We start from the raw sequence: 72089 nt of genomic DNA, 5'->3' as shown, positions 1-72089 counted from the left end.
TCAGTTTAGTTCAGTTGCTCAGTCATGTCCGACTCTTTGAGATCCCATAGACTGCACCATGCCAGGCTTCCCTGTCCATCACCAACTCCTGGAACTTACTCAAACTCATGCCCATCACATCGGTGATATATATATGGGTTCTGTCAACATAGGCAAGGTGAAATAGCAAGTTGAAGAAATCCCCTGGGTCATTATAGTAAAATGCCACGTCTTTCTGTCAATGAAAGAGTTATTAACTTTCTGCTTTGTTCTTGGGGCTAAGAGTGTATGTGTGGGTGCAGGGCGGTGAGCCCAAGATGGAAAGGGGTGAGAGGCAGTGTGGCATAGGGCTGCATACCCCCGAAATCTTAACAGTCTACAATGATAACGTGTAAAGAACAGTTACTCAATAGGGCTTACTCTGCCTATAACAATATATTTGTCTCTATGAAAATACAGAGGCAGATATATTTATTTGCATTTACGAATGACATAGGATTTCAAGGTTTCTACGGCTATTGTTTTTTTCTTTTTTGAAGTTTGATGTCAGTAGTTTCTTTTGGAGACAAAGCATTGCAAGAGACCTGCCATGCTTTCCTGCTTCCCCAGGGCTCAGACTTAGGCTAGGAAAGACAGACATTATAATCTGGGTTCAACACTCAAGTTGTGTAAACTCAGCAGCTGGTGGGCCTGTGGTTTCTAGGACAGCTGGCTTGTTCTAACAGTAGTACCCCTCACTCCATGTCTCTACTGACCAGGCCTATAAGGCTAATTTTAAGACAAGCAACACCTCTAGCAACGTATATGGAGGAAGTAATATTTATCCTTTATGACTGCCTTTTCAAACACTAGAATGTCTTGTGTAAACTCTAGCAGATACAGCCGTAAAAATGGGTGGTCATGGGTCTTCAGAGGGCCATGGATCCTCCAGCAAGGGTGCCCTGTCTTTGCTGAGCTAACCTCTCCAGCCACGACTGCCAAGGACACATCCCACAATTGACCCAAGCAAGTCTAAGGAGGAAATTCACCAGAGTGCAATTCCCCAAATTGTTATCTGGACATAATTGTGCATTAACAGTTGTCCTATAGTTAGCTTCCATGATGATGTGGGCTGGGTTTTTTTTTTTCCATTGGAGTATAGTTGCTTTTCACTGCTATGGTGGTTCCTGCTGTACAGCAAAGTAAGTCAGACATATATATGTATACACATATATCCCCTTTTTAAAATTTTCTTCCCCTTTAAGGTCACCACAGAACATTGAGTAGAGTTCCTTGTGCTTTATAAAAGGTTTGCATTAGTTATCCATTTTATACATAGTAGTGTATATATATTTGGAGAAGGCAATGGCACCCCACTCATATACTCCTGCCTGGAAAATTCCATGGACAGAGGAGCCTGGTAGGCTGCAGTCCATGGGGTTGCTAGGAGAGGGACACGACTGGGAGACTTCACTTTGACTTTTCACTTTCATGCATTGGAGGAGGAAATGGCAACCCACTCCAGTCTTCTTGCCTGGAGAATCCCATGGACGGGGGAGCCTGGTGGGCTGCCCTCTATGGGGTCGCACAGAGTCGGACACGACTGAGGTGACTTAGCAGTATATATATTGGGGCTTCCCTTGTAGCTCAGTCAGTAAAGCATCTGCCTGCAGTGCAGGAGACCCGGGTTCGATCCCTGGGTTGGGAAGATCCCCTGGAGAAGGAAATGGCAACCACTACAGTATTCTTGCCTGGAAAATCTCATGGACAGAGGAGCCTGGTGTATATATGGGCTTGCCTGGTAGCTAAGACAGTAAAGAATCTGCCTGCAATACAGGGGACCCAGGTTCCATCTCTGGGTCAGGAAGATCCCCTGGAGAAGGAAATAGCAACCCACTCCAACATTCTTGCCTGAAAAAGCTCATGGAGAGGAGCCTGGCAGTCTACAGGGTTTGAGTCAGACACGACTGAGTGACTAAGCATACAGCACAGTGTATGTGTGTCAAGCCCAGTCTCCCAGTTCATCTCTTCCACCTTCCCCCTTGGAATCCATGCGTTTGTCCTCTACCTCTATGTCTCTATTGCTGCTTTGTAAATAAGATCATCCGTAACATTTTTTCTAGAGTGCACATATTTGTGTTAACATGCCATTTCTGTTTTTCTCCTTCTGCCTTGTTCACTCTGTGAAATGTTGTTTTGCAGCTTTGCAGCCATGATCGCATATCCCTCCATCCTCTTTCCCTGACTAGCTTGGATTGCTGGAGCTCTATTTCTGCGACTCTAAGAAGTTCAGAAAGTGGCAACCAGAGAAAAGTCGGGCAACTGAATCCACCTGCTCTCTCAATTGCAGTGTTTGCCTGCCCGCCCGCCTGGCAGACGTGCCAGGCAGATCATATACGATTACAGTTGATCAAGCTTGAAAAGCACACTCAGATTTTCAAGCGGAGCAGTCACTGGAGTACTTTTATGTATCGTGTTCTCACCCCAATTCCGTCCCCAGGGGAGGTAGTGCACAGCAACAGTAACCTATCTGCCGTTTCCCTTCAATATTAAGTTTTGCTTAAAACAGAAATGCTCCTGTCTGTACAGTAGGAATGCCTGTCATACACATGGCAACCAGCAGGTGGCGCGATCTTAACATTGACCGAGGGCTGTCAGCTCCACGGTTGAATCCAAGCAGATTTATTCGTGAAGATAATTGTTTCTTGCGCTCTGGACATTCATCTATGGGCTTATGTCTGTCCGCAGTGCATACCCATAAACCCCGTCTTATGTCTGGAAACACAACTCTTTGTTTCCATTTTCTTTTTATCCTCCTCCCCCTTTAAAATTAATATTGTTTTGCTTTATGCTTTAGAGGACTTGAATATTGCTCTGTGCTAATCTTCCTATTAGAAGAAATCAGGTATTGAAAGCTAAATGGAGCCTCATGCTTTGAATCTTGCTTTTGTCTTATTTGTAACCAATTTGCAACATATGAAGAAAATCTAAATTTTATATTCATTCATTAAAAGAGTTTCTTTTAATGGCAATTAACTCTTTGGTCAAAATTAGCAAAATGAACTACTCACCTGGAATGGGGTTTATGTACAGAATTTTAAAAGGCATTCTAAATTCCAGACTCATCAAACATTGCATTTATACCTCAGATTCTATTTTAAGGAAGGGAAATACCAGTGAAATTGACTAGAGACAAGCCTCAGTTTTTTATGAAACTGGTTTCATTACAATGCATCAGAGACCTTAAGAGTAAAAACAAACAACATTTAAACAAGTTTTATAGCAATAATGAATGCTGGCAAGTGGGCACCATTTCAATACTCAAAGAAATACCCTTCTCGAGTTACTCTTCATTTGGGAATAAAACAAGTGTGCATTTTCTTGGTGAGCATCACTGTGTTTATGACTTCTTTCTTTGTTATTTAAAGCGAGAGTCCAGATTGAAAGTGACCTCTTGTTCTTCAATATTCTTCTGGACAGCTCTCTTTACTTATGACCCCCCTGTGCTCCCCACAAACAGGAATTTCTGCCTAAGCTCTTCCTTTAACTTGGCCTTCAAGGCATTCCCCCCTTCTGCCCCCACCATCTGGCAGGCTCTGTGTCCCTGCCCCCTTTCCCCCCTTTCTTCCCAACAGCCTGTCAGAGCACTTCTGGGGGGGTGCAGCTCTCTCTGACTGGTACGTTTACTCAGCCCTTACATGCTGGGCAGTAACTAAAATTAATTGAGCTGAACTGCCATTTGGTTTTGTAGAGTCCAGATAGCAACAGCAAAAGGAAATATATATATATATATATATGTATTTTATATATATATTATATTATATTAGTGTGTAGGTATACACTGATACTCTTCCCTGGTGGCTCAGTGGTAAAGTATCTGCCAGTTTTTGTAGGAGATGTAGGTTCTATCCCTGAGTTAGGAAGATTCCCTAGAGAAGCAAATGGCAACCCATTCCTGTATTCTTGCCTGGGAAATCCCATGGACAGAGGAACCTGTGAACTACAGTCTATGAAATGACAAAAGAGTTGGACATGACTGAGTGGCTAAACAGCAACTACAACACACACATATATACATAATAACAGCACAAATCCTGAAGCAATGGCTAATTCTTGTAGGCATCTCGTCCAACCAAGACCACCTCAAAAAAAAAAAAAAGACAATAAACCAGATTCTTCTTTTTAAATTAATTTGTATTGGAGTATAATTGATTACAATGTCGTGTCAGTTTCTTTTTACAGCAAAGTGAATCAGTTATACATATACATCATTCTTTTTTAGATTCTAATCTCATATAAATCATTGTGTGCTTAGTCAGTTGTGTCTGATTCTTTGCAACATGGACTGCAGCCCGCCAGACTCCTCTGTCCATGGAGATTCTCCAGGCAAGAATACTGGAGTGGGTTGCCATGCCCTCTTCCAGGGGATCTTCCCCACCCAGGAATCAGACCCAGGTCTCCCACATTGCAGGCACACTCTTTACTGTCTGAGCCACCAGGGAAGCCCATATAGATCATTACAGAGAATTAAGTAGAGTTCCCTATGCTATACAGTAGAGTTTTATTACTTATCTATTTTTTATATATAGTAGTGTGTTTTTGTCAGTGCCAATCTCCCAGTGTATTCCTCCCCCTCTTTCCTCCCTGCGTTTGTTTTCTACATCTATGACTCTATTTCTGCTTTGTATATAAGTTCACTGATACTTGTTTCCTAAGAAAATGGAGACAATAAGCATCACTGAAGTCAAGTGTGTAAAGTCTATAACTATAGCAGATTCTTCCTTGTTAGACATTTTTAAAAGCCTATTTTATAAGTATAAACAGGTCACACCTCAGAGAGCCCCAAAGCTTTATGTCATATGTTCTGACCTCCACCTGCCATGCATTAGCAGCAATAATAGCATTTGCTATTTCTCCCAGTTCTATTTCTACTCCTGCCATAAAAAGAAATAGAAGCTTAACCTCATACTGGCTCCCTGACATTTTCATCGTTGCCTCAAGGCTCTGGAATACCCCAGCATATGCCCACTCTGGCAGAGATTGGAGACCAGCAGGTTCAGGGAGGCCATATGGCCAGGAGCCGGCCTGCTGCACTGGGTCGTGATGGGCCTCGGGTGCCCCCAGGCTTAGATCAGGTCTTCCTCTCGAGGGTCACCCTAAGAAGCCCTCTGGGGTGAAAGTCCAGCCTATGGAAGGCTGAGAATAGTTACTTCAACCTGGACATATTTCAAGAATCTATGTTAATCGAGCTGAATTGTCATTCTGTTCCTGTGGCTCATGAATTATAGCCCTTTTCTCCTCTAGGATAACTGGTGACGACTATTTACATCTCTCTTTTAAAAAAAAATTGGAATATAATTGCTTTACAATGTTGTGTTAGCTTTGTACAACAAAGTGAATCAGCTAAATGTATATATATATATTCCCTTCGTCTTGGACCTCCCTCCCACCCACCCACCATCTCACCCATCTAGGTCATCACAGAGCACCTAGCTGAGCTCCCTGTGCTATACAGAGCTTCCCGCTGGCCATCTATTACAGTAGATGATGCAGGTGGTGCTAGTGGTAAAGAACCTGCCTGCCAATGCAGGAGATGTAAGAGTTGCAGGTTCGATCCCTGGGTTGGGAAGTTCCCCTGGAGAAGTAAATGGCAACCCACTCCAGTATGCTTGCCTAGAGAATCCCATGGACAGAGGAGCCTGGAGGGCTACAGTTCATAGAGTCACAAAGAGTCGGACACAACTGAAGCAATTTAGCACGCACACATTCATGCACTTATATATGTCACGCAGTAGTGAATATATGTCAATCCTGATCTCCCAATTCGTCCCACCCTCTCTTTCACTCCCATGTCTACATGTCCACTCTGTATCTGTGTCTCTATTCTTGCCCTGGTGATAGATATTCCTGCCCACAGCCTGGCGTGCTGCGATTCATGGGGTCGCAAAGAGTCAGACACAACTGAGCCACTGAACTGAACTGAACTGATTCTGGCCCTGAAAATAGGTTTATCTGCACCATTTTTTTTAGATTCCACATATATGTGCTAATATAAGATACCTATACAATGGAATATTATTCAGTTATGAAAAGAATGAAATAGGGTCATTTGGAAAGATGTGGATGGACCTAGAGTCTGCCATACAGAATGAAGTAAGTCAGAAAGATTATTTACTTCCATAGGAGAAAAAGCAGAGATAGCTGCCACTCTTCCCTGACATAGCCTGGGGATCTTTAGGACTCTAGTTTTCCTCCTCCTCCGCAACTGTATAATCCCAACAGATGGGATTATACAATCCTATCCCAGATGAAGGATCAAGTTTCAGGTTTCATTGCTGGGCATACAGTAGGTGCTGAATAATTTTAAAGGGATCAAATAATAAATCCTCAGGTTTTTGGGGTTAAACATGGAGGTGGAATTTCATCCTGAAACATCCCTTCTGGTCCCTCTCCTCTCTTTTCCACATCATACAGGTCCTGCCTTTCCATTTCTCTCCAGTGTCTACATCAGAAGGGACTTGTCTCCAGTTTGGGAGGTTGGGGTGGAAAATTGTACTGTAGATCACACAAAGGTCACCTAAGTTCTATTGTTTCCATAATAAACATGATGATTCAAGTCAACTCATTTCAAACTTCAAAATTGCAGAATATGGTGAATTATGTAGATGTAAAATGAAGACGGCAAACCAGATCTAGAAATAAAAATTCAGAATGAAATGGAAACTAGAAAAAATGTGAGACTCAGAAAACAAGAAAAAGGTAGAGAGCATGAACTGTGATAACTCTGTGCTGAAGAAAAATGTGATTACTAAGCCAGTGAGTTTTTTAATACTTGCAGTTTACTAATTTATTGATTTTTCTGCCTTTTTTTTTTTTTTTTTTTACCATTTTTATTGACAAATGGCTTCCCTGGTGGCTAAGTCAGTAAAGAGTCTGCCTACAATGTGGGAGACCTGGGTTCAATCCCTGGGTCAAGAAGATCCCCTGGAGAAGGAAATGGAAATCCACTTCAGTATTCTTGCCTGGAGAATCCTATGAGCAGAGGAGCCTGATGGCTACAGTCCACAAAGAGTGGGACACGACTGAGTGACTAACACTTTCACTTCATTGACATATAGCACTGGATTCATTTTAGGCATGCAACACAGTGATTTGATATATTGAGAAATGATCATAACAACAAAATTTTTGTTTATCCCCCATCACCACCAGTGATTTTTTTCTCACTTTTTTAAAAATTGAAGTATAGCTGATTTACAATATTATTTGTTTCAGGTGTACAGTATAGTGATTCTGTATTTTTACAGGTTAAACAGCTTAGTGATTCAGCATTTTTATAGATTTGCTGTTCAGTCACTCTTTGCAACCCCTTAGACTGCAGCACACCAGGCTTCCTTGTCCTTTACTATCTCCTGGAGTTGGCTCAAACTCATGTCCATTGAGTCGGTGATTCCATCCAACCATCTCATCCTCTGTTGCCCCCTTTTCCTCCTGCCTTCAATCTTTCCAAGTGTCAGGGTCTTTTCTAATGAGTCAGGTCTTCGCATCAAGTGGCCAAAGTAGATTACACTCCATTAAAAATGTTACAAGATAATGGCCATAATTCCCTGTGCTATGTAAGACAAGGAAGTTCCACCCTATATACAAACAAGTTCCATTCCAAGAATATGTTCATAAGCCCAACAAAGTTAGCCTAGGTACCCAACTAACACAATTGCCTATACAGTACTGTACTGTAAGAAGATTATAATACTTTGCACACAAATAATATATAAAAAACAAATATAAAAAATAAAGAAAATATTTTTAATCTTACAGTACTATACCTTGGAAAGTAAAGTAGTACAGTGCAAGAGCTGGCACACAGAGGCTGCCATTGCGTGAACAGGCAAGAAGAGTTACTGACTGGAGGAGAGAGAGGATGTGGGAGATGGTAGAGCTGAAGGATGGTCAGCAATAGGAGACGGAGGGCAATCTCAAATTTCACTCATGGCTGGTGCTGATGGAACTCATCTGCACATCTTTGAAAGTTCACAACTTGATGGCTTGTATGTAGGGGAATTACTATATATCCTTGTTGCTTCTGTATTTTATGCATACTAGTTTGTATCTCTTAGTCTCTCACCTCTAACTTGCCCCTAGCCCACTTTTTTTCCACTGGTAACCGTAGTTTGTTTGTTTTTTTTAAACCTTGGCTACACTTTATTTTTCGCTTATTTTTTAAATTGAAGTACTGTTGATTTACAATGTATTAATTTCAAGTGTATAGACAATTTTTTTTGGAAGGGCTACTTTTCAATCTGTGGTGCTGCTGCTAAGTCGCTTCAGTTGTGTCCGACTCTGTGTGACCCCATGGACAGCAGCCCACCAGGCTCCTCTGTCCATGGAATTCTCTAGGCAAGAATACTGGAATGGTTTGCCATTTCCTTCTGCAGGGGATCTGTGTAACCCAGGGATGGAACCCAGGTCTCCTCATTGCAGGCAGATTCTTTACCATCTGAGCTACCAGGGAAGCCTCTCGTAAAGGTTAGCTGTTTTTTTTTTTCCCCTTGTGGACAAAACAAGATTCTAAAGATGTCATAGTGTCACAAGTTAATTTTTAATACCAAATTTAATTTTTACATTTAACATAATCACAACAGAGATCCCAGTTGTACTTGGAGTAAAAATAAATTCATAAAACTATTGAATGAACCTAAAAGAATTTTAAAAATGAGAAACATTTCCAAAAAAGATGAATGATTCAACCAATGTATTTGTTTGTTCTAAAGCAAGACTTCATGATAGCAATAAAGATGAATGACAGAGAAATCAGCAAATTGCATTCGCCGTCATTCAATAGACCTAAATAGCTTCTTTGACAATAAAGAAGCATCAAGTACCAAATCTCATTTAAAAATAACTATTTGGAAATGTCTTGGTGGCCTTTTTGGCCACTGTATACCAAGCACTACATGAAATGTCATTTCCCCCTGCAACACGGTGAGATAGTAAAGCACTGGGAGCTCAGCTCGGTGCTCTATGGTGACCTGGATAGTGGAATGGAGGGGAAGTCCAAGAAGGAGGCGCCATATGTATACACAGAGCTGATTCACTTCATTGTACAGCAGAAACTAACACAACATTGTGAAGCAATTATGCTCCAATAAAAAATATTATGAGGGAAATAGAAATGCAGTCTCTGGCTTTGCAGGGGAGCAGACATCTTCCCTGCTTTGATAGCTCTCCCTCCAGTGGGAGAGCCTGACTCCCCAGCAGGTTTTCCTTTCGATGGTGAAATCATTTTAGTCAACCCTCACCTGGTACTGCGAACCATAATAAATATGAAGTGGATTGGAAAATTAAAACTTGTAATCAAAATATGCTTGAATAAAGTACAGGTGACTATTTATCTCTTGGGCTTCCCAAGTGGAGCTGGTGGTAAAGAACCTGCTTGCCAAAGCAGGAGGCTTAAGACATGCAGGTTTGATCCCTGGGTTGGGAAGATCCCCTGGAGAAGGGAACAGCAACCCACTCCAGTATTCCAGCCTGGAGGATCCCCATGGACAGAGGAGCTTTGTGGGCTATAGTCTATAGCGTCATAAAGAGTTGGACGCTACCGAAAGGACTTAGCACACATTTAACTCGGGTTTATAAAGGCCTTTAAAAAAAAATTCACTTCCTGCCCCCACCATTTTTATTGAACTATTATTATTATATAATGTGTCAATTTAAGGTGTATAAGGTGATGATTTGATATCTGTATATATTGCAGAATGATTACTACACTAAGGTTTATTAACACCTCTAGGATCGCTAGAGTCGGACACGACTGAGAGACTTCACTTTCACTTTTCACTTTCATGCATTGGAGAAGGAAATGGCAACCCACTCCAGTCTTCTTGCCTGGAGAATCCCAGGGACGGCGGAGCCTGGTGGGCTGCTGTCTCTGGGGTCGCACAGAGTCAGACACGACTGAAGCGACTTAGAAGAAGAAGAAGAAGAAAAAGAAGAAGATCCTCTCATATAATTACCATTTTTAAAGGACTTTTAAGTATAAAAGGAAAGGAAAATTGATGGGCTATGCTAAATTAAAAAATTAACTTATATATGTGAAAATATCATAAAAAATAAAAAGGCCATTGACAAATTGGGACAAATATTTGCAGCAAATATAACAGGCATAGGCTCAATATCCTAAATGTAGAAAGAATTTTTGAGATTAGAAAAACCCTCAATGTGCCAATAGAAAAGTGAGCAATGGGTATTAACAATTAAGGATTCTTAAAAATTAAAATTAATACATTGGGAAATATATATAGGAAAATGTTCAGCTGCACTAATAATCAAATAAGTACAAACTAAAACAATATTTTCAACTACCTAGTTATTAAAGATTTTTAACTTTCATAAAGTAGGTGAGATAACCATATGTTCTGATAATCAGCAGGCAAAGATGCAACAGAAGACTTTCTTAATGTGACTTGGCAACATACATCATCATTTTTTTAAACAAGTGGATTTTTGAGCAAGTGGATCATCTTGAGAAATCTATTCCAAGCAGTGAGTTAAATTTTAAGCCAAAAGTGAGTGAAAACTGCTGTTTTCTCCAACTCTTTGCGATCCCGTGGACTGTAGCCTGCCAGTCTCTTCTGTCCATGGAATTCTCCAGGCAAGAATATTGAAGTGGGTAGCCATTCCCTTCTCCAGGAGATCTTCCCAATCCAGGGATTGAACCTGGTTCTCCTGCACTGCAGGCAGATTCTTTACCATCTGAGCCAACAGGGAAGCCCCAAATTTTAAGGTGAAGATTTTCTTATAAAGTGAAAAATAAGATATGATTACAATGTACACAGGGAAAAAGCTGCATAAGGGGAGTACTATATTTCCACTGGAAGTCTTCTTAAATAATTTGGGGAAATGATCATAAGATGAAGTAAAGTGACTATAGCAGGACAAAGTTATCTGACAAGACTCCAACTGAGAAATATAATTATAGAAAAAAGAAGATTGGATGATTTTGATTTTTTATACTTTATTTTCTGAAAAGTTTACAAAAAACATATCTTCATAATCTAAAGAGGCATTAATGTTTTTTGTGCACTTAATTTTTCTACTTCTAACAACTCTCCAATGTGAAAGATGTGTAGAGATAAAAAGTATAGATGAATACGATTAAAATAGAGGTATGATCAAGAAATTTCTAGAGGTCATTAGCATGAAGACAGAAATACATTTAGTTATGAAGTGTGGGAGGGAAGTGAGAAGGGCTAGGAAAGGAAAAAAAAAAAAAAAAAAAACAATGTGAAGAAGCAAACTAAGATACCAATACTTTGACATGGGTAGTATTCCTGGATCATACCCCCAAATTCACTGAGCCCGTAGGCTTCAGAAGGCATCTGGATTGAAAAGTGACTCGTCATTTAAATCCTCACAACTTAAAACTGGAAGCTGAATTCTGAGTAAATTTCTCCTGAGCCAGCAGAATGAAGCGGATGCTCTGGTTTGAAGCAGCCATTACCAAAGAAATACTACTCTGGGGGCGAGACAAAGCCAGTTCAGGTCTTACTGGGCCAGAGGTCCCCACCTGTGTCAACATTAATTCCTCATTGCTGGTCTGACAATCAGAAGACTGCTCTGTCCTAAAACCACTGACCTGAAAACTCCCTGCAGAGCCCGTCATTCCGGTGCTGTTCTGATGGTTTATGGGCTGCCTACGCCAGTCTTGACACTCTGTGGTCAGCTGGAGACCAGGAACGTGGTGGTCACTCCAGAGACGGAGGCCACTGTCTGCTACAGCGGTTGCTTTAATGTCGGAATGCGAGCTCTTTGTCACCAATCTCTGATGTGTCATTTTTTTTTTAAAGATAGAGCTACAAACCTGGATTTTAAAAATGATAAATCTCTCTCCTCTTAAAATTGGCAATTAATTGAAAATATTTAAGATTTGTGCTGGGCAACTCTTTGTGGGTCAAACAGAACGTGTCTGCTGGTGTCATCCAGCTGGTGTCATCCAGCCCCAGGGCTGCAATTTGAGACTTCTGTTCTACAGCATCAGGTGGAACTAAATAGTCTTCATCCTAAAACCAATGTGCCAGACTCGGAGAGGAAGCAGAGTTGTAAAGATGAATAAAACAATTTCTCTGCTTTAAGGAAGTTTTATGTCTAGCATAGGAGACAGATCTTTAAGAAGGGAAGTCATAAGACAATCGTGTGGTGCTGATACAGAGAAGAGAAGCAAGTGCTGCCTGATGCAGAGGTGATTTTGTCCCGGAGAAATCAAGAAGGGCTCAGTGGAGGAGGTGGCGCTAGATCTGGGTGTGCGCGGTGGTTCCCAAACTGAAGGGATCACACTAGGAGAGTGTGGTTTACTCCTGGAGGGAAAGAAGTCATCCAAGCTGAAACCAAATGAAGCCTTTTGTGATCAATGACAGATTTCTTAGAGGATGAAAACCTTTCCCTCCTGGATAAGTGAAAGCAAAAAAGCAAGAAAATGGTGGACAAAAGAAGTGGATGATGTTTAGGAGAGAGAAAATAATCATAAAAGAACCTGAAAAGAAAATGTGAAAGGATGAGAAGCCACACAAAACAGAATGGTGACCTGAGAGGAAATTCAGTAATAGAGGTGAGCCCGTATTGATTTCCAGTGACGCCTGAAAATTCTGGCATTGTCTGGACACTTGATTCCTTGTGGAAGAAGGGTGGGAAGTTTGGTAAATGATGGGTGACTCAGGCTCAACGGTTTATTTCTTCTCACGGGGAGGGATTGGAGATCGAAATATTAATACCAAGAGCTTTCTCCTAGGATGTTGACGATAATTAGTGTTGCACTGCAGACTGTAAATGCTTAATAAGTTGGTTATAACGTTATCCTGTTTCCCATGTTGAGCTATTTTGGGGACAAACTTTTCACTTAATGTCCTAATTAAGTAACCCCAATCAGATATTTGTGGCATTAATCCTTTGGTTGCTCTACCAGTGCTCCAGAAGGCATATTATCCTTGACTGGCTCACCCTGTGTACTGCATACTCAGTACACAGAAAAGAAGACGTATATGAATAGATGTGGTTACTCTGTTCTTACATACAATTAGCTCATAATTATCTTTCAAGGCAAATACGATTACCCTTTTCATTCCACACATAATTCTTAGGTTGAATATTGCCAAGTTGGGACTTGAGTTCCATTTCAAGGCTTCCCTTGATGCTAATTTTAACCTGAATTCATCTGGATAAAAACATCTATGAGACAAGATAGGGGCATGCAGTATGATTTTCCCTGAGCACTAACTCCTCCAGAAGAGAAAAATGCTAGTCCCCAGGTATGCTATACTGGTCAAGATGGGCTAGGTTATGTCGCAGTGACAACAAATCTTAAAACCCCAGATGCTTAATGTAACAAAAGTTTATTTCTTATTCATATTTCATGTGCCAAAGGCTCCATTCACTCAGATTTCCCTGATCACAGCAGCAAGAGGAAGGGGATGTGGTGACTTCAACTCTGTCTCTTAAAGCTTCTGTCCAGAGATCACCCAATCACTGCATTGGCTAAAGCAAGTCATACTGCCCTAACTTCAAAATGCGCAGGGAATTGCAATCCTACCATACACCTAGAAGGAGAGAAGAAATGGAATATTTATGAACAGCTCTAATGATTACCCTTGGTGTAATCCCTGGCAAGAGAAGTTTCCTCTTTAGGTTATTGCAAAGCGTAAGCTAGTAGGTACTAGGAAATGAGATGGGTCATTTGATCCATGCCCCAAGTCACCATCACTCAAGAGATGGGACTTAGGGGTACAAAAATGAGCAGTTTACCCTTTTTTTCTTGAGAAGTTTACAAACCAGTGGCAGGGAGAGAGAGAATGATAAGCATAACTGGGATGGAGAGAAGCACAGTGGGATCATGGGAAAGGGAAAGGATTTACAAGATGCATAGAGGATACAGGACTTCCCTGCTAGCTCAACTGGTAAAGAATCTGCCTGCCATGCAGGAGACCCCGGTTCGATTCCTGGGCCAGGAAGTTCCCCTGGAGAAGGGATAGGCTACCTACTCCAGTACTCTTGGGCTTCCCTGATGGCTCAGACAGTAAAATATCCACCTGCAATGCAGGAGACCCTGGGTTGGGAAGATCCTCTGGAGGAGGGCATGGCAACCACTCCAGTATTCTTGCCTGGAGAATCCTATGGACAGGGGAGCCTGGCAGGCTACAGTCTATGGAGTCTCAAAGAGTCAGACACGACTGAGCAACTAAGCAAAGCATACAGCATAGAGGATTCAAATGACAGCAGCTGCTGATCAATGAGTTATTGAACATGAAAGAGACAAACCTTGGATGATTTCCACGTTTCTGATTTGTTAACTGGATATACATTGATATACATTAATCAAGAATCACAGGGATAAGAATGATTTAGGGCAGTAGTAAGGAGAACGCATGAATTTTGCTTGATCCAAGTTGTTCTTAAGTACTGAAGAGAGTCAAGCAGAGATGTTCAACAATTGTTTAAACTTAGTGTTCTGGGCCAGAAAGAGCTGTTTGTATTTAGTGATTATTGTTGTTTAGTTGCTAAATTGTGTCCAACTCTTTGTGACCTTATGGACTTTAGCCTGGCAAGCTCCTCTCTCCATGGGATTTCCCAGGCAAGAGTACTTGAGTAGATTGCCATTTCCTTCTCCAGGAGATCTTCCTGACCCAGGGATCGAACCCCTGTCTCCTGTATTGGCAGGCAGGTTTTTTATCACTGAACCACCTGGGAAGCCTGCTGAGCAGCTACTTATTGAGCAACTGCTTATTGAGCAACTACTCTCTGATGTACTTTGCAGGAAGTTATGGATACAAAAGTCTGTAAAAGGTAATCCCTGCCACTGAAGAGTTGCAGCTAGAGCAAGCAAAAGACACATGAACAGCTAATTCCTTGCAAGATGGCCCCTGTTAAAAGAGATGTGCAAAGTGCTCTGGGAGAACAATAGACCTTCTAACTCAAGTTTAGAAGGGTGATGGTGTTATTCAAGGAAGTCTTATTGGAAGTGATGCTTAAACTGAGTGCCCAGAGTTGGATAGAAACTCTTTGGGTATAGTGAAGTGCAGCACTATAGAGTTTAGGACTTGGTGGGCTACAGTCCATGGGGTTGCAAAGAATCAGATATGATATGACTGAGTGACTGAGTATGTGTACAGTTTATGTGGTCATAATTTCTGAATTCAGATCCTGGGTCTCTTCTTTCTTGTGCAAGTCACTTAAACCTCCCTATTCCTTAGTTTTCCATCTCTAAAATGAAGATAATAATAATTCTACAATACCTATATTAAAGTATTTCTGAGGATTAAATGCAATAATGGTATGTATCAAGAGCAAGGTATAGCCCCAGACATATAGTAAGTGCTCAGTAAACATGATTATTATGTTTATTATTTGTAGAGATAGGATGGCAGAAGGATATTATAGACAACAGATATACCAAAACAGATGTTTATGAAATCATAACAGCTGGGTTATTCTGATAGCTCTAAGCAGTTTACTATTGCTAGAGCTTAAAGTGTGAAGCAGGAAATAGCAAGAAAGGAACCTGGGGAGGCCTTCATAGGGGAGGTAACACAGCCTTGGGAATTACTAGACAGAGAGTCATGGCTATTTAGGGATTTTAAGAAAAGGAGATGATATTTCTGTGGTTAAGAACTTTTCCTAGCAGCTGTTTGGAACTGTAGGAAAAACGAATAGAAGTTGAAACACTCACGGGGTAGATTGTAATTTTTGTCTATCAGGAAAGGATTAAGCCTGAATTAGTCTAACTGTGGGGAGAGAGCAGAGAGAAGAGGCTAAGAAATACATAGGTGGTAAAATCAGCAAATTCTGTGATTAGATATGGCCAGGATGAAGGAGAAGGATGTTTCTCTCAGATTTCTTCCTTGGGTACCAGGAAGATGTTAATGCCACCAACCATGCTGCAACACAGGAGAAATACCCGGTTTCGGCAGGGGATGCTGTAATTATGAAGCTTGAATGTGAAAGCTCTCAATTTGAGCTTGGGAGACATTTAGAACTGCAGATAAATAATTTGTGTGTCAATAGCATGTGTCCTCCCAGTAAAATTAGGAGAGTGGGTGGTCTTTAAGAGCATGTGTCAACAGGAAAGGCCAGTGGGCTGAAGATGAAACTGGTGAATCCTGACAATTAAAAGATGGGAAAAGGAAGAGGAATTCATACAAGAAAACTAAAGCAATGGTAAGAAATGGCAAAGAGATTTTTTTTTTAATAGGAAAGTCTGTTTATACAGGAACTGAGGGAATAGCTCTTTATTTAATCAACCAATAAATACCTTAAGCATCCATTCTGCCCAGCACTATAGCTAATATAGGCATATTCAGAAAAAAAAGTATGAATAAAGTGAACTGACAATTGTCCATTACATTTAGTCATGAACAGTTTTATTGAATACCTAAATAGGAGCAACTTCTGTGAAGTGTGGAAAGCAAAAGGGCTGAACAATTGTACAAAGAATGAAGGACAGGTGAAGAGGAAGAAATGAGAAAGTAGATAGTCGTACATAAACGTTCAGATGAAAATACGTAGTGAACAGAGAAGAATGCCAAGAGCAGAAGCACCGGAAAAGTGAACAAAGAGAAGACGATGCAGAAGACAGAGAGGGATTTAACAGATTTAGACTAAAAATGTGAAAGGGGTTGCATAGTGGAAGTCAGAGGGAGAGAATTCTTAAAATTAAGAAATAATAATTCATTTCAGATGGTATAACTTTTCTTTCTTTTTTTTTTTTTTTTTTACAATTTCTATTTCTCTTCCAAGAACTTTTATCTTTCCATTAATTTCAAGTGTGTTTTTCCTTATCTCATGGAATTTACGTAAAATAGCTGCTTTAAAATCTTTATCTGATAGTTGTTTACATCTGGGTCATCCCAGTTGTCAATTATTCATTCCCTTTGGAATTAGTCATATTTTCCTAGTTCTTAGTAATTTGAATAATTTTTGACTGTATCTTATAAATTTTTAGTTTTATGTTGTTTAGAGTCTAGATTCTGGTTAAATCCTTGAGAGAATGTTGATTTTTGTCTGTTACTTTTACCGGGCACACAACCCATAGTTTTCGGATGGGAATTTCTGCCTGTACTCCAGGGATGGAGGTTCCAATGACAGTTCAATTGTCAAAACTTTGATATTCTACTTTGGGTCTGTGGTGAGCATGTGCCACTCAGCGGTAAGCTGGAGACCTGGGTGATAGTGTAAAATGAAGGTCAGTGCTCAAAGATTTTGTGAGATGTTGTGCTCCTTTGGGTCTAACTTAACTACAGCTCATGAGTAATCCTGAAAGTTATATTCATTCAGTCAGAAAATTAGGGAACCCCCTCTCCAAATTGCTCCTCCCCAGGACTTCTCTCACATTCTCTTGTTGCAAGAGATTCCTTTCAGGAGCCTCTGGACAAAAGGATGGAGTTTATCTTGGAGTTTCGCCTACACCTGCTGCCACTGCATAATTCCCATGACTGTGGCCACCCCAGACAAACTGAAGAGAAAAATAATTAATAATAATAATAATAAAATCAATTTTAAAAATAGAGAAAGAAAATAGGACTTCCATACCCTCCTGATTGCAGGGGCTGTGTATGCATATGTGTGTGTGCTCACAAAGTGTCTGACTCTTTGCCACCCCATGGACTGTGGCCCGCCAGGCTCCTCTGTCCATGGGATTCTCTGGGCAAGAATACTGGAGTGGGTTGCCAGTTCCTCCTGCAGGGGATCTTCCCGACCCAGGGATCGAACCTGCATCTCCTGCATTGGCAGGCAAGTTCTTTATCACTGAGCCTTGACTGCAGGGGCTCCTCTGCCCAGTTCTTAAAGCCAAAGGACACAGCCCATTAGTTAAAGCTTACAGTGCCACCCACACCATGGACTCCACTGGGAGCCCACCCTTGACAAGCCATGAGAGGAAAAAAAGACAAATGGCAATTTCCCTCCATATTTCTCAGTTCACAGAAGTTTATATCCCAGTCTTCTGGCCAGAAAGACAGAATTTATCGCTGAGTATTAAATGTCCATGACATCACCATATCAGTATATTTGACTTCCCTCAGCAATCTACCTGGTTTTGTTTATTTTTCAGACATCTATTATTCCTCAGACATCTATTCTATATTATGAACAGTGACTGTATTCATAGTCACTATGGAGAAAGAACTGTAGCAGGCTTACTGCATCCCAGCTGCACCAGAAGGTCCCAGAAGTAAATAAAATACCAAGAGAAAACTGGGCAAAATTTAAAGTCTAAACATTATTTGTTTTATCTAGTTCTTAGAAAGTTATTGGAAGCTTATATAAATGCAATGGAGTGGGGGCCAGAAACAGGATTGCAGTGCGATGAGGAGTGAATGGGAGTGGAGAAGAGGGCACTGACATAAGTGACCAAGGCTGGCTGTGAAGGGACTCCCAGGTGGTCCAGTGGGTAAGACTCTGTGCTCCCAGTGGAGGGAGCCTGGGTTTGATCCTTGGTTGGGGAACTACATCCTGCATGCTGCAACTAAAGATCTCAGGTACAGTAATTAAGACCTGGTGTGGCAAAATTAATTAATTTTTTAAAAAGAGATTGTAGAAGAAGATGAGAACAAAAACAATAGGAGGGGAGGATAAAGACAGTGACATCATTCAAGAAGAGAGGATAGAGTAAATGCCCAAAGAAAAAGTCAGCTGATAGGTTTGGTGGTGGTAAAATGAGGAAGTTCTGTTTGATTTTCTATTTCCTCCTGAGATACAATACGTGAGGTTATCAGCTGAGAATCAGAAGAGGGAGGAGTTGCTGAAGGTCCAAGAGGAGAGACATGCAATAACCATTTCAGTAAGAAAGAGGCTTAACTTTTCAGTGAAATTGTAGGCTTGAGTGGTAGTAAAGAGGGCCCTCTATCTTTTGTGGTGCTAACCTGAAAAACCAAATTCATCCATTCTACCAACTCCACACTTTCTTGCCTTCTGGTTCTGTAGTGGCTTTCACCTCCAACCCACATCTGCTTGGCCCCAGTCTATACCCTCTGGTTATCCATGTCTGAGTCCTATCTGAGAGAATGAGGCAGGCTTCTTGGAGACAATCTGAGGATGAGAGGCAGTAGGGATCAGATCAAGCCACAGAAGGGTTACCTTCAAGGTTATTCAGAGAATCATAGCATCATAGAAGAGAGAAGAAAGCAGTAGGTAATGAGAAGATTTCAGTTTCCAGACTAGAAGGAAATTAATCAGCCACCGAACTGAAGGTGCTTAAATGATGACATAAATGGATGAAAAGTTAAAAGACTCTAATATATCAATCCAGGAGTTTAAAGCGAGGAGTGAAGCCAGATGAATCAGGAGGTACAAAATCTAAACCAATGGAACCTAATGACTATAATTAACACAGATGGAAAAAGAAAAAAGAAAATGATGGGGATCTAGATTGTCTTTATTTAGTGTAGATGAAAACTTCCAAACAACAGATAGAACCACCAACTCAGAACTGCTTTGCCTCTAAAATAAAATTATAACATTCTACTCTCTGGCTATAATTTTTTACTGTTATCATACCTGCTGTTCATCTTCATCAGTTGTTTTAATTCCAGTTTAATCCCATGTGGTTCTCAATAGATCAGCCCATTCTCACAGCTCTTGTTTTAGTCCTCATCTGTAAACACTGGCCTTTCATTTCAGCCTCTCTTTCTTGGCACCCACAAATCTCAGACACCATTTCCTTCTTTCCATCTGTCTTGCAGCCAACCTCCTTCCACACTTAGATCAGGCCAGTGCTTTGACCTCTCCCCTCTGACTCAAGCTAATGAGCATGGCTGAAATGCCTTCACAATAAGCCCCTAATTGGACTGTTCTTGTGTCTTCCACCCTTACACTTAGTTCAGAGTATCTCCTTTGTCCACTGCCCCAGCTTTCAGATCAGCCCCTTCCTTATACTTTTTTTTTTTTTAAGACTTTTTATTTTTGCTATAGACCATTTTTAAAGTCTTTCCTGAATTGGTTACAATAATTGCTTCTGTTTTATGTTTTGCTTTTCAGGCCATGAGGCATGTGGGATCTTAGCTCCCAGACCAGGGATCAAACTCACACCCCCTGCACTGGAAGGGGAAGCCTTAACACTGGACTCTGAGGCAAGTCCCTGACTTAGACTCTTGACCATCACTAGCATCTCATGTAGTCAACCCTCCACACAGGAGTCAGAGTGACCCATATAAAACAAAGCGGTCGACCTGCCTTTCCTGCTAAACCCCTTCCAAGCCTTGCCATTTCCATTAGAACTCTGACCTACTTAATTTTACCCCCATGATCTGACCTTCCCCAACCTTTCCACAGCCAATTCCTTCCTCTCCTACCCCTCCCCCACACTGGCCCTCATGCCATTTCTTGCAAATGATAGGCTCATTCCTACCCCAGGCCTACTGCATTTGCTGTTTCATCTGCTCAAGTCTCCATGCATTGTCTTCATCTCACACAGGTCAAGTTCAAAGTCTCCCTCTCTGACCCTCTGTGTAAAATTGCCCTCCCTCCTTCATTACCATCATTGCCTTCACCCAGCTTTGTTCTATCATAGTAATTATCCCACTAGAGAAGCACATACTGGACCACAGCTCCTCAAAGGCAAGACCTTAACCCTATTTTGTTTGGCTACTAGATCTATAATTCAAAACAGCTTCTACCATCAATAGATATTCAGCAAGTGCTTATCTGATGTGCTGAATTATAGGCATGAACATTAGAATCCTGTGGGATGGTGCTAAGAGTCCAGGAGGGATGAGGCCAGAATCACATGATGAGCTGAAATGGAGGGGAACTTCACCATGAGTGGAGGAAGACCGAACTGTGATGCTCTAAGAGTTGTTGCCGCATTAAATTTTTTATAAGAAATCTGTATTCAAACATGCTGTATATTTGATTGTGGAGCTGGAGAACGTGTGGCCCACTGATAGGGTTTGAAGGTATCATCCATGTCACCCTCAGTTTCACAAGGAGAATGTGCTCTATGAAAAGACAAGCAAGTAGCTTAAGCAGAAGTAGTTAGGTATATTTTTCACTTTCTGTGGTCCACGTATGGAATGGTTCCAGGGCATGTGGAATTAGTGACCAGGGAAAACTAAATATATAGCGAATGCAACAAACTTCCCAAAGTATTTGCTCTATGCAGCAGTCATCATTTTAACCAACTCCACATATCCCAAGAAGACATTTCCAAAGTTTATCATGCTTTTTCTGTGTTTCAGAGGGGAAACCAGGAATTTAATTGATATAAGACAGACGTTGGAAATTGGAGGGTAATTAGAAAATGTAGAAGAATCAATTAAGACAAGTGGCCTTAGAGTCTACATTTACAAAATGTCCAGGTTTAACTAGATGATTTTGAAGGACCCTTCAAGCTCTTTAGTGACTGTCACTAATGTTATTAATAAAAAGATTATTGACATGTTAGGTCTGGAGACCCACAGATAAACTATTCACAGCCTTGAGTATGAGCCTGGGGTTCTGAGTGTGACTCCCAGACTAGCAGCATCAGGGCAAATTCTCGGGCCCCCTGCAGATCAAATGCAGAAACTCTAAGGATGCAGCCCAGCCTTCCAGGTGTCTGCCCATTTGGATATATGTAAGAGTATTGATATGAGTAAACCTTAACAAAGTATAATACAAAAAGGATACAGAGAAGAGGACTTCTGTGATGGTCCAGTGGTTAAGAATCTGGCTGCCAATTCAGTGGATATGGGTTTGATTCCTGGTCTGGGAAGATGCCACATGGCATGGGGCAACTAGACCAGTGCTCCACAACTATTGAGCCCACCTGCCTACAGCCTGTGCTCTGCAATAAGAGAAGCCACAGCAGTGAAAAGCTCAGCAATGCTATTAGAGAGTAGTTCCTGCTTGAGGCAACTAGAGAAAGCCCGTGCACAGCAACGGAAATCCAGCTCAGCCAAAAATAAATATTAAATAAATGGAAGTTAGATCAAAATAATAAAGAGGAGGAAGGATTGTCTGTGACATTTGGACCTTGTCTCATGAACAAGAATTCAGACGAAGTTGGGAAGATCTTCCCAGGCAGGGAAACAGGCCAGGGAGGTGGGAAAGACCAGACTGAACCCAAGACTCACATGCTGGGTGGACTTGGGTAGCAGGTGGCACCCTTAGGCATCCTTTGTTCTACTGACTCCAAGATGCTGGTGGGGAAGGGGACTGAGTCATGGGGGAGATGGAAGAATGAAAAATAGGACGTGTAATTTGTTAGCCTCTGGAGCAAACCATGCTTATAGATGAATTGTATTTGGCAGGTGCAGTATCACAAAAATAAGCTTGAGCCAACATTTAATGATGAATGATTTGAACTTTAAAGAAAAATCCTTATTTTGGGCATTTATTAAAGAAAGGGACACTTTCATCACATTGCATCCACATTTCTACACAGCAACAATTTGCTGCTGCTGCTTTTCATCTGGTCACATCTTCCCGATTTTTTCACAGTCCTCACCATGCCCTTTCACACCCCCAGTAATCATTACCCTTGGACTATTCTTCATAAAGAAACTGTTTTTATGTTTCAATCAAAGATGGAACAATGCAAGAAAGGCCAGGAAGGCTGCCTCTTTCAAAAACAAGTTGAGAAGAACATATGTTATGGGGGAGGATGAGAGTATTTGTATAGATTTGGTAATTATTGCAAAGAAACTTATACACAAAATTAAATGGAGAGGAATAAATTAGGAGTTCGGGATTAACAGAGACATTACTATGTATAAAATAGATAAACAAGAAATGACTGTATAGCACAGGGAACTGCATTCAATACCTGGTAGTAACCTATAATGAAAAAGGATCTGAAAAAGAATATATATGTGTACATATGTAACTGCACCATTTTGCTGTACATTTGAAACTAATGTAACCTTGTAAATCTACTATACTCCAAGAAAAAATAAACTGTGATAGGAGTAAAAAGGAAAAAGGGATAAACTCTGTCTTGGTAAGACAACAAGTAAGACCTGTTTCTTCACGAACAGAGAAGGGTATTAAAGAGTGAATAGGAGTTTTCCAGGTGATAATTAACCCCTTTGACAATCAGTTTTCAATCAAATGTGGGGTCTGAGGCAATTTATTACTTTGGAAGTATGTGCCTTTTTGTAATTAAAACAAATTGATAATCTCTCATCACAGGGCCACACATCCTATGGCCTGGTTGTTCAAGGCTATGTTTTAATTACCTTAGCCTGAGGCCCTCCTTGAGCCCAGGGGTACCTGGAAGTCCTTTTTAATAAGGAGTTAATGCTCAAGGCTCCGTGCAGAGCCATGGCCACGCTCATCTGAAAATGAGGAGTGGAGATACATTCCATAAATCAAAAGCCTGAGGAAAAAATAGTTAACCCAATGTGTTCTGAGCTTCTCCATGCTTCCTTGAGGGGGTTCATTATGAGCGAATACTCTGGTAGGTCACTGAAATATTTAAAGGCGGGAGGGAAAAAAGCATCAGAATCCAACCTTGTGTGCGTGTATCTGTGTGTTTTTCAAACCAATGCATTCCTGACAAAGGCTAAGGCAAGGCAGCTTTCCTTTAGCATCCTTGTTGGTCACCTACACAGAAGCAGAGGTAGTGGATGCTCATGCCATTAGCAAATGCAGTGTGTTTGCTTAGTCACGCAGGCGTGTCCAACTCTTGTGACCCCAGGGACTGTAGTCCACCAGGCTCCTCTGTCCATGGGATTTTCCAGGCAAGAATCACTGGAGAAGGTTGCCATTTCCTACTCCAAGAGATCTCCCTGACCCAGAGATCGAAGCCGTGTCTCTTGCGTTGGCAAGGGAATTCTTTACCACTGTGCATGGAGCATGGTGAGACCCCTTCCCCATTCTAGCAATGGTTTGTTGTCCTGGGATGGGGGTGGCCAGTTCAGATCCAGGTGGAGACCAGTTTCTCATGGAAGTGCCCAGTGATGGGTCCTGATAGCCAGTGCCGAGAGCGCAGCACAGGTGAGTTTGTGTACAGCTGCTGGAGAAGCCCCCATGCCAGGGACATGCGCCCAGTGCCTCTCAGCCTGGTCTGATTGTGTGTTTGACATCGAGTGCTTTGCAGCCAGACAGGGAGCGTGTAACGGCATCCCCTCCTAGCTGGAGGCCTGGAAAGAGGATGCAAGTGTGATTACTGCTGACAGCTAATGGAGCATCACCGTGAGAGCCAGGAGTGCAGACGCTGCTTTTGGATGTCAGCTCCTTTGGTTCCCATCCCAGAAAATCTCTCACAGGGCACTGATTGATCTTTCAAACAAAATGACTACATCCGCCAAGTTGTTTTCGCTTCTTTCATTATAGTTCCTCATCCCTGAACCACAAAGAGAGATGGCAGTTTGGAGGTGAAATATTTGTAGGACCACAGAAAAGAGTAGAGGGAACACCCAGAGGTCTTTGCCATCACCCTGTAATCTGTAGAGGATGGTAATTGGCTGGGGCAGGAGTAGGAAAAAAATGAAAGCTGTCGCTTGCCATTTGCATGGATATGAACACACACTGGGGCTTCCCTGGTGGTTCAGGGGTAAAGAATTCACTTGCAATGTGGGAGACACGGTTCAATCCCTGGGTCAGGAAGATCTCCTGGCGGAGGAAATGGCAACCCACTCCAGTATTCTTGCTTGGGATATCCCACAGAGAAAGGAGCCTCGCAGGCTACAGTCCATGGCATCGCAAAAGAACCGGACACAACTCAGCAACTAAACAACAACAACAATCATAAGAATAGTAGCTAACCTTTATTGAATGCTTGCTGTTTGGAAGGCAATGGCACCCCACTCCAGTACTCTTGCCTGGAAAATCCCATGGATGGAGGAGCCTGGTAGGCTGCAGTCCATGGGGTTGCAAAGAGTCAGACATGACTGAGTGACTTCCCTTTCACTTTTCACTTTCATGCATTGGAGAAGGAAATGGCAACCTACTCCAGTGTTCTTGCCTGGAGAATCCCAGGGACAGGGGAGCCTTGTGGGCTGCTGTCTATGGGGTCACACAGAGTTGGACACGACTGAAGTGACTTAGCAGCAGCAGCAGCAGTGCTAAATAATATATAAAGGAATTTGTTTAATTTTCAGATCACTCTTATTGAGTAAGTGACATTTGTATTCTCATTCTACAGGTGAGAAAACCAAGGCTTGGAGAAAGTTTAAATGTGCCGGAGGTCACACAGATTTAAATCCATATATGACTTGAGATCTTTTTCCACTGTGCCCTGCTGCCTTTCGGTGCCACTTTGAGATACAACTTTTAACGATGTGGGTGGGGGAAATCGTCTTTGAAGTCCTCTTCAAACTGTAATCAACTTTGGTTTCGTTATCTAAAAATCTCGATTTCAGCAACAGTGAAAGAGCTACCAGTTTTTGTGGACTTTGTGAATCCAGAACACTGTGCTGGGCACTTATATCTCTTACCTAGAATCCTTGAAGGGTAGACAGCCTATCCCCACCTCAAGAAGAAAAGTAAGGCTCTGGGACATTGTACACATTACCTGATGTCACAGAGGTAATTAGAGGTGAAGGGGGCATTTTCCTCGAGGTCTCTCAGACCCCCAAATCCAAGGTTTTTGCACCTGTCACATTATCTTCCCTAACTTTCAAATATACAGTACCACAAGTACCAAAACCCAACAGAAACAATGCAAAACTCAACACCTTAACGTTTGTTAAAAAAAAAAAAAAAGCACCAAACATGGGTATGATGGAGGGTCCTTAAAAGTTACTATATGATCCAGCAATCCCACTCCTATATATATCTGGCATATATGGAGAGAAAACTCTAGTTTGAAAAGACACACGCATCCCAATGTTCATAGCAGCACTATCAACAATAGCCAAGACCTGTAAACAACTTAAATGTCCAGCAACAGGTGAATGGATTAAAGAGATATGGTACATATATATAATGGAATATTAGCCATAAAAAAGAAACAAACTACTACCATTTGCAGCAACATGAATGGATCTAGAGGATATTATACTTTGTGAAATAAGTCAGACAGAGAAAGACAAATAACATATGATACCACTTATATGCAGAATCTAAAAAATATTACAAATAAGCTCTATACAAAATACAAACAGACTCACAGACATAGAAAACAAACTTACAGTACCAAAGGGGAGAAGAGGGGTAGAGATAAATTAGGAGTATGTGTTTAACAGATACAAAAGATTATACATAAAATAGATAAACAACAAAGATTTACTGTGCAGCGTGGGGAACTATATTCAATATCCTATAATAACCTACAATGGAAAGGAATTTGAAAATATATACAGCATATATAATATACATATAATATATGCATTTTATCATATATGTATATATAACTCATACACATATAATATATGAGGTGGCGCTAGTGGTAAAGAACCTCCCAATGCAGGAGATGCAAGAGATTCAGATTTGATCCCTGGGTGGGGAGTTTCTCCAGGAGAAGAAGTGGCAAACCACTCCAATATTCTTGCCTGGAAAATTCTGTGGGCAGAGGAGCCTGGTGGGCTACAGTTCATGGGGTCACAAAGAGTCCGCAGGACTGAGGACTGAGCACAGCACAGTACATTATATATATAAGATCCAGCAACTATTTTTAAGCAATTAGTCCTGCAAAGTTACTCAGGGTACCTGAGAAGTCGTAAAATCCAAAAACAATCCAAGAAAATAATTTTGTGTATATAAGGTACCCCCCTCTCTCTCCCTCCCTCTCTCTCTGACAGCCAGCTTGGTTTGTTTATTTATTGTCCGCGCCCTAGACACCTTCCACGGCTGCCCCGCACTGACTCAGCGGAGCTGGCCCTTCACTTGGGCCCTGTTCCGGCAGCTGCTGCAGCTCTGTGCTGCCTCCCGCACGCTGCCAGCTGTCTCCGCCTGCATCGCCCCACAGTAATGTGAGCAACTGGAGGCAATAATGTGTCTCCCCATTTGCCTAACAATACCAACATGGACAATAACTCAGAAGACTGAAGATTTGTGCTGTAATTTAATAAACCCCATGCACATTTCTACAATTGAGTATCACATCTGTGCAATGGATCCTAGAAGTGTAATATTCTTTTATAAGGGACCATTAACCAATCTTAAGTTTATAGGTTTCCTTAAATCTTTTTCATCAGCTGTTAAACTACAGTAAAGAGAAAATTGCCTCTTATGAGACAAGGGATAGTAAAATACAAAGACTGTGATTAAACGTCAATCAATTAAGGATTATAATATAATAAAATGCTGACTGATGATTAAAATGAGCACATTCTTGGAGAATTGTTTAAACAATGTTAAGAATTATTTTTAAAAGTCAGTCAAATAAACTTCAATTGGATCACATTATAGATGAATCCTTGCTCCAAAAGGGAAAAAAAAAAATCCATAAAAATTATTCCTCAGGTACAAAGACCCCAAAATTGGCAGTGAATTTCTATGCTAAAAGGTATTTTTTTTAGCTTCTCATTTTACTATTCCCCAGCCTCCAGAATTTTAAATTCTTTTCTGAACAGAATAAGTAATGACATTTTTGTTTCAGCTAGTTTTCCACCAGTGTGTGCAGCTGGGCAACAGTTTATGGAAATGGGTTGTGTAGTAAAACCACCGAACAAACAAACAACATTGCAATTGAGGTAACAAAACACTGACTGGAACCTGGGGCTCCAGAAGGAGCTCTGGGACTGTTTGTAAAACTTCGAAATCTAAGCCTTCCGGAAATGACCTCTTACAGAATTCCTTCCTCTGAAGGTCAGAGCACACTTCCTTCCGGGAACACCTTGCCTGCTGCAGAAGGCTTACAAGTAATCCAAAGTGATCTACTTTATTTCTGTCTACCATCCACCACCCATTTTAACCATCAGCTTTTCCACTTGGGTTGGAGTTATGCTGGAAGACCCAGGCTAATTACATCACATTTGGCAGCCTCACATACCAAAAAAGACCAAGAGGTTTCTTCCTCTTTGCTCTAGCTGCCATATTTCTTTTCCTCCAAGAATATGACTGGCAAGGAGCCATGTTTTCTGTGTTGAGCTGCTCCTTCCACAGACCCAGTCTTCCACATCACCCTCCCAAAGCAATTTTCCTGCTACATTGCTTGTACCTGGTCCCCATGGAGCTCCGAGGGCATTCAGACTCCTGCCAGTTTGCAGGGAGCGTTTTGAAGCTTGTTGCAACAGCTGGCTTATATGAGCCTTGAAGGAAAAGCCTGCATACGTGTGGCAGCACATTTGAAGTGCCGAAGCAGCTGGCAAAGTAAGCAGAGACCAAAAGATGTGGAGTAACTCACAGCTTTGCTAGAAACTGTGAAGGAGAAGCCTTCTGTGGCAGACGGAAGCATAATTAATGGATAAACCCCAGTGCAGCCTGGCTTCTGCCCTTATCAGTCTATGGAAACTACTCTAGTGAAGGTCACCAATGACCTTCTAATTACCCAATTCGATGACTGCTTTTTGGTCGATGCTTTCCCAGGCGATTCTGCTAGACTTGGCAGGAGAGTTGAGTGATGGGCAGAAAAGCCCATGCTCACTAAGTAACAAAGCTGGAGTTCGAAATAGGTGGGTTTAACCCCAAACTCAAGATCTTCCCATGGAATCCTGGTTGCCTCTCAACATTTCACACATCTTTTAAAGAAAAGGTGAATGGGAAAAAATGATGGATTGACTATAATCTCTTATTTTCTCTCCTTTGTAGAATAGACCTGACATGATAGCAAGGGTATTTTGCAAAGGTATAGAGCCACAGAGACAAAGAATGAGAGAGATGGCAGAAGAGGATAAGAGATTTTAAGACACTTTTGAGAGATGGAAAGAGGTAAAGTGCATGCAGAGATCAGAATAAAAATTTTTTAAAAATCCATGTTAGTAGCTAAGAGAGATAAAAATGCTTATATACTGCAAGAATAGAAAAGAAGCAAATTAAGTTGCCTAGCAGAACAGGCCCTGAGGACACCAAGTCATGAAGGAATTGGAGGTGAGACTTGGGTGAAAAACTCAATATTGGCTGATAGCCTATAGACAGAGGCTTTCCTTTCAAGGAACAAGCATCTTTTAATGGAGGAAAAAGCTATAACAAACTTAAACAGCATATTAAGAAGCAGAGACATTACTTTACTGGCAAAGCTCCATATTATAGTCAAAGCTATGGTTTTTCCAGTAGTCAGTATGGCTGTGAGAGTTGGACCATAAAGAAGGCTGGGTGCCGAAGAATCGATGCTTTTGAATTGTGGTGCTGGAGAACCCTGTTGAGAGTCCCTTGGACAGCAAGGAGATCAAACCAGTCAATCCTAAAGGAAATCAACCCTGAATATTAATCAGAAAGACTGATGCTGATGCTGAAGCTCCAGTACTTTGGCTACCTGATGTGAAGAGCCAACTCACTAGAAAATACCCTAAATCTGGGAAAGACTGAGGGCAAGAGAAGAAGGAGATGACAGAGGATGAGATGACTGGATGGCATCACAGACTTAGTGAACATGCGTTTGAGCAAACTCAGGGAGATGCTGAAGGACAAGGAAGCCTGGCATGCTGAAGTCCTTGTGGCCGCAAAGAGCTTGACATGACTTAGTGACTGAATAGATAAGAATTACTGCCTTGGATGTCCACCTCTCCCCTCCACTATCCCAAAAAGAAAACGGAAAATTGAATTACTGAACAAATCTAACCAGAAAAACTTTAGACTTGGGGCAGAGAGATGGGTAGATTGAAGCTGCTGCTGCTGCTGCTAAGTCGCTTCAGCCGTGTCCGACTCTGTATGACCCCATAGATGGCAGCCCACCAGGCTCCCCGTCCCTGGAATTCTCCAGGCAAGAACACTGGAGTGGATTGCCATTTCCTTCTCCAATGCATGAAAGTGAAAGGTGAAAGTGAAGTCGCTCAGTCGTGTCCACCTCTTCGCGACCCCATGGACTGCAGCCTACCAGGTTCCTCCATCCATGGGATTTTCGAGGCAAGAGTGCTGGGGTGGGTTGCCATTGCCTTCTCCAGATTGAAGCTGGGAGCGATTAAAAAAAAAAAAAAAAAGCAGAGTGAGTAGAAATCTGCATGATCAATAGTGGAATTCCCAGCCTCTTCTCCCTGTTCTCCAGTCCTGTTCCAGAACCCCTGTAGCCAGTCAGTTCTTTCCCCATTGCCTCCTGTTCCAAGATTTTTCAGACTCCTGGAGAGCCTGAAATGCCACAAAGACAGTGCTCCCAGGTACTGACATATGGGAATGCTCTACACGGGGAAGTTCAGGCACTGCATAATCACTACACAGTGATGTGAATAAGGCTCACCCAGGCCGGCAGAGCTTTTGGTGAGCTCTGCAGTGCTGCTTATGGGTTATGAACTAAAGGCTGCTAGGCAAAAAAGTACAAACACAAAATAATAATTAAATAGGGCAAGGAAGTCTTGACAATGCACAACAAAATAAGGAGAAGAGTTCAGTTAAAGTTCTCACAGAGGTAAGAACATGTACTTATGAAATAAAACTCTCAGATAACAAGAAAGAGCTCTTGTAAATTAAAAATCAAATAGCTCAACAAATAAGAAATGCCCCAGACGAATTAGAAGATAAATGCAAGAAGTTCACTTAGAGTGTATAAAAAAGGCAATATATGGAAAATAGGAGAAAATAGTTAAGAAAATTACAAGGTTAGTAATGAACAAGTTACATATAGGAGATCTAGAATAAGCAAAAGCAAAAACATGAAGAGAAATTATCAAACAAATAATAAAGGAAAATTTTCATCAGAACTGTTCAACAGTTCCTAAATTAAAAGAATCCACTAATTATCCTTGCATTATTTTTGTTGTATAGTCGCAAATAATTGTGTCTGACTCTTTGCGGCTCCATGGATTATAGACTGCCAGGCTCCTCATTCTGTGGGATTCTCTGGGCAAGAATACTGGAGTGGGTTGCCATTTCCTTCTCCAGGGGGAAAATTTTTCTTTAATTTTTAAAGGAAAATTTTCCATCATCAAAATTTAAAAAGAAAACTGTATACGTTATTTTTATGTAACTAATGAAAAATTTTATATAACTAATGACCAGGGTTCATGACCTTGTACAGGAGGTGGTGATCAGGACCATTCCCCAAAAAAAGAAATACAAAAAGGCCTTACAAATAGCTGAGAAAAGAAGAGATGCTAAAGTCAAGGAGAAAAGGAAAAATATACCCACTTGAATGCAGAGTTCCAAAGAATAGCAAGGAAAGATAAAAAAGCCTTCCTCAGTGATTAGTGCAAAGAAATAGAGGAAAACAATAGAATGGGAAAGACTAGAAATCTCCTCAAGAAAATTAGAGATACCAAGGGAGTATTTCATGCAGAGATGGGCTCAATAAAGAACAGAAACGGTATGGACCTGACAGAAGCAGATGATATTAAGAAGAGGTGGCAAGAATACACACAAGAACTATACAAAAGAGATCTTCATGACCCAGATAACCATGATGGTATGATCACTCACCTAGAGCCAGACATCTTGGATTGTTAAGTCAAGTGGGCCTTAGGAAGCATCACTATGAACAAAGCTAGTGGAAGTGATGGAATTTCACTTGAACTATTTCAAATCCTAAAAGATGATGCTGTAAAAGTGCTGCACTCAGTATGCCAGCAAATTTGGAAAACTCAGCAGTGGCCACAGGACTGGAAAAGATCAGTTTTCATTGCAATCCCAAAGAAAGGCAATGCCAAAGAATGCTCAAACTACCACACAATTGCACTCATCTCACACGCTAGTGAAGTAATGCTCAAAATTCTCCAAGCCAGGCTTCAACAATAGGTGAACTGTGGACCTCCAGATGCTCAAGCTGGATTTAGAAAAGGCAGAGGAACCAGAGATCAAATTGCCAACATCTGTTGGATCATTGAAAAAGCAAGAGAGTTCCAGAAAAACATCTACTTCTGCTTTATTGACTACACCAAAGCCTTTGACTGTGTGGATCACAATAAATTGTGGAAAATTCTGAAAGAGATGGGAATACCAGACCACCTTATCTGCCTCCTGAGAAATCTGTATGCAGGTCAAGAAGCAACAGTTAGAACCAAACATGGAACAACAGACTGGTTCCAAATTGGGAAATTAGTACGTCAAGGCTGTATATTGTCACCCTGCTTATTTAACGTATATGCAGAGTACATCATGCAAAATGCTGGGCTGGATGAAGCACAAGCTGGAATCAAGATTGCTTGGAGAAATATCAATAACCTCAGATATGCAGATGACACCACCCTTATGGCAGAAAGTGAAGAACTAAAGAGCCTCTTGATGAAAGTGAAAGAGGAGAGTGAAAAAACTTGCTTAAAACTCAACATTCGGAAAACTAAGATCACTGCATCAGGTTCCATCACTTCATGGCAAATAGATGGGGAAACAATGGAAACAGTGACAGACTTTCTTTCTTGGGCTCCAAAATCACTGCAGATGGTGACTGCAGACATGAAATTAAAAGACTCTTACTCCTTGGAAGGAAAGTTATGACCAACCCAGACAGCAAATTAAGAAGCTGTCTTAATATTAAGACTTATTAATACTTAAGAAGTTCCCAATATTACTTTGCCAGCAAAGGTCCATCTAGTCAAAGCGATGGTTTTTCCAGTAGTCAAGTATGGATGTGAGAGCTGGACCATAAAGAAAGCTGAGGGCTGAAGAATTGATGCTTTTGAACTGTGGTGTTGGAGAAGACTCTTGAGAGTCCCTTGGACTGCAAGGAGTTCAAAACCAGTCAATCTTAAAGGAAACTGGTCCTTTAAATGTTCATTGGATATTGGATATTACAAATATTCATTGGAAGGACTGAAGCTGAAGCCGAAGCTCCAATACTTTGGTCAACTGATGCAAAGAACTGACTCATTGGAAAAGACCCTGATGCTGGGCAAAATTGAAGGCAGGAGAAGAAGGGGATGACAGAGGATGAGATGGTTGGATGGCATCACTGACACAATGGACATGAATTTGAGCAAGCTCTGGGAACTGATGATGGACTGGGAAGCCTGACGTGCTGCAGTCCATGGAGTCTCAAAGAGTTAGACAAGACTGAGCAACTGAATGGAACTGAACTAAATGAAAAATTAAAGTTTTAAAATTTGGAAAAATCCCAGTGATCTCTAGGTGATTTTGCTCTGTCCTTGCCTCTTGGGCATGCTCTTGCCTTCTCTGGTTGGCAATTTCTAAGCTTTGGGAGTAAATGCATCAGTTATCAGCCATTGGAAATTTGGCCCCTTTGGTAGTTATTTTGCAATATTCAGTGATCAGTTGTATGTGTACGTACCCCAGTGTACATATATAGAATTTAGTGACTGATCAGTTTTAAGGACCAAGGAGAAAAAGGAGCTTTAGGTGGTACCAGGATTTCTAGTTTAAGGACTGGGCTTTGACTATTTTTCAATTATGTGTTATTCAGTATGAATACAGATGGTGTTAATGGTAAAGAATCCACCTGTCAACGCAGGAAACATGATGAGATGCAAGTTCGATCCCTGAGTCGGGAAGATGCCCTGGAGGAGCGCATGACAACCCGCTCCAGTGTTCTTGCCTGGAAAATTCCATGGACAGAGGAGACTGGTGGGCTACAGTGCAAGGGGGTTGCAAAAAGTCAGACACAACTGAGCACACACACAGTAGGATCACTCACATCAGTAGTATTTCTTTAGTCTAATTATTTCAGAACAGAGGCAAATGAGTGAGGCGTGTCATCTTTAAGCCTTTTCATTTTGAAATGCAACACACAAAGAAAAGAGCATTGACTGTAAAGTGTGTCTTAATGAGTTATTACCAAGTGAATCTCAGAGTAATCATCATCAAAGTCAGGAAATAAAACACTGCCAGCCATGCTATGAGTCCTCTGCACTCACCCTACTAATCAACTCCTTCCTCTATTTGTGACCACTATCCTGATTTTATGGAAAGATTCTTCTTGCTTTTCTTTAGTTTTAGTACTGAGGTATGGATTTAATTTCACTAAGTTCAGGTTTAATTTGGAGTTGACGCCAACTGGAGTTTCTAGTTAGCTAAATGAGTCAGGGTGAGGTCTGGCTGGTATGAGGAGGGAATTGAAGGGCTTCTGCATCTCAACAGACCTTAAGTACTGTCCATCAGCATTTCAAACCTCAAAACCGTTGATATTCCGAGCTGGATAATTCTTCATTGTAGGGAGCCCTCCTATGCATTGTAGGTTAGTTAGCAACTCCCCTGGTCTCCACCCACTAGACACAGTAGCACCCCTCTTCCAGTTGGAACAACCAAAACTGTCTGAGGATATTGCCAAATGACTCCTAGGAGGTGGGCAAAATCATCCTTAGCTGACAACCACTGCTTTGGATGAACTTAAGGACTATCTTTGTTCAAAAGAGCACTTGATCCAAAAAGTCAACTTTTGGCTCTTTTAGGCTTTCTACTAGTCAGTTTTAATCAAATGGTGGAGAAGTCAGGCTGAAAGTTCTACACTCCACAGTTCAACCAGAATCTGTGACTGTATTTTTTGGGGCTCCAAAATCACTGCAGATGGTGACTGCAACCATGAAAGTAAAAGACGCTTACTCCTTGGAAGGAAAGTTATCACCAACCTAGATAGCATATTCAAAAGCAGAGACATTACTTTGCCAACAAAGGTCCATCTAGTCAAGGCTATGGTTTTTCCAGTGGTCATGTATGGATGTGAGAGTTGGACTGTGAAGAAGGCTGAGCGCCGAAGAATTGATGCTTTTGAACTGTGGTGTTGGAGAAGACTCTTGAGAGTCCCCTGGACTCCAAGGAGATCCAACTAGTCCATTCTGAAGGAGATCAGCCCTGGGATTTCTTTGGAAGGAATGATGCTAAAGCTGAAACTCCAGTACTTTGGCTACCTCATGCCAAGAGTTGACTCATTGGAAAAGACTCTGAAGGAGGGATTGGGGGCAGGAGGAGAAGGGGACGACAGAGGATGAGATGGCTGGATGGGATCACTGACTCGATGGACGTGAGTCTGGGTGAACTCTGGGAGTTGATGATGGACAGGGAGGCCTGGCGTGCTGTGATTCATGGGGTCGTAAAGAGTCGGACACGACTGAGCGACTGAACTGAACTGAACTGAGTGTTAGCCAGGGTCAGTGGCCTAAAGGTCAGCTCCCAGGGCCCCAGGTGGCAAGCCTCCCAGGGAGGGACGCTTCCACGAAAGTGACAGAGGACCTGGCAGCTTTCTCAAGGAGTCAGGGAACGAGACATGGTCGACTGACTTCTTTCCCCACCTCCCCCTTTTCATATTTTGAATCTTTAAAAACTGCCAGCCGATGAAAGTGTCATATTGATAGCAAAGCACCTCAATGTCAAATGTAATACACATACACATAAATATTTATAAGCGCATACTATGTAAACTATAATAAAATACGTATTACTTAAAGTGATATGTAAATGTTAGAGGTTAGAATCTAAAACCAGATTGATCAAGAGTTCCAAATCTGGTATTTACCTATTGCTCCACCTTTTGCAAATTCCTTAATCTCTCTGGGCTTCACTTTCCTCATTCACACCATGAAACTCACCAAGCACACCTCTAGGTATGGGTTTTGGATCTAGTGAGATGAGAAACACAAAAATGTATCACAAACAATAAAGCACAATGAAATTTATTATACACTATTATTTTCTAAAGTTTCGAAGAGGAAGGGAGCCTCAAGGCTTGCAGATAATTATTAATACCACATTGGAGAGTCTCTCTCAGTTATTTGTTTTTGTTGGACATATTAGTCAACACAGAATAAGAACTGATTCCTGTGCTTTCAGTTCAATTCAGTTCAGTTCATTTCAGTTGCTCAGTCGTGTCTGACTCTTTGCGACCCCATGGACTGCAGCATGCCAAGCTTCCCTGTCCATCACCAACTGCTGGAGCTTGCTCAAACTCACGTCCATTGATTCGGTGATGCCATACAACCATCTTACCCTCTGTCGTCCCCTTCTCCCACCTTCAATCTTTCCAGGCATCAGGGTCTTTTCAAATGAGTCAGTGCTTCGCATCAGGTGGCCAAAGTATTGGAGCTACAGCTTAAACATCAGTCCTTCCAATGAATATTCAGAACTGATTTCCTTTAGGATGGACTGGTTGGATCGCCTTGCAGTCCAAGAGACTCTCAAGAGTCTTCTCCAACACCACAGTTCAAGAGCATCAATTCTTCAGTGCTCAGCTTTCTTTACAGTCCAGCTCTCACATCTCATCTCACATCGATATGTGATTACTGGAAAAACCATAGCCTTGACTAGATGGACCTTTGTTGGCAAAGTAATGTCTCTGCTTTTTAATATGATGTCTAGGTTGATCATAACTTTTCTTTCAAGGAGCTAATGTCTTTTAATTTCATGGCTGCAGTCACTATCTGCAGTGATTTTGGAGCCCAAGAAAGAAAGTTTGTCACTGTTTCCATTGTTTACCCAGCTATTTGCCATGAAGTGATGGGACCAGATGCCGTGATCTTGTGTTCTGAATGTTGAATTCTAAGCCAACTTTTTCACTCTCCTCTTTCACTTTCATCAAAAGGCTCTTTAGATCTTCGCTTTCTGCCATAAGGGTGGTGTCATCTGCATGTCTGAGGTTATTGATATTTCTTCCAGCAATCTTGATTCCAGCTTGTGTTTCATTCAGCCCAGCATTTCTCATGATGTATTCTGCATATACGTTAAATAAGCAGGGTGACAATATACAGCCTTGACGTACTCGTTTCCCAATTTGGAACCAGAACTGTTGTTTCATGTTTGGTTCTAACTGTTGCTTCTTGACCTTCTCAGGAGGCAGATGAGGTGGTCTGATATTCCCATCTCTTTAAGAATTTTCCACAGTTTGTTGTGATCCACACAGTCAAAGGCTTTGGGGTAGTCAATAAAGTAGAAGTAGTTTTTTTTGGAACTCTCTTTTTTGATGATCCAAAGATGTTGGCAATTTGATCTTTGGTTTCTCTGTGCTTTCTAAATCCAGCTTGAACATCAGGAAGTTCACGGTTCATGTACTGTTGAAGTCTGGCTTGGAGAATTTTGAGCATTACTTTGCTAGTGTTTGAGATGAGTGCAATTGTGCGGTAGTTTGAACATTCTTTAGGGATCCTGAGCTCAAGATCTGAGACAGAATTGAAGGCACAAGAATTTAATGTAGGAGTAAAAAGTTCACATCTGATGCTGTTGGTGCCATTACACTCAGTTAAGGTGTCAGAGATTCTTCTGATGTGGGGAATCTTGTTACAGCCACTGATTTTACCTTTTATGTAAAAGTGGAATTTTAATGACTGTATATATTGCATATTCTAAATGTCTTGGTGAGACAGTGCTGTTCATCCTTTGTTGCAAACTCACATTTGCTTTGCCCCATAATGGAGCATCCGGAGAAGGCAATGGCACCCCACTCCAGTACTCTTGCCTGGAAAATCCCATGGACAGAGGAGCCTGGTAGGCTGCAGTCTGTGGGGTCACTAAGAGTCGGACATGACTGAGCGATTTCACTTTCATTTTTCACTTTCATGCATTGAAGAAGGAAATGGCAACCCAGTCCAGTGTTCTTGCCTGGAGAATCCCAGGGACGGGGGAGCCTGGTGGGTTGCCGTCTATGGGGTCACACAGAGTCGGACACGACTGAAGTGACTTAGCATAGCATATAATGGAGCATCACACACAAAGGATTACCTGATGATGTTACATGTTTAGAGAAAGAAGTTCTGAAGGAATGTGAGGGTTCCTGGTGTAGAGGTGAGCACCAGAGTGTCTCTTTCTTTATTTTCAGCATTTCGCCCTATATGCTGACAATCTAACATTTTTTTTTTTTTTTTTTGGAAAGCCAGAAATCGTGTATACAACATACAGCAGCTCTGTATTATGGTAGGAGCCAGTCTATTTCCAGTTTGCCCTTATTTCTAGGGAATAGCATTTCAGGGATTTCAACTGAAAGCCCGGGGTGTTTAACAGGGATCCTCCACCTTGACAGGCCTAGAAACCGAATTTCTATCTCCCCCGCAAAACTGTCAAAGGTCTGCTCAGATTTTGACTGTCTTACTGGAACCTGATTCTTGAGTTCCAAGCCTTTCAACCACTGCAACTTAAGAACTGTCAAATATGTTGAGGTAAAAAGGAGCACGGGGTGTTTGAGCTCACTTCTTTGAAGTTCTCTTTGTTCCAAGACCCAAACCCCTTAATTCTGACTGCCCTCGCAGCCCTGAACTACAGTTTTTGTCTAGTTCCCATGAGGCTGCTGAATGCTCGAAGGCACTGCTTTTCACTCTGCCTTCTGAACTCATGCTGCAAATCAGCAAATGTCTCAAGGTAAAAAAAATCAGAAACTACTGTCCTGTTATGGACTGTATGGGCTTCCCAGGTGACTCAGTGGTGAAGAAGCTGCCTGCTAAGCATGGAGACTTGGGTTCGATCCCTGGGTCGGGAAGTTCCCCTGGAGAAGAAAATGGCAACCCACTTCAGTATTCTTGCCTGGGAAATACCATGGACAGAGGAGCCTGGCGCACTACAGTCCATGGGGTCACAAGGAGTTGGACAGGACTTAGTGACTAAATAACATCAACGTGGACAATACCCCCTCTAAATTCATTTGCTGAAGCTCTGATTTCCAATGTGACTGTATTTAGAGATAGGACTTTTAGAAAGTAATTAACATTAAATGAGGTCATAAAGATGGTCTCATAATCTGAAAGGATTTGTGGCGTTATAAAATCTCCCTGCCTCTCTCCCCAGCACCATGTGAAGACACAGGGAGAAAGGGGTCATCTGCAAGCCAAGAGGTGAGTCTTACTTGGAATAAGTCAGCCAACACCTTGGTCTTGGTCTCCCCAGCCTCCAGAACTGTGAGAACTAAATTTCTGTTGTTGAAGACACTCAATCTCTGGTGCTCTGTTACAGCAGCCAGAGCAGACTAAGACATGCTCTTTCATTTCTTTTTCCTTCTCTCTGAGGTCTTGATCCTTAAAGTCCTGGCTGCCTTGGTTGTCCTCTGATGCCTTCAATTGTTTTCCTTTTTACCTGATTTTTAAATATTTGTTATAGTAGGAATTTTGAATTCATAACTATTCTATTAAAGGAAGAAGCAAAAATCTCAGAAAGTCTCATTAAAATATTTCATCCCAAGAAAAAGGAAGAGTAAATATAAAGACTCTGGAGCAAAAACCTGCTCAGGAAATAGAATATAGTTATAATTATATGAGATATTTAGGGCACAACCTAATTCAGATGCTGTCACCTCAAGGTCTTTATATTATTTACATCTGCAAAGATTCTTATTCCAAATATGATCACATTCTGAGATTCTATGTAGACATCTGTTTGGGGGGACTCTATGGCACCCCACTCCAGTACTCTTGCCTGGAAACTCCCACGGACGGAGGAGCCTGGTGGGCTGCAGTCCATGGGGTTGCAAAGAGTCGAACACGACTGAGCAACTTCACTTTCACTTTTCACTTTCATGCATTGGAGAAGGTAATGGCAACCCACTCCAGTGTTCTTGCCTGGAGAATCCCAGGGAAGGGGGAGCCTGGTGGGCTGCCGTCTATGGGGTCACACAGAGTTGGACACGACTGAAGTGACTTAGCAGCAGCAGCAGCAGCATTCAACCCAATATTGAATATTCTAAGAAATATGTAATATTGACACACTTCTATTAATAAATGATACAAGGCACTACAAGATCTTGTTTGCTTAATACTATCACCTCCAGATAGAATTACACTCTTCATAGAGTTACATTCTTGAGATAAGCCGTTGTCTACAAGGATACTCTTTTACAAATCATATAAACTACTCACATTTGTTGTTACTCACATTTGCGCTGAAAGTTTATTTTGAAAGCAAAATTCTATGAAGGCTGTATGTTCCAGAGGGTAAGGGCTGGGGTACTTTCATTGGCTTTGCTGTAGGTACAGTGGAAGCTTTATTCGATAATACTGTTCCAATCTATAAAATAGACTCAAGCATTCGATGGATTGGTGTGGATAGAGTTTGCCTCAGTTTAAGTTCCCATCTTTCAGAATGTGAGGAAAGTTAGATAATCCATATTCTGACCTACAGGGCTCTGCTAAACTTTCATGGCTGCCTATCCCTAGAGACATGCCATTTTCTTTGGGCTGAAAGATCTGCAAAGTGTCTGGGCCGAAGTGACTAGAATTGCCCTCATTCACAAATGGCCTCAGAGAGCAGATTAAGGACCAGCTCCCAATCCCATGGATGGAGGAGCCTGGTGGGCTGCAGTCCATGGGGTCGCTAGGAGTCGGACACGACTGAGCGACTTCACTTTCACTTTTCACTTTCATGCATTGGAGAAGGAAATGGCAATCCACTCCAGTGTTCTGGCCTGGAGAATCCCAGGGACGGGGGAGCCTGGTGGGCTGCCGTCTCTGGGGTCGCTCAGAGTCGGACACGACTGACGTGACTTAGCAGCAGCAGCAGCAGCCTCTCCCTTGCTGCCTTTTCATCTGATTCTTGTGGTCATTTCTGCTGATGTCAGCTCCACTCTCCCCAGCGATCACCGTCGTTTTCCAACAGAGATGGATGGCTGAGCAGATCGCCGGAGTGGCTATCCATCACATATGCCTATGGATGATCAAGGCCATGTCTGTGACTCTAAATTCGGCATCAATTAAGTGTGGGTTGCATCCAGCCACACAGCCCTCTTGTGCCACCCACAGAGCATCAGGGAATCTGAAAGGTTTTTCTACTTATTTCAGAAAGCTTCTAACTGCTCACCCACTGAGACTGAAATATGGGAGTGAAGATGAAATGAAAAGCTAAAAGAAGATGAAAAAAACTGAGTAAAAATATTCAGGAACCTAGGCACTGAAATCTGGTGGGTCTTCAAGCTCGCCGATTTTATGGAAAGCAGTTTACTGTGTGTGCCAAGGCTTAGTACACAAACAATAATGCCTTCATGGGTGAAAGCAGCTAGGTGTGCTGAAGTGGTCATATATCTAAGAGTGAAAGAGATGGACCTCGGCTCACAGAGATATAGAAACGTGTTTTTTGACGATTCTCCCATATTGAAAATCAAATTGAGCTGATAGCTTAATAAACATGACAAGAGTCTGGATCCTCTTCTAGAGCTTTTATTGTTATTATTATCTTTTGCTACAGTCATTGCTTCGGCACTTCTTAAGCAGGCTCTATTACTGGATTCACTGGTGAACTGCAAAGAGAGACTATAAATACAATGTACAACCCTGGGGTTAAGAACTATTTCAGGACAAGGGTTCAGATTTCTAGCCTGAGGTGCTTTAGACCTATTTAACTACAGAAAAAGAAACAGTGGTAAGAAAACAGATTAAACCTCACATGTGAAAAATGTGATTATCTTCTAGGTGGGCCAGAAAATTCTTGAAGACATACACAAATCATCTTGCTTTCCAGAGCTTTCCTTCTCTTCTTCCAAGATGGTCATTCAACAGATACTAATTAAGCACCTACTGTTTGCTAACAGGTAAAAGACACTATCCAAGGAGCATACAGTCCATCTAAAGACACCAAACTCATAATCCTTAGTTTCTTTTCCTTTTGAAATATACTGATTTATGCTTTCTTCCCATTCTCTAAGCTGAGAATTTTCTTTTAGAGTGGCAAATAGACAAAACAATCTGAACTAGGGTTACAGATAACACCCTCAAAGGCTTCTTACATCATTTGGTGTTATAGAAGCAGTGTATGGGTGACTTCTAGAGACAGTATCATGGTTTGTGCTAAAGCACTATCTTGGCAGAAATTTTGAACTTCTACCAAAAAGAAATGGAAGGACCAAGCAAGTCGGGGAGACACTTTTAAGAGGCTCATACCCTTGCTATTTTGTTGCAATCTGGTGCTGGTTTGCAAGGTAACTGTTTTATATCTGATTGTATATATGTATATAAATCTTATATGTTATATATTTAGTATATTGTATATATTGAACTGGTCAAAGTTATGTCTGCTTTAGAGTTCTTTGTATTTTCTGAGACTTATTACAGAAGGAGGTAGTTAAAATGCTATGAGGAAAACCAACAGGATTATGTTATGAGCACAGCTAGAATCATTTTTAATTCAATAATGCTGTTCTGATTGGAAATCCATAGTCTGCTGTTAGCCCTGAAATTTTCCTTCCAAACAGTGGACAAACCAAATGATTTTTTTTTTTTTTCAGTTAGAATTACTTTTCTCTGGAGCCTCTTATCCTAAAAATGTGCTGAGTTTAGCTCTTTATCTCTATCACAGTGTCATGCCTGCAAGAATGTTGCAAAGTATAAAGGCTTAGAGTAGACAAGTGACTTCTTTGATTCCACAGCAACTCCTGGAGTTGAAGTTGCTGCCGCAGCTCATGCTTTACACACTTGCTTTACCTTCCATGAGGGCGAAGGTTTGAGAAGCTCTTCTGGTTTTTTACCATCCCAATATCAGCTCAACACTGATCAGCTCAATGCATCCTAAAATGAGGTAAAATAAAATCGTTTGTATTGTCTCTGTTGCACTTATAGGACTTGAGAATTAGAAGGAACCCAGCTGAAAGGTGAGTGGGGGCTGGAATTCAGCTCACATTTTGCTCACCAAGCTGGCATCACACTGAATTCACTCAGAGGAAGAGGTACCCATTTTAATTTGCACAAACACACCAGTTAGGTTGCTAGCTGCCCTGTGCATGGCAGGGTCCACACAAACTGGGCTCAGGGGCCCAATCCAGTCATTTTTTTTTTTTTTGACATTCTCCTGCTTTCCCAAGTACACAACTCTTCCTTGCCATTTGTAGGAACATGTATGTGTGTGCGCTAAGTTGCTTCAGTCATGTCTGATTCTTTGTGACACCGTGGACTGTAGCCCACCAGGCTCCTTTGTCCATGGGATTCTCCAGGCAAGAATACTAGAGTGGATTTCTATGCCCTCCTCCAGGAAATCTTCCTGACCCAGGGATCAAACCCACATCTGTTATGTCTTCTGCATTGGTGGGCAGGTTCTCTACCACTAGCACCACCTGAGAAGCCCCATTTGTAGGAACAGGCCTCAGAAATCCATGACATCTCAAGATAAGTAGCTTGGAGGAGTATTAGAAGAATCTTTTATGTTGCCCTTACAATCAAAAATATTTTGATGACTTATATTTGTTATTTGTCACATGGTGTGACTTTTCCATATACTTTCACCTTCTAAGTTTGGGGAAATAGTGCAGTCTGGTTAATACTAGGTTAGATACTATTAGAAATGAAAGAAAAAAAAAAGCATCATGGGCATGAGAGTTTATTTGCACTGCACAGATGTGTGTGTTTGTGCACATTTAGCAGTTTTTGTTCTTGCTTTTGGGCTTCCCTTTTAGCTCAGACTGTAAAGCATCTGCCTGCAATGCAGGAGACCCAGGTTCTTGCTTTTGCTAAATTTAGACTTTCATTTGGATCACTAGAGTATCTCATATCTCTTTCATTTGTTGCATAATAAATTGTTTGTTCTTCAAGACCCAACTCAAATGTCACCTCCTCTGGGTAGCCTTGCACCCCACCAGGTGGTGTCCTACATGCTCCCATAGAGCCGCATGCATTTATCGCAGTCCTTACCACCAGCAGTTCGTATTGGCCTGTTCTATTGGACCAGCCTGACCATGAATGAGTTCTTTGAAGAAAAGAATTGCACCTAATGCACTTCTGTAGCTCCAGAGTCAGTGTAGAGTCTTGCCCATTTTAATTATTCAGAAAATCCTGACATAATTTCTGCAGTGTGATCATTCATCTTTGATGGTTATGACTGCTTTGAAAATGCTATAGATGCTCTCCCCGGGAAAAAAAAGTGCTCTTCTGCTTTACATGCAAATTTTGCATACATTTTTAGTTGTTCTTGGGCCCCGTGATCCTGTTCTTGGCCCTTCCATGATCCTACCTATGGGTCCACGGAACTCAGATCAAGAACTACTTGTCAAGAGAAACGGACTAAGGGTCCTGGTACAATAAAGTGCTAAACATTCCCCTGTTATTTCCTTCACTCAGATATTAATCATGCTGAACACTGAGGATGTTATAATGAATATCATACAAGTACTCAACACCCAGGGAAAGAGATCAACAAATGAGTGGATAAAGTTATACCACAGCATGGTAAATGTTACTGCATGCTAAGTCACTTGAGTCATATCTGACTCTCTGCGACCCAATGCACTTATAGTCCTCCAGGCATCTCTGTCCATGGGATTCTCCAGGCAAGAACACTGGGGTGGCTTGCCAATGCCCTTCTCCAGGTGATCTTCCCAACTCAGGGATCAAACCCATGTCTGTTATGTCTCCTCCATTGGCAGGGGGGTTCTTTACCACTAGTGCCACCTGGGAAGTCCAAATGTTACTGCAGCAGTGTACAAAAGATGCCAGCTTCAGGAAAGTGGTTTCAGATTCCTCACTTAAGGACCAAAATTTTCCCCTCAAATATCCTCCACTTCATGGGAAATAGATGGGGAAACAGTGGAAACAGTGTCAGACTTTATTTTTCTGGGCTCCAAAATCACTACAGATGGTGACTGCAGCCATGAAATTAAAAGACGCTTACTCCTTGGAAGGAAAGTTATCACCAACCTAGATAGCATTTTCAAAAGCAGAGACATTACTTTGCCAACAAAGGTTCGTCTAGTCAAGGCTATGGTTTTTCCTGTGGTCATGCATGGGTGTGAGAGTTGGACTGTGAAGGCTGAGCACCGAAGAATTGATGCTTTTGAACTGTGGTGTTGGAGAAAACTCTTGAGAGTCCCTTGGACTGCAAGGAGATCCAACCAGTCCATTCTGAAGGAGATCAGCCCTGGGATTTCTTTGGAAGGAATGATGCTAAAGCTGAAACTCCAGTACTTTGGCCACCTCAAGCAAAGAGTTGACTTATTGGAAAAGACTGATGTGGGGAGGGATTGGGGGCAGGAGGAGAAGGGGACGACAGAGGATGAGATGGCTGGATAACATCACTGACTTGATGGACGTGAGTCTGAGTGAACTCCGGGAGTTGGTGATGGACAGGGAGGCCTGGCGTGCTGCAATTCATGGGGTCGCAAAGAGTCAGACATGACTGAGCGACTTATCTGATCTGATCTGATTCTGCAATCAATCTGAGTGGTAACATTTTTCTTATCCCAAATCAGTACATTTGAAAAAAGTTTTCTATTATCACTATCATTTCATAGCATCTTACTGCTCCCAAAGACTATAATTCTGGAATAAAGAACAATCCTTTTATAACATATAATTTTGTGAGAATAAATTTCTTCTCACTTCATTGTGAATGTCTAAAACTTCTCATACTCTGGCACCCAGCATTTAGTATTTGAATCCCTTGTTTTAGGGAGTCATTGAAGGCTTCCTAGAAGAACTGTCCAAAGTGAGTCTTTAGGCATAAATGGGGGACTAGAAGGTGGGAATAAATAGAGGGAGAGACTTACTTCAGGTAGATGAAATAATAGTTGAATGCCTCAGAGGTTAAATATATAAAATGTGTGCATATAAGGTAGTAATGGAGGTGAGATCAAGTTAGCAGGAAAATCCCCTGGGAAAAGGTGAAATGGGCAAGACCTGAAAAGTCTTAGCAAAGGGACCTTGCAGAGGAAAGGCATTATAAGTGGGTAGGATACAGAAGCAGCTGCTTCTGCAGGCTGGTGCAGAGGCAAGCTATAAGATGTTTGGGGCCCCCACTGACTTCCCCTGAAGTCATGTATTAAGAGCAAAGTAGCCAGCAAGAGGCCCCTACTGCCAGCTTAGGAGAAGACTATTCAGGGCTGAAAGGCAATGAAAAATGGGTGAGGCTCTGAGCAGGAAGAAGGCCAACAGGAAGGCTGGCGGGGGAGTGGCATCTATACCAGAAACTGATGCAAGGATGGGGGACCAGAGTCAAGGCAAGAGCACAGAAAGCTGTCCAGTCATAAAAGAAGTTATAAAAGTCATAATGAAAAATGTGAAGAGGGCCTTGTGTACTGGGTGGAAATGAAAACAAGAGTGTCAAGATGAATGCAGGATACAAGGAAGAAACAGAAGAAGTTGAGGTAGATCCACATACATAAAATCTACAGTTAATATTATCTTACTGAAAAAAAATAATGTGGAGATAGTCTTTTCTATTATCTATATGCCAGTATTTTTTTAAATCAGCATATTAAGCAAATCAAACCTTAGTAAATTCACATTTCACTTTCAAAATGTTTCTTGAAATTATATTAATGCTATTGGATGGTATTTACTGACTGATTTTTTTTTTAAGTTTCAGCTTTGAAAGAGTTTATAAGTAGGTAGATCAACTACTCAGATACTCTAGCTAATTTAAAGTAGCTTAAAATATTATGTAATTCAAATTACTTCTTTCAGATAAACTGCTGGTATATATTCCTCATCCAGCCCAAAGCTGCTGCTACCAAATAATGCTCTAGCCAAAAAAAAAAAAAAAAAAAAAAGCTTTAAATAAAAGCCACTGTTAGTATTTCTGGGGATGTTTCCATTGAGAGAATACTGTATGTCATGAACAGCCCACTATCAAATGCTTTCTACTTAAGGCATGTGAATATTTAAAAGCTATCTTCACCTGGAACCACCATTTCCTACCTGCCTTCTCTTACACACAAGATCATCCTTTTAAATCTGTAGCAAATAATTTTTAGACACATTTCTTATTATAGCATTACCACAGCCAGCACAAACATCTCCTTTCTTCTTTCTCCCGCCATGTGTATACATAATGGAGTTTCTTATTAAATATACATGCAACCCTTCATTGCATATAAATGTACCTCATCAAAGAATAAGGGAGACCCTGCCACTCTGCTATTGATTGGTCATGAAGCCAGGGCAATATCTGAATAGTGTTCTTGGGCTTTCTCTTAAAAAAAAAAAAACAAAACAAAACAAAAAAAACCCCAAACTTAACGAGGCCTGTAACTTTAGCCACCATCACAAGGAAATCTAACGTGGTTCCCTTCTTACATATTTATTAGGCTGCTTTATTACCTATTTTGAGACCACAGAATGCAGAAACTGCTTTCCTACTTCCTAAAGAGAATTTACAAAGTCACGGCTTTTGTCGTCATGGGGCAACATTCTTGTCTTTGAGGAATATGCCAGGCTGAAGAAAACCACAAGACTGGGTGACGGAGGGGGTGTGTGTGAAAACACATCAGTAGTGACATGCTTTCTCAGATTCAAGCATATCTGAGAGGCAATACCAGGTGCTGCCATAGATGGTAGCCTTTGAAAAAGCAAAGCAGTGGTTTGGTAGTCCAGTGGTTAAGACTCTGTGCTCCCAATGCAAGGGGTCCAGGTTCGATCCCTGGTCAAGGAACTAGATCCCACATGCCACAACTAAAGATCCTTCACATCTCAAGAAGACCAAAGAGCCCTAGTGCTGCAACAAAGACCCAGGGAAGCCAAACAGATAAAATATTTTTTAAAAAGCAAAGCAGAACAATATTTCTCATAGCCAACAATTTTACTTTAACTTTAGACTCAAATGGCTTAAAATTCACAAGAATGCTATGCAGAGGAGAAGGAAGAAAAATCAGAAGGAAGTCCTTAATTCATACTAAGAAACAATAAAATAAGGACTTAGACCGACAGCAGGTTGTTTGGCTGAGGGTGCTGGCTTCCTCAAAAAGCACTTCTCCTGGCTGGCTTGGGAGAGCTAAATTACCTTGTTGGAAAACACTCTTGGATGGGTGACTTGTGCCAGGTCCGCACACACTAGGTGAAACGTATCTATTGACTTACAAGCTGGATGCATGTGTCAAAACGCAATCTGGTATTTTCGTAATAATAGCTAGCAGTCTTGGCCGTAAATTATTTATGGAGAGTATTCAGTGCAAACAGGTTAGAGCACACATTGGCTTCAGCTTGACTGCCCTGGTTTTAGATCACGCAGACATTGAACTCCTCGGAGATCTGCTCTTATCATGGCAAACCCTTAAAGGGGGCCCACTCTGCTGTCGGTTCAGCAACTTACAGCCAACAGGCCACTTGCTAAGGCTCTACCTCAAGGTTCAATGAGTAAACGCTGTCCTTCTGCCCCCTCGCTCACACCCACCTGGCCCCAGCGATGTAAGGTAATATCAGACACGAAGGCAGATCGATCGCCAGAGCAGAGGCATGGCCGTGCTCTTCTATCTTTGTGCAGAAACATGGAAGAATGTGCACAGAAAAGGCCACTGGTGATCTTAACGCGAGCTGACATTTCACTAATGCCATGTTTCTGCAGCTGGAAAGAGGTGGCTGTCCTGGCAAGCCCTCAGTTTAAATTTAAATAAGTGTGGTGTTCTATTGCAATGCTGGACATGGATTTCCCCTTCTGCCCTGGACTAGGACTATTTCAGCCATGGCCATTTCCATTTCTTCTGCGTGATCAATGTAGGCAGGTGGACTTCTCTGCAGTGTCACATAGATGGCTAGAAAGAGTACAACATCTTTCACTTTTTAAGAATGAAAGCCACAAGGAAAAGCAAACTCTCTGTTAATATTTCAGGAAGGCTATGGAGAAGGGAATGGCAACCCACTCCAGTATTCTTGGCTGCAGAATCCCATGGCCAGAGGAGTCTGTTGGGTTGTGGTTCATAGGGTGGCAAAGAGTCAGACACGACTGAGCGACTAACACACACACTCTGCATCCCCATCAATCAGGCAATTAATGAGATGTGGACCTCAGATGTTTCAGGCCAGATATCTGTACATTTCACTTTATCTTCTTTGTCCTTTAAGATGAAGAGATGTTACAGACATTCCGCTGCTTCATATGGAAGAACTACTTTGTCATAAGAGATTCCAGCTTTTATTTGTTAGCTTAGAACAGAAAGGGGGTAAGCTATCTATTCATCAATTTACAGGCAAAAGAAAAAACATGCTAGCACAACTGTTGGAGGAAAACTTGTAAACATAATAGGCACTGCAAAGTGGGAAATGTAGAAAATAAGACCTGTGGGTGCTACAGTCAGCTTGCCTTATGACTGGATAGCAAGTTTATCTCCTAAATGTTTTTACAGAGTGTTAGAGAGCAGATGCTAACATCTCCATAGCTCAAAAGGCACAGTACCAGGAAACAGGAGCCCTGTTTCAGCTACATAAAAGCCATTCATTGACCATTCACTCAACTCTGAGTGCCAGTTTTTTTTTAATTTGTTTGTTTTGTTTTGTTTTATCTATAAAAGGGGAAAATCAAAATTCTTTTTGGGCAAAATCCTTTTGTTGTAGGGACAAAATTACATGGTATAAGGAAAGATTATGGTAGTAGATTGAATGGTGGCCTCTAAAAGATTCCAACTTGTGAGTACAAGCTTAGTTTGAAAAAAACCAAAGTATATATTTCAACTTTGTACTTAAGGGATTTGAGATGAAGAGATGATCCTGGATTATCTGCTGCTGCTGCTAAGTAGCTTCAGTCATGTCTGACTCTGTGCAACCCCATAGATGGCAGCCCACCAGGCTCCCCCGTCTCTGGGACTCTCTAGGCAAGAACACTGGAGTGGGTTGCCATTTCCTTCTCCAATGCATGAAAGTGAAAAGTGAAAGTGAAGTCACTCAGTCGTGTCCGACTCTTTGCGACCCCATGGACTGCAGCCTACCAGGCTCTTCCATCCATGGGATTTTCCAGGCAAGAGTACTGGAGTGGGGTGCCATTGCCTTCTCTGCAGAGGGGTCTCTAAATCCAATAATAATTTTCCTAAGAGAGACAAAGACCCAGATACAGAAGAGGGAGGTAGATAGTGGAGTCATGAAGCCACACGGCAAGGAACCCAACCAGAAAGAAGCTGGAAGAAGTCAGAAAGATTCTTCCCTGGGGCATCAGGTGGAGAGTGGCCCTCCCAACACTTTGATCTCGGACTCTGCAGGGAAGTACGTTTTTGTTGTTTTGCTCTAGCCCACTGCTAATTCTGTGGTAGTTTGTCACGGCAGTCACAGGAAAAATTGTTCAGAGTAGGAACTAGGAGCTTGAGGTGAGAGGGGCTTTCATTTATGGCATGAAAGTTCCAGTGGTGCCCCCAAACTCAGTATTCAATATAAATACTATTTTAAGGCACCCTTGAAAAAAAAGCAAAGTCAATGGCAAAAAAATCCATGATGAGGAAAATACTGAAATTTCTAGATGGTAAAAGATTTGCCTTTGATACTGAAGAAGTATCTCATTAATATAATAATAATAATAATAAAAGATGAGATGAGGCATCATTTTTCTGTTAGAGCATCTTACTAAGTGTCAGTCAGAGACTTTCCTGGTGGTCCAGTCATTAAAACTCTGCACTTCCTATCCAGGGGATGCAGGATGGATTTCTGGTCAAGGATCTAAGATCCCACATGCCCTGCAGTCTGACCACAAAAACAAACACACAGACAAGAAGAAGTGTCGGTGATTAAGCCAGCTTTCAGTTGAATTATGTTTTAGAAGCTGATAGTTTCAAAGCCCTAAGAAATGAAAAAACAGGATGCTCAGGATAAAATACTGGGTTAATCTCAAAGAAAATCGCCATGTATCAAACTGCATGTCTAGTCTTGGCTGCACAGTAGAATCACCTGGGAAGATTTACAAAATGCAAGTGCCCTGCTGCACCCTAGACAGATGATATCAGAACTTCAGGTGATGAGACCCAGACATCAGATTTGTGGTCCCCTGGGAGATTTCCATGGCGACCAAGGCTGGGAACCACTGCTGTGAAGAAGAAGGTAGGTAGAGGTGGAGATCTCTGGGGTCTGGAAAGCTACTCTGTGAACCTCATCCTGGCAGGTCGTTTCAGTGACAAATGGTAAAGAGTGATTCTGAACCATGTCTGAAGTTATACACCAATCAGGGCTTAATTTTCTTTTCCAGGGTTTAGGTTCCTCAGAGAGTGTTTGTATGAGCTCAGCCGAGTCCAAATCTATGTGATCCCATGGACTGTAGCCTGCCAGTCTCCTCCGTTCATAGGATTCCCCAGGTAAGAATATTGGAGTGGGTTGCCATTTCCTTCTCCAGAGGATCTTCCTGACCCAGGGATCAAACCCATGTCTTGGCATCTCCTGCATTGGCAGGATTATTTACCACTTGGCCCCCTGGGAAGCCCCTCTTTGGAGAGTAGTTGATGGTAATTCACAGGGGATGATGACAATGACTTTGATGAGGCCTATAGTATTTTGTAGAGTTTGTAAAGTGCAAAACTATCTCCCTGTCGGTCCCCAGTGTCATCTGTCAAACATAGCTCTATGTTTCTAGAATGCATTTCTCCAATGCTTCCTCACTGAAATAGGATGAATGGTTACCTACCCCCCTACCCCCCCCCCAGTCAACCCCAATCAATAGAAGAAGATTCACTTGGAGGCCTATTTGAAAAAGCAGTCTTTGCAGGTGTAATTAAGTGAAGGATCTCAAGATGAGGAAATCATTCTAGGTTATCCAGATGATATTTCAATCCAATGACAAGTGACACAGACATAGAAGAAAAGGCCATGCAGACCCTGCAAAGAGGGAGGGAGAAACTGGAGTTTTGTGACTACAAGGCAAGGAAGCCAACGGCCCCCAGAAGCTACCAAAAACAAGAAAGAGTTCTCCCCCAGAGACTGTGGAGGGAGCACGGTCCAGTCAACACCTCGATTTTGGACTTCTGGCCTCCAGATTTGTCAGAGAACACATTTCTGGGTTTTAAAAACCACTTTTATTGAAACATAGTTTATTTACAATGTTATGTTGGTTTCAGGCGTACAATAAAGTGAAATATAGTCTTCCCAGGTGGCTCAAGTGGTAAAGAACCCACCTGCTAATGCAGGAGACATAAGAGACATGAGTTCTATCCCTGAGTTGGGAAGATCCCCTGGAGGAGGGCATGGCAATGCACTTCAATATTCTTGCCTAGAGAATCCCATGGACAGAGGAGCCTGGTGGGCTACAACCCATAGGATCGCAAAGAGTTGGACAGGAATGAGGTGACTTAGCCCACACATATATCTATATATCTGTGTATCTGTGTATACTTTATATATATCTATTTTTCCATTATAGATTATTATGAAATATTGAGTATACTTCCATGTGCTATACAGTAGGTCCTTGGTGGTTATTTATTTTATACAGCAGTGTGTATATTTTAATCCCAAATTCCTAATTTATTCCTCCCACCCTTTCCCCTCAGTAACTATAATTTTTTTTTAATGTCTGTGAGTTTATTTCTGATTTGTAAATAAGTTTATTTGTATCAATTTTTAGATTCCACTTATAAGTGATATCCTGTATTTGTCTTTCTCTGTCTGACTTATTTCACTTAGTATGATAATCTCTGAGTACATCCACGTTGCTATAACATGAAATTATTCCATTCTTTTTTTTGACCAACTACTATTCCATTGTGTATATGTACCACATCTGCTGTTTTAAGCCACCAAGTTTGAGCCACTTGCTATCCTTAGGCTAGAACTCAAACTTTCTATTACTAAGAAGCGCTATGACCTGGCCCCCAGCTGTCTTTACACTTGGAGCATTGGCCAGGGCCTTCCATGGCGGTTCTGAGCCATCTCGCTTCTTACCCCTCCTGGCATTGTGCTTATACCAGCGTGGCCACCCCGCCCCAGGTTGCAGCTCTTGGAATGGATCTTTTCCACTGCCATTTGTCTGGTAGGCTCCTCATGGCCCCCATTGTCCCTCCCCGTGCCCTGCCAAGGCTTCAAAGCCTTCAGATGTTCTTATCCTCTTCCATCAGTTCTCAAGTTGCCTTTGTTTATTATACCTTTTTATTATAGAACATGCCATATATTACTGGAATCATCTGTCATCCAATACTTCCTGCACACAACTCTAAATTTTTCTGAGAGAAGGGAGAGTCACATACGGCTGGATTTTCCTAGTGCCTAACACAGCATCTGACTTCTCATAGAAGCTGGATTATCACTGACTAAACTAACTAGTTTATTAATAATGTCTTTTGAACATGCATCATTTCATCTAATATTTTAAACATTTAAGTGAAATGCAGACTACTATTATCATATTTTAACAAAAGAAAAGGTATAAAGAGGTGAATAGAAGTGTTAGAATTCAAATCTAGGAACTTGATTTCAAGTTTATCTCTCTATTTATTTAAACATATTTATTTAACCAAATATATATTTGACCATATATAGACAGGTAGATTTAGCAAGATATATTTAGCCATGAGGCATGAGGTGTGCATGCTAAATCGTGTCTGACTCTGTGACCCCATGGACTGTAGCCCACCAGGCTCCTCTGTCCATGGGATTTCCCAGGCAAGAATACTGGAGTGGGTTGCTATTTTCTTCTCCAGGGCTTCTTCCTGACTCAGAGATTGAACCCAAGTCTCTGGCGTTTCCTGTATTGGCAGGCAGGTTCTTTACCACTGAGTCACCTGGGAAGCTCATATTTAGCAATATATGTATATTATATGCTATATAAGTCTCTGTGTAATACCAATTGCCTCATTGCTTTCTGCCTGGCATTATGACTATTTATGTGTAAGTCATAACTCTGGTAAGTTCATTGAGGATAGGACCCAGGCTTATTTAATGTTTTTGCCATACAGTGTCTTCTAAATAGCAATCATTCAAATATTTGTTGAATGGATTAATGACCGTTACAATGACTATTTTTAAAAACTTCTTCCATATTTCTATAAAATTATCCTATGAGGCTACATAATGTCACCTTACTAAAAGCTATAAATATGGAGCTCCCAGTCTCTTTTGAGTCTCTATTCTGTTTCTGGAGATTGGGGGCTTGTTAATTGAACTGCTGTTTCACACCCATTACCATTCTCTGTTGGTCTGGTGATTTAGCGGGACTTATTCTCTTCACTGATTTTTCAGAGTGAATAACAAATAGAATCTCACTTTAGGGCAAGCTTAGAGAAAGCTGGTAGAGCGGCTGCCATGGACACTCTCGTAGAGAGGGTATATTTTGACCCCTTATTTCTGGTACCACCTGAGGTAAGGAACATGCCAATGAGTAGTTGAAACTTGCAGTTACTCTCAGTACAAAAGAAAGCATTATCCAAATTCTAATTATAGTCACTAACAGAAGGATGGAGGTGGAGTCCAGAGGCCAGGAAGTGAAAATCAGATGGGAATTGTGGGGAGGTGAAGCCAGGTCAAGAGAAAGCTGGCGTGGTTCTGAGTCAAAAGGAGACAGGAGTAAAAGGAAGGGTAGAGTGGGAGGGACTGGCAGGAGTCCGGAGGAGAGAGAAAGAGAAGTCAGGAAAAGAGCGGGGGGATTACCCAGGAGACTTTTGTGCCTAGGAGAGCTTTGCACCTACCCCATCTCTTACCAGCTTAGTCAGGAACAGTAACTATTTATCAAAGGTGTGATAATTTGATAATCTTCTGTTCGTAGTTCATAGACAAGTTTTAAGGATTAATTCCCCTGTGAAATTCTTAAGACAAAACAGCTCTGAAGAGTAGCAAACAAATCACGTTAAATGCTTTGAAAATAGATAGTTCATAAATAACGGTGGTTCCGTGAGTGACACGGTTTTGTTTATCAGTGAATAGTACTTGGTGGTCCAAGTCCAAGTCTAGCTAGTGCCCCATGTGCAATAATATGCTAGTGATGTGTTCTAGGAGACACATCAAAGTAAGTCAAACTGTGACTTACCTAATGAACTTTTTCATTTTCAACCAACTAGGCTTATTTTTCATGCAAGTGTCATTTCCTTAAATAAGTCTACTCATCCATAAAAAAGGGTTGTATCCTAAGTAACAGGCTTAACTTTGTTGAAAGTGTATAAAACATCTCCCCATGGTTACAATACTATTGTGGGTCCATAAGTTCCCAAGTCATTTCCTCCCAAACTCCTTTTAAACCTGGACATATTCGAATATACGATAGTACTAGGCTTGTAACAATGTAACCATTTGTGCATGTAGTCACCCCCCCAACCCCAACATTTATTGTATTCTATGAACCCAGCATCGGAGAAGGCAATGGCACCCCACTCCAGTACTCTTGCCTGGAAAATCCCATGGATGGACGAGCCTGGTAGACTGCAGTCCATGGGGTCACTAAGAGTCGGACATGACTGAGCGACTTCACTTTCACTTTTCACTTTCATGCATTGGAGAAGGAAATGGCAACCCACTCCAGTATTCTTGCCTGGAGAATACCAGGGATGGGGGAGCCTGGTGGGCTGCTGTCTATGGGGTCTCACAGAGTCAGACACGACTGAAGTGACTTAGCATAGCATAGCATGAACCCAGCATTGGCTAGTTTCTGGAGTTCCCCATGCCCAGGGTTCCTGCCCTACCACGTACCAGTGGCAGGTTTAAGCATCCATCTGGGCTCAGACTACATCTCCCCCACAGGACTTGGGGACAAATGAAAAGGACACAAGCATGGTGCTTGTGTTGCTTGCTCTGCCATAAGAAATAAAGCCCTTTGACTCTGACCTACAACTCTTATGATCTGCCATCATCCTTGAAACAGTAATAGGCTAAATTGTTAGCTTTTAATTAGGATAAAATCAAACCCTATGCTCAACAGTTGGCACAGAGCAAACAATAAGTAGATATAAATTGTAGGTGAGAGACATGGTCAGTGGGAGGTGTGGAGACCTGCAAAGACAGAGTGGGTAACTGAGGGATGGGCTTGAAAAATGTATCAGGGGGTTATTCTTGAAGTGACTGCTGGTTCTTCTCCTCTCTTTTCCCCCACTTGCCTTCCTCCTTATCCATCATCAATACCAGTCATATTTGCTCCAGAATGTCCTAAAATTGCCCACTGATGATCAGATCTGCAGTTAATTAAATAGCTTTTCCTCAGCTCACCTCCCTCTGAAAGGAAAGCACAACCATTTGGAGAGTGAGAATAATGCAAGGATTTTTGCCACATCTAACCAAGAAATAGGAGAAGGCAATGGCAGCCCACTCCAGTACTCTTGCCTGGAAAATCCCATGGAAGGAGAAGACTGGTAGGCTGCAGTCCATAGGGTCGCACAGAGTTGGACACGACTGAAGCGACTTAGCAGCAGTAGCAACCAAGGAATAGGATACTAAAATTTTACCTATACTATAGTATCTTTTTTGATTTGGTTTTAAAAACTTTACCAACAAAGGCAAAGTTCCACCCAAAGGCTAATGAAGGATCTTGGGGAATGTAAAGTGAAACAATATTAATCTACGTTTTAAAAAGTCCACCAAGGTTCATAACATCTTGGACATTTCCCAAGTGAGATTTCTGGAGTAAAGAGCTGTACTGAAAGGAAGAAGGGTCCTGAGAAAGTGAAATGAGGGCTGAGGCCAGTGCAGGCTTATACTGCTGCCTCCCTCAGGGAGAAAGGCAGGAGAAAGAAAGCACAGGCTCTCACATCTTCCCCCTCCTGTGCGCCCCCGCTTTCTTCATTCCCTGCCACTGCATTTTCATAAGGCCCATGAGGATAGAATTGGTACCAAAGCACAGCAGACTGGGGGAGAAGGTCAACAGAGGTGGTCAGGGCACGTGGTAATCAGACAGCAGGCAGCAAGGAGGTCACCATCGCATCAATGACCTTTAAAATCTACAGGTATCCAGGTAACCTGCATCTTAAATAAATGTCCAAAGAGATAAAGTTTGAGGAGTGGGTGCCAGTGAATCAAGCATTCTTGTCGTCAGACACTTGGAATGGATGCCCATATCTTTTCCAATGTCTATTTTCAGAGAATAACCTAGGTTTAAATGTTTAGACTCATTACTGAGACCATCACTTGACTGAACAGAAAGAGCAGTGCTCTGGGGTCAGAGGACCTGAGGGGTTTTGTTGCCTCTGTCACCTCTTCATCCAAAGACCCCAGGCAAAATGCTTAGCCCGAGCTGGAGCTTCCTCTTCTCTAAAAGGAAGGCAAACACAATCTAACTCACACGGTCCCGAGAGCATGAGCCAAGAGAACAGATGCAAAGTTCTTGGATGCTATAAATTGTGAAGCACTATATCATGACAAAAAAACCAACGTGAAAAAAATTCATTTTCAGAGTTAAATTTTATAGTTCTCGTAACTGTAAGAACATGATCCTATGCCAATCATCCTAGGATCAAGCCATTTGAAACTTTAATATATTAGTAGTCTGAATGAAAGAAGCCAGACCACATGATTGTACGTACTTATACACACATGTTTAACTACCATCGACATGAATATTTTTAGATTATACTGGTGTTTATAATAGAATATAGAGCATGAGTTGACACCACAGTTTGTCTCACAAAAATGATCTTGAAACAAAAAGCATCAGTGTTTCCCAGAACTGACTTCCCTGAACTACCATCCCTTTGGAACTACCTTATCAGGGACTGACTATCAATACTTGGAATACATGAACAGTTACAGACGCAAGTCAAAGAAATTCCTTTCCTCTATGAAATCACTCTGCCGGTGGTAAGGTGAGTGTGCATCTGTGCACCTGTGCCTGTGTGTGCACCCCATGTATGGTCGTATTTTGATGGCATATACTCCGGCAACCTGAAATATTTTACATAGTAATTTACATCAGACTAAAAAAGTCTACTGTGGTTAATAACTTGATAGGAACTATACTCACTTCTTGAAACAGGATTGCCAGAAAAAATGTAGGATGTTTTGGTTAAACTACAATTTTAGATCAGCAAAAAATAGTGTTTAATAAACAGCAATATTTGGGACATACTAGAAGGCAATGGCACCCCACTCCAGTACTCTTGCCTGGAACATCCCATGGACGGAGGAGACTGGTAGGCTGCAGTCCAAGGGATCGCTAGGATTCGGACACGACTCAGCGACTTCACTTTGATTTTTCACTTTTATGCACTGGAGAAGGAAATGGCAACCCACTCCAGTGTTCTTGCCTGGAGAATCCCAGGGATGGGGGAGCTTGGTGGGCTGCTGTCTATGGGGTCGCAGAGAGTTGGACACGACTGAAGCAACTTAGCAGCAGCAGTATACTAAAATACTCTTCACTGATGCACTGTCTGAAGTTTGAATTTAGCCAGCATCCTGTGTTTTGATTTACTAAGTCTGACAGCTCTACTTGAAGTGGCAAAATGCTCCCTGACCTTTTATCCCCCAGATGTCACCATACTCAGTTGACTTCATGAGGTAAACCGCTCTGTCCCTTTGGCCCCTGTGGGACACTGTGAAGGGGGAGATTATATATCCTGTAATCAGATCAACTGTGCCTGCAGTGCTATTAAAATCATGTCTGCCTTAAATCACTTAGAATTCGTCAACTCCATTCCTCTCTTCTGTTGAAAAGGCTTGGAAATAAATATGTAGTGCTTTGGAACAAACAAAGGCAACTTCCCTTTTTGCAAGAGAGTCAACAGAAAAGAAGCTCCAGGTTCTCATTCTATCCTGATGAGTAATTGTAGTAATGATTACTTTTTACATGGTCTCGTTTTGACATTTCTTTGATTATTTTTCAAAACCAAAGCCACTGCTACAGAAGCAATTGGAATCTAATTATTTCCACGTAGATTAATGTTCTCAAGCCTCTGTCTCAGACAGGTCATGAGATGGTGGTCTCAAAATAGCATCTTATCATTTATATTATTTTTTAAAAAATAGGGAAGGGGTACTATTCTGCATAATTAGCAATCTTAATTAAAAACTGGACAAAGATTATCTGTTGAGATAGTGCCTTGACAAACCCCTTAGGGCAGGCTCAGATTCTATGGTCTTCTGATTAGAATACAAATCTGGGAATATCCACTCTGATTATTTCCATTATGATGTGTTGATTTCAGGCCTGGTAGTCATTTTCATGAAGGCCTGGTGTAGAGGAGGAGGAGTATTTGATAGTCTGGTAAACATGCCCTGTGATTTATGATTCCGTATAATAAGTTCACATTCCAAATCACTGTTATAAACCTGAAGGGGATCCCCAGGTTCCTTACCATGTATGTCAGTCTAACATCCATGAGGATCACATGGTAATCTGCAACTCTCACAGCCATCGCATCTGAGAATTTTCATGAGAGATGCATTATAAGTTTTTTTAAAAAATTAAAAGCAAATAAAAGTAATTGATTCAGCTTTTACTTAGTCACCATCCCAGAGCGGTAGACAAGACAGACCCTCTAGTACAGCATTGGGAGAAAAATCAACTTTCTCTTTTTGACAGTTCTTTCCATGAAAATGGTCCAAGTCTTTGGCAATTGTAATGTAATTACACCAGCTGAAATGTGAGTAGATAAAAGAAGCACATATTCTTCCCATGGCTATAATCTTGCACCTATTTTACTGCAAATCATCCTTAATGATAAGATATTTTAATTTTTTTATATATGGTTATTTTCACGGCTTGCCAAATAGCTGATAAATCAAAGGTAAAGAGGATGCCTCCATCTCACAAGTTTTTTTTAGAAATATTAACCTCCAGAAAGGGTTTCTGGAGAAGGAAGTGGCAACCCACTCCAGTATTCTTGCCTGGAGAATCCCAGGGACAGAGGAGCCTAGTGGGCTGCCGTTTATGGGGTCACACAGAGTAGGACACGACTGGAGTGACTTAGCAGCAGCAGCAGCACCAGAAAGGGTTTTAGGAGCTTATGATGCAAAGAATCTTTGCCAGGAGACTTGGGTTTGACCCCTGGGTCAGAAAGAGAAGGGATCTTTCGGAGAAGGGAATGGCAACCCTCTCAAATATTCTTCCCTGGAGAAGCCTATGGCCAGAAGAACATGGAGGGCTAAAGTCCATGGGGTTGCAAAGAGTTGGACACGGCTGAGAGACTAATTTTTTTTTTTTTAATAATACAATTATAGGCCTAAAAACTAAGTGAAGACACAACAACCAGGGAGTAAGTAAGGTGTTGTGTTTGGACGAAAGAAAAGCCGTGAGAGCCATCAGGGCAATGAAAAGGAAGCTGATGGTTGTGGAAAAACGAAAAGTGTGCTGAGCTAAAGTCTTACCTGCTAGCAACTAGAGGAGAGAAGAAAGCAAACAATTGTAGGTTCTCATTGCCAAGTGGTCAAAAGTACTCTGGTTTTTCAGGAGAGTCAGGTTCCCTTTGCTTGTATGCCCGCTTTTGTACTGTGCTGTGATGCTGGGAAGGTTGCGCCCCCAGATGAAAGTGGGGGAGTGCTGTAATGTTACTGATGGTGTCCTTGTATGTGGACTTGACAGGGACCGGCTATTTCTGAACAGCTTTCAACCCTGGGTCGGAACTAGGAGGCCTCAGAGGCCAGATCTCTAAATCTCCTCTCTCCCTGAATCTCTCCAAGAAGGTGTTCTTCAAGCACATTGACCACATCCCACATTTATGATTAATTAATTAATATTTGGTTGCATGGGGTCTTCACTCTTGTTTTCTCTAGTTGCGATGAGCAGGGGCTACTCTCTTGCTGTGGCACATGGGCTTCTCCTTGCGGAGGCTTCTCTTGTTGTGGAGCACAGGCTTTAGGATGGACAGGCTTCAGCAGTTGCTGCATATAGGCTCAGCAGTTGTGGAACACAGGCTTAATTGCCCTGGGGCATGCGGAATCTTCCTGCATCCTCTGCATTGACAGGCAGATCTTAACCACTGGATCACCAGGGAAATCCCACGATCCATATTTATGAAGACATTACTTCCCTTAAACATGTGTCACTTGAATATTTTCTATTCTATTCTATATTAATGTTTTTTTGTTTTTTTTTTTTACAATTTGAGTCCAAACTCACTAAGCTTTTTTGAGCTACCAGTGAATGGATGGAGACCCGTAGTTTAAGAAACATTGCACTAGTAGGCATAACATGTTCCTAAAATACAGAAAAATGGTAAAATGTTATGTGTTTTGTATTCATATAAATATATGTAAGAGTGGATATGTTTTAACTCTGAATACATCCATAAATATATGTATCACAGCAAAATGTATACCTGAAATTTTATAGATGTGATAATAACTTGTTTAAACTCATGAGAAACTTTGAAGAAGGTTTAAACATACCTTTTTAATCATACAGCTGAGTGTAATCCATCTTCAGTATTAAAATGGAAGTATGTATTTTTACTCATTTCATAGATTTCAGTTTGTTTTTTAATGCAAAAAGATTTTAACTAATCGAAATAATTGAGCTAGCCAACACTTTCAAATTCTTATTGTGGATGTGAGAGTTGGGCTATAAAGAAAGCTGAGCACCAAAGAATTGATGCTTTTGAACTGTGGTGTTGGAGAAGACTCTTGAGAATCCCTTGGACTACAAGGAGATCCAACCAGTCCATCCTAAAGGAGATCAGTCCTGAATATTCATTGGAAGGACTGATGCTGAAGCTGAAACTTCAATACTTTGGCCACCTGATGTGAAGAGCTGACTCATTTGAAAAGACACTTATGCTGGGAAAGATTGAAGGCAGGAGGAGAAGGGGACAAGAGAGGGTGAGGTGGTTGGATGGCATCACTGATGTGATGGACATGAGTTTGAGTAAACTCCTGGAGTTGGTGATGGACAGGGAGGCCTGGTGTGTTGCAGTCCATGGGGTTGCAAAAGGTTGGACACAACTGAGCGACTGAACTGAACTAAAATTTCTCTTACAACTTACTCTGATAATCTTTCCTCAGTTCCCAGGCAAACTTGAGATACTGTGAAGCAACAAAGTGGGTCACTGATAAGGGTCTACATCTCAAGCTAATACATCATTTTTATTCAGATATGATTAGACAAAGCATGTGAACATTAACTTGAAAATTGTACTCTTCCTGTATTTTTCCAAATAACAAGTGTATAGCACAGGGAGTTCAGCTTGGTGCTCTGTGATTATCTAGAGGGGTGGGATGGGGGAGGAATCTTAAGAGGGAGGAGATATATGTTTACATATAGCTGATTCACTTCCTTATACAGCAGAAGCTAGCAAAACATTATAAAGCAATTGTACTCCAATAAAAAAATTTAAAAATAAAATCATCTAGTTAGATTTCCCTTCTTGTGCCAAGACGTGCTGAGTTTTCAGTTGCATTCAAACCTTCACGATTCCATGGGCTGTAGCCTGCCAGGCTCCTCTGTCCATGGGATTCTCTCAGCAAGAATACCATAGTGGGTTGCCATGCCCTCCTCCAGGGGACCTTCCTGACCTGGGGATAGAACTTGGGTCTCTTACATTCCCTGCATTGGCAGTTGTGTTCTTTACTACTAGAGAATTACCTGGAAATTCCCTTCTTACTTGCATACTATTCACTGATTTCATTTCTCTTGCTCTCCCTCACCATGAAAGAATAGTACTTCTCTTAGGTAAGGTTGTTAGCCTTATTTTCTCTTCAAATCGTGTTAGCTTGTTAGCTTTGCCCTCTGTTTCCAAATCTACCACAATTGAAGCAGACCTACTCACTAGGCATGCTCAAGGGGAGATCAGGAGGGCACACTAGGAAAGGTGTCCAAAAGCACTTCTGCTTGAACTGAGATCGGTAAGAGTTTAGCTCGCTAGAGAGACAGGAAGGGCATCCTTGAAAGACTGAAACTTATTACAAAGAGGTCAAAGTCCTTGGAAACAGCTAGAGTAAAGAGTTCAGGCTGAAGAACAATGGAAAGTCATGCTTCAAATGAAGGCAAAAGTTGTATCAGAAATTCATTATTTATTACTTAGGCAGGAGAGAGACTCCAAATGTTTCCAAGCAGAGGAGTGACATAATTAAACTTTCATTTTAGAAAGATTATTTTGACAAAATGAACAGATTGAAGAAGGTCAAGATATGAAGCTGAGGGTTCACTTAAGAGGCCTTGGGAACAATCCAAAAGAGAAATTGTAACAGGTGGATGAAGACATGGGTGGAATTGAAGGAAAGGATATTGGCTCAATAACACAAAGTGAAAGGTGAAAGTGAAAGTCACTTAGTGGTGTTTGACTCTTTCCGACCCCATGGACTATACAGTCCATGGAATTCTCTAGGCCGGAATACTGGAGTGGGTAGCCGTTCCCTTCTCCAGGGGACCTTCCCAACCCAGGGATCCAGCCCAGGTCTCCCGCATTGCAGGTGGTTCTTTACCAGCTGAGCCACCAGGGAAGCCCAATAGGACAAAATAGAGACCAAAGGTCTGGGCCTCCTGGAGACTGTAGAGTGTATCAGTGGAGTAGGGTGAAGGCAGAGAAGAAGGAGTCTGATTCCTGGCTTCTGGTCTTAGCCCCTGTGAAAAAGGTGGTGCTTGTAACACAAGGATCAAGTTGTGAAGGAACAATGATTACTTCAACTGAACAGGGTTAACACTGGGACGTCTTTTGCACTTTCCCATTGAGATGTTCAACCAAAGGGCTAATTTTCATGGAATACTTACTACGTGCCAGACACCATACCTAACATTTTACTCACATCAGTTTAATGCAAAGACTCTTATAGGGACTTCCCTGGTAGTCCAGTGGCTAAGGACTTTCCTGGTGGCTCAGATGGTAAAGATTCCACCTGCAATCCGAGAGAACTAGGTTTGATCCCTGGATTGGGATGATCCCCTGGAGGAGGGCATGGAAACCCACTCCAGTATTCTTACCTGGAGAATCTCCATGCACAAAGGAGCCTGGCAGGCTATAGTCTATAGGGCACAAAGAGTTGGAAATGATTGAGTGACTAAGCACACACTCCAGGGGTTAAGAATCTGCCTTGCAATGCAGGGGATGCAGGTTCCATCCCTGATCAGGGGATTAAGATCCCACTTGCTGCAGAGAAACTAAGCCCGAGCACCCAAATACTGAACCCATGTGTCACAACTAAAGATCCTGAGTGCCACAGCTAAGACCTGATGCAGTCAAATAAATAAGTAAATAAATGAATAAATATTTTCAAAAAAAGACTCATAAGAGTGACTGAGTAGCATGAAGACATATATACCACCATAGGTAAAATAGATAGCCAGTGGGAATTTGCTATATCTCAGGGAACTCAAACCAGGGCTCTGTAACAACTAGAGGGGTGGGATGCGGAGGGAGGTGGGAGGGAGATTCAAGAGGAAAGGGAGATAGGTACACCTATGGCTGATTCATGTTGCTGTGTGGCAGAAACCAACACAATATTGCAAAGCAATTATCCTTTGATTAAAAACAAATATATTTTAGAAAAGAAATATAAATAGAAAAAGAAAAGACTCATAAGAATGAGTATTATTACCATCCTCATTTTACATATAAGAAGACTGAGGCTCAGAGAGTGAACTGTTTTTCCTGAGATCAGAGAACTGACAAATGACTGAGAAGGGACTCAAATTCAAATCTGTCTGACTCTGTACCAGTGTCTTAATCTCTGTGCTATACAGGACTGGTGAAATAGAAACTCAGAATCAGGGAAACATCCATGGTAGTTAGGACTGTAGATGTGACTGATGCTACTTAATTAGAGTATATGCAGTAGAAAGCAGAGGCCCAGGGAAACCACCCCCCCCCCACCAGAGGCACTAAGTGGCAAAGAACCTGCCTGGCAATGCAGGAGATGCAAGAGATGCAAGTTCCATCCCTGGGTCAAAAAGATCCCCTAGAGAAGGGCATGGCAACCCACTCGGGTATTCTTGCCTGGAGAATCCGATGGACAGAGGAGCCTGGTGGGCTACAGCCCAGAGTGTCACAAAGAGTCGGACACGACTGAAACGACTGAGCTTGCACACAGGGAAAAGCCCCAAGAAACAGCAGCACTTGATGTGCAGACTACAAATAAGTGCTCTCCATTTGTCCACAGATAGAGTTTGTTGGGCTAGTACAGCATTTAAAAAATCTTGGATTTGAGTGCCTTCTGCAAGCAACAGGAAGCATTCTGCACTCCCTAGAGTCTGCTGTACCCCTCCCCATTAATTACCTGTAGCTCCTTCACATCTGAGCACTTCCTGATGGGCCCCTGGAAGACTAGAGCTGCAAGCCCTAAGGAGTGTGAAGGAAGAGAAACCATATAGGAAAAGTGAAGTGTTCATTGCTCGCGTGTCTGATTCTTTGCGACTCCATGGACTGTAGCCTTCCAGGCTCCTCTGTCCATGGAATTCTCCAGGCAAGAATACTAGAGTGGGTAGTCATTCCCTTCTTCAGAGGATCTTCCCAACCCAGGGATCGAACCCAGGTCTCCCACATTGCAGGTAGATTCTTTACCATCTGAGCTACCAGAGAAGCCCCTATGAAGGAGAGGACAAATCAATAAAGGGAAGGTGAAAAAGGAAGTTCTAGGAGAATGTGGCTTCATGAAAATCGAAGGAGAGAATTTCAGGAAAAAGGGGACAGCCAACCACATGCAAATCACAGCTGGTCAAGTAAGATGAGAGAATAGTGTCTACTGAATTCGACAGTCTGGTTGTCACTTATCATCTCAGGAAAAGGCAGTGGAGTGGGTGGATGGGTCACAAAGTTAAATTACCATAGAGTGAAGAGGGAAAGGGAGGGGAGAGGTGGGACTAGAAGGTTTAACTTCCTCATTAGGAAAGCATGTGCAGCTTTGAAGGAAAGGAAATAGACAGGCAAGTAACCAATGGGAGATGTACCGTCAAGTGGGAGCTTCTGCTTTTAGGATGGAAAATAGTTAAGTATGGTTTAATGCTGAGGAAAACTAGCTACAGAGATGATCTCCTGGGATTACGGAAGAGAGGAGATGGTGAGTTCAACAGTGATGTTTAGAATTGATACTGCACATCACACATTGTCTGAAGACCTTAAGGGACACAGAAATGAAACATGAGTCAAGGTCCCTGTTCTCATGGCGATTACATCGTGTAGAGAAAAGACACCCAACGGACAAGGAGAATAGACACCATAAACAGAATAATGTTAACTAATGATATGTTAGAGACTGGAGGGTCTCATTTCTGTAATTTTTCTTGTTGTAGAATGGCTTTATATTGGGCATTCAGAAAAATCCTTTCTAAGAACTGACATTTGAGCTGAAATTTGAATGAGAACAGGAGCTAGCCAGGGATGCTTTGGGGAAAAGCATTCTAAGTGTTCCTTTCTTTCTTTTTAACATTTTATTTATTTATTTGGCCATGCCAGGTCTTAATTGCAGCACGTGGAACCTTTTAGTTGCAGCGTGTGAGATTTGTTCCCTGATCAGGGATCGAACCCAGGATGTGAGCTTGGTGTGACTGGGAAATAGAAGTCACAATGATTCAGAAACTACATAGTGTTTGAAGAGAGATGAACATGGGGTTAGATGAATGGAACCTCGTAGTCTGCAGTAAGGAGTTTAGGTTTTATTTAAGGTGTGGCCTCTATATAAGAGCCCTAAGGCAGGGAGATGCTATCACCTCCTAGGATGCAAGAGGGGTGGATCCCACATGGAGTAAAGGAAAAAGCCTTGAGCAGACATCCTGTCAGCAAGTCCACTAAGACAGGAGAAGCAGGAAAGAATAGGAAGAAATGGAGATGTTTGTAGGTAGTATAGGAAGAAGCTGAAGGCATTAATACTTAAGGACTTCAATTTTCTCAGTGATGCTGGAAGCAAAATGATCTGTTAAGGGTGAATGGAGAGATTCAGGAATACAAGGTTGTATTAATCTAATATAGCTGTCATAATAAAATACCATCAACTGGGTGGTTTAAACAACTGGAATGTATTTTCTCACAGTTCTGGGGACTGGGAGTTCATGATCAAGGTGCCAGCCAGTTTGATTTCTGGCAAGAGTTCTTGACTTGCAGATGGCCAGTCACCTGCTTGCTGTGTCCTCCTGAGATTGAGGGGTGGGGGTGGGGGGCTCTTGTGTCTCTTCCTCTTATCATGGTGTCAGCTCTATGGGACTAGACCTACCCTTATGACCTCATTTAACCTTTGTCACTTCTTTACAGTCCCCATCTCCAAATACTGTCTTATTGGGGGTTAGGGCTTTGAGGTATGAATTTTGAAAGTGAAAGTGAAGTCGCTCAGTCGTGTCTGACTCTTTGCGACCCCATGGACTGTAGCCTACCAGGCTCCTCTGTCCATGGGATTTTCCAGGCAATAGAACTGGAGTGGATTGCCATTTCCTTCTCCAGGGGATCTTCCCGACCCAGGGATCGAACCCAGGTCTCCTGCATTGTAGACAGGCACTCTACCGTCTGAGCCACCAGGGAAGTCAATGAATTTTGAGGAGAACACAAATATCATTCCATAATGGGATCTGGGAAGAAGAGGAAGACTTTGGGGTATTGAATAAATGGGAAAGGAATTGCTTGAGAATATATAAACTACTTTTCATTCTTTTTTTTTTTTTTTTTCCTGTATTAAGGCTAAATTACTGCACTCCCTCCAAGATTCTAAACTTTAGGTGACAAGAGAATATTTGGGCAACATTATCTTTAATGTATATCTCCTGTGGACTCAGAAAGTAGGAAGTTCTTTACTCAGCAGTACATAAGGCAGGTTGGCATGACAGCCTAGAGCTGAATCGGAGCTAAGGCTCCGCCCTGTATAAAAAGAGGACAGAAAGCAGAGAGAAGCTGGGAGAAGACCCATGCGCCGGACCTACAGCAGCTTTGACATTGTACGAGTGAAAAGGGGGGAGAAAGGCTACCCTCTCTGTAAGTGGTAGTCAAGAAAGGACTTAGCAATGTACAGAAAAGCCTCAGGAATTGTATTAGTTTCTTTTGATGTAAACATGTAATGCACTTCTCCAAAATAAACCTTCAGCCAAACCTATAACACTCATTAATGCTACATGGAGCAATTTGCTTTTGTGGAGGTAGAGAGAGCCATGAGTCTTGTTTCAAAATCAGTGCCTGGAGGAATCCAGAGCTCTATGTTGAAGACCTTCAAAGGTGCATGACCAGAAACACCAGATAACACAGAAACTAACAAGGGGGCAAATTTTAAACTTTATTTTTGTAAGTGCCCAACATATTTCATTTTGACCTATCCTCCTTTTGAAGATGCCCTCTTGTTTGTAGTAACAGATACAGATAATTTTAAAGCATTTACACTTCACATGCATCTTCCTGCCTCCACCTTTCCCTGTGGCTTGAGTTGCAGCCTTACCGGGTCTGACTCCTTCTGGTAACACTCATTGTTCACATGCCAACCACTCCTTATTGCCAACAGACTTGACACCTAAGCATGCTTTTTCTGAAGTCAAAGTCAGAACAACTCTAGACTCTTCTCGTTTGCTCCTTGACTCCTTCGGAGTAATATTAGTTCACACAGATTTTTTTACAGTTCCCTGGCATTTATAAAAGCTGTCCTGATTGCTTTTTAAAAAAAAAAAATTTTAATTAATTTATTTTAATTGGATGTTAATTACTTTACAATATTGTGATGGTTTTTGCCATAATCAACATTAATCAGCCACAGGTATACATGTGCCACCCCAAGCCTGAACCGCCTTCCCAACTCCCTCTGAACTATATCCCTCTGGGTTGCCCCAGAGCACTGGCTTTGGGTGCCCTGTTTCATGGATCGAACTTGCACTAGTCATCTATTTTACATATGATAATGTACATGTTTCAATACTATTCTCTCAAATCATCCCACCCTTGCCTTCTCCCACTGAGTCCAAAAGTCTGTTTTTATGTCTGTGTCCCCCTTGCTTCCTTGCATATAGGATCATCAATACCGTCTTTCTAAATTCCATATATATGTGTTAATATACAGTATTTGTCTTTCTCTTTCTGACTTACTTCACTCTGTATAATAGGCTCCAGTTAGAGCTGACTCAGATGCATTCATTTTTAGAGCTGAGTAATATTCCATTGTGTATATGTACCAAAACTTCCTTATCCGTTCATCTACGGAAGGACAGGTTGTTTCCATGTCCTAGCTATTGTGAATAGTGCTGCAATGAATATTGGGCTATATGTGTGTCTTTCAGTTCTGGTTTCCTTGGGGTATATGCCCAGCAGTGGGATTGCTGGGTCGTATGGCAGTTCTATTCCAAGTTTTTAAGAAATCTCCACACTGTTCTCCATAGTGGCTGTACCAGTTTGCATTCCTACCAACAGCGTAAGAAGATTTCCTTTTCTCCACACCCTCTCCAGCATTTATTGTTTGTAGACTTCTTGATGATGGCCATTCTGATAGTTGTGAGATGATACCTCATTGTGGTTTTGATTTGCATTTTTCTAATAATGAGTGATGTTGAGCATCTTTTCATGTGTTTATTAGCCATCTGTATGTCTTCTTTGAAGAAATGGCTGTCTGGTCTTTGGCCCACTTTTTGATTGGGTTGTTTGTTTTTCTGGTATTGAGCTGCATGAGCTGCTTGTATATTCTGGAGATGAATTCTTTGTCAGTTGTTTCATTTGCCATTATTTTCTACATTCTGTGCACTATCTTTTCACCTTGCTTATAGTTTCCTTCATTGTGCAAAAGCTTTTAAGTTTGATTAGGTTCCATTTGTTTATTTTTGGTTTTATTTTCATTATTCTGGAAGGTGGGTCATAGAGGATCTTGCTGTGTGATTTTTTTGTCCCTAGGTGGTCCTTATATGTAGGATTTTTCAACAACTAGACTGAGAAAGGGCTGCCCTGCACTTCCTATTTATTTCTTGCATCTCCATTTTGGTGTCATGGTGTCAGAGTGGTCCATTAATCAAGGCTAGTGGAGTTGATGAGCATATGAATAAATAATAATTAATGACCATTTTGACTCAGCCAGGTGTTTATCTGCTCAGTAGCATTATTGAGATGTCTAAGCTCTCTTCATTTTATAGACATATTTGCTGATGGAGGAACTTATTGGTAGAGGTGAGCAATGTGGCTGCTCTGTTTTCAAGGTTCTCCTGAAGTGCTGGTGCAGCTCGAGGCTCTGTGTGGGTTTCCACTGCAAATGATTACAGACGTGGCATGTGGAGAGTGAACTGGGAGGCAACATATATGCAGGAAAAGTGGAAATCACCAAGGAAAACGACTGAAGGGGAAATCAATATGAGGTGAGAGGTCAACAAGCCTCCTGCTGTTAGTCTGTCAAAATGTATTTAATGGGTTCATTGGATATTTTTCACATTTAAGAAACTGACATGAGAACGGGTTAGCCTGTAATAACTTTTTATCTCTCACTTACAAAATCGCTATTTTTTGTCTTTTGAGAATTTTACCTCTGATTTCAGTATTACACTCATGCCCAGGGGGTTGAGGCTTCAACAGAACTATAATGACAAGCCTTCAAAACAGATAATTATTTTCTAAGTAGTTAATGCTATAATTATAGCCACTTTAATTTATCAAAGTGTAATTTAAATGTAGTCATTAAAATTAAGTAAGGATCAAATATGGAACTTTTTATATCCAAGGGTCTAGTTTCTGGGCTTAATCTCAAAGTACTTATTAAAAGGATGCTTTATTTATTCTCTTTTCCATTATCTGTACAAATTACATTAATCTTCAGTTCTCCCCTCTTCAAGTAAGAGAAACAGATACAAAACATTTAACCTATGTCCAACATTAATTTTGAAGAACTTAAAAAGTCTCTCAATGTAAAGTCACATTTGTAATATCTTTTTAAAATTTCTGTACTCTCATTTGATGACTGTTCTTATATAACACTCTCCATTTTTTTTAGAAATGTCAGCAATCATCTTATTAGAGGCTCAGATTTTTGCATTTTTCTAACATCTGTAACCAAATTACCTCTAGGTACGTTAGAAATATTAATTCATTTGATGGTTCCTGAGCTATACAGAGAAATTAAGCATTAAACATTAACATCTGAAAAATTCAGCATGGCAGACTTGTATCTGTTAACTGTTCTCCCCCTTCTCTAAGATGATGAAATTGACTTTCAAGAGTTACATTTCCTTCAGCTTTCCATTTGAGCATCTGATACCAAGTTGGCAAGCTCAGCCCGATGCATGGCTTTCAGTGAAGATCTCTCCATAATTTTGGTGAAGAATGCTGTAGAAGCAAAGTATAGCTTAGGGATTTTTTTAAAATTGTCAAGGTTCCCAAAGATCTGGAACCTTCATTTGCCATGGGAAATATGAGTGAAGCTCAAAGATATGTATAGAAGAGAATTTTTTTTAAAAAACTGAAAGCATTTTGCCAAGACATATTGAGGTTTAAAATTTCCAAGAGTTTATATCAGTATTTCAAAGGTCAAAAGTATATTTTTAAGCTTTAAATTTTCTGAATATTAAAATTGCTTGGAGAAATACCAACGACCACAGATCCGCAGATGATACCACTCTAATGGCGGACAGAAAGTGAAGAGCTAAAGAGCTTCATGAAGAGGGTGAAAGATTAGAGTGAAAGAAAAATCTAGCTTAAAACTCAGCATTCAAAAAACTAAGATAATAACATCTGGTCCCATCACTTCATGGCAAATAGATAGGGTAAAAATAGAAACAATGACAAATTTTATTTTCTTAGGCTCCAAAATCACTATGGACGGTGACTGCAGCCACAAAATTAAAAGACACTTGCTCCTTAGAAGAAAAGCTATGACAAACCTAGACAGTGTATTAAAAAGCAGAAACATCACTTTGCTGACAAAGGTTTGTATGTTCAAAGCTATGGTTGTTCCTTTAGTCATGTATGGATGTGAGAGTTGGACCACAAAGAACACTGTACTGAAGAATTGATGTTTTTGAATTATGGTGCTGGAAAAGACTCTTGAGAGTCCCTTGGACTTCAAGGAGATCAAATCAGTCAATCCTAAAGGAAATGAGTATTCATTGGAAGGACTGATGCTGAAGCTGAAACTCCAGTACTTAGGCCACCTGTTGTGAAGAGCCAACTCATTGGAAAAGACCCTGATGCTGGGAAAGATTGAGGGCAGGAGGAGAAGTGGGCAACAGAGGATGAGATGGTTGGATATCACTGACTTAACGTACTGGAGTTTAAGCAAACTCTGGGAGATGATGAGGGTCAGGGAACCTTGCTGTGCTGCTGTCCATGGGGTCTCAAAGAGTCCGACACAACTTAGTGACTGAGCAACAACAATCCGTCAGTTAATTTTATTAAATATTTACTCTACACAAGGCATTTTGCTAGACACTGGTGAAACCAAGATGGAAAGAACATAGTCACTCCCATTTAGGTATCAAGGAAGCATTGAAGTTAAAGTCGCTCAGGCATGTCCGACTCTTTGCGACCCCGTGGTCTATACAGTCCATGGAATTCTCCAGGCCAGAATACTGGGGTGGGTAGCCTTTCCCTTCTCCAGGGCCTCTTCCCAACCCAGGTCTCCCACATTGCAGGCAGATTCTTTACCAGCTGAGCCACAAGGGAGGCCAAGCAAGCATTGGTGTAAGCTAAAGTTATGTGAGGAGTGCCATGTGCTAGTTTTTATGCTGTGTAATGGATTGCCTTGAGCTTAACGACTTAAAACAACATACATTTACTTTCTCACAGTTTCTGTGAGTCAGAGTCTGGACACAGCCTAATGGGATCCTTTACTCAGAGACTCATCAGGCTGCAATGAAACTGTCAGCTGGGGCTGCAGGTTGGTCTGAGGTGCAAGTCCTCTTGCAAACTCACAAGG

The sequence above is a fragment of the Bubalus kerabau genome, chromosome 12, assembly GCF_029407905.1.
Source record: "Bubalus kerabau isolate K-KA32 ecotype Philippines breed swamp buffalo chromosome 12, PCC_UOA_SB_1v2, whole genome shotgun sequence".
Classification (NCBI taxonomy): Eukaryota; Metazoa; Chordata; class Mammalia; order Artiodactyla; family Bovidae; genus Bubalus; species Bubalus kerabau.
Note: the sequence above shows the minus strand (reverse complement) of the source record.